Source organism: Ptychodera flava, unplaced genomic scaffold (assembly GCF_041260155.1).
Source record: "Ptychodera flava strain L36383 unplaced genomic scaffold, AS_Pfla_20210202 Scaffold_55__1_contigs__length_887147_pilon, whole genome shotgun sequence".
NCBI lineage: Eukaryota > Metazoa > Hemichordata > Enteropneusta > Ptychoderidae > Ptychodera > Ptychodera flava.
Genome location: NW_027248377.1, coordinates 206008 through 278096, shown reverse-complemented (window position 1 = coordinate 278096; position 72089 = coordinate 206008). Strand labels below are relative to the sequence as shown.

The 72089-nt window shown below is 36.5% G+C and overlaps 1 protein-coding gene, 1 long non-coding RNA gene and 1 pseudogene across 2 annotated transcripts; all 3 read right to left on the bottom strand.

Annotated features, from left to right (window-relative positions):
• Positions 1 to 26865: 26865 nt before the first annotated feature.
• On the bottom strand, positions 26866 to 35870 carry LOC139128486 (uncharacterized). Its single transcript, XR_011551315.1, has 3 exons — positions 35800 to 35870; positions 29710 to 30124; positions 26866 to 27263 (listed from the first exon to the last, which is right to left on the bottom strand). It is a non-coding gene; the product is annotated as an uncharacterized lncRNA (long non-coding RNA).
• A 10360-nt stretch (positions 35871 to 46230) lies between these two features.
• On the bottom strand, positions 46231 to 58249 carry LOC139128477 (MFS-type transporter SLC18B1-like; annotated as a pseudogene).
• A 9434-nt stretch (positions 58250 to 67683) lies between these two features.
• On the bottom strand, positions 67684 to 70496 carry LOC139128468 (uncharacterized). The gene is made up of 3 exons (XM_070694239.1): positions 70367 to 70496; positions 69263 to 69426; positions 67684 to 67798 (listed from the first exon to the last, which is right to left on the bottom strand). Exons 1-3 carry the CDS (start codon positions 70442 to 70444, stop codon positions 67699 to 67701), a joined length of 342 nt encoding a protein of 113 aa, XP_070550340.1. The 5' UTR covers positions 70445 to 70496; the 3' UTR covers positions 67684 to 67698.
• Positions 70497 to 72089: the final 1593 nt, after the last annotated feature.

Below are 72089 nucleotides of genomic sequence, written 5' to 3'. Positions count from 1 at the left end.
AGAGGCCGAAACGACTTGGGCCGAAACGACTTGGTGCCTGAATGACCAGTTACCATCCAGACCTGCCAGACACTTCTGCCGTGTTCAAAATTTATCGGGATTCCGACGAGCTCTACCAATGAATCATTTTTTCACGGACTCGTAGAGCAAAGTTGAAAGAAATTAAACAGATTTGTCTGCTTCGACGCCATGCTGCATGTGAGCTTGATCAAAATTTGGGAACAGCGAGACGCGATGATCGTGCACGGTTGGCATTTATATAATTTGTCGCAACATTTCTGTCAATCACTTACTTTCAGAAACTATCGCTCGCCTGAAAATTAGCAACGTAATTCATAGTCACAGCTGACATGATAACATGCCTAACGTGATAACGTTGTGAACTACGATGCCAATTTTTCAGACAACGCCCAGAGAATCCGAAACTTTCCACACAAAATGAGTGATTGACAGAAATGTGTTGCAACAAATTTCGTCTGGTTGTCGCCTAAGCTCAGTCGTGGGGAGTGCTTTCGGTGTTATCCTTTGCGTATAGAAAACGCATAATGATGAAAAAAATGCGTAGAGAGTCAATTTCAATGCGTAAATACGCACGATTTTTGCGTAAACGCGAACTCTGCCTGAGTATGAAAGACTTCATCATACTAAAATTTCTGGAACCTATTCATGCTTGTCATTCTGGAATTCTTCCTTGTACAACAATTTAGCAAGACTGCCTCTGTGCCATACTCAACTATTTTGACCCTGGAAGAATCATGGCACCGCTGTCACCTGATTACACAATATAGGTTACAGATGAATGCTGGAATATTAAATAGGAATACTGGAATAACAGGAATACTGGAATAACAGGAATACTGGAATAACAGGAAAGCCAAAGTCAGCCAAAGTCTTACAACAGAATAATAACATCTCACATCTTGCATAGTCATTGTTGAAATACCCTACTCACTTTTCATTAATCTTCTCACTGTATGAATTATGGATCTAGCGCCCTCAATTAATGAAAGAACTTCCAACCTTTGTTTTCCTTACACTATTTTAAGTGATCTAAAGAACAACCTAATGGAGACACCCAGGCTTTTTAACAGGAAAATCTTTTCTCTCTTTTCTTTTTCTACCTCAGCCAGTCAGTATATTTCAAGGTACATTTGTTGTAATGCATCAACCTGACCTCATAGAGCTACTTGCTGGAACATCAGTTGTTGGATGTTTGAACACAGACTGCAGGATGTAAGCAGTGTATATTGTGTGAATTGATTCAGCCAACAGTGAACCCACTTTCACGAGTAACAATGTGAAATATAAATACAACTTGTGAGTGCATGCATGGCTATTATGTTTCTAAACAAAATTTCCTCAAATGGCAAAAGAAACTGTCATGTAACTTGCACTTGGGAAAAGCTAGCAGATAAAGAAAAGATTCTACTGGTTCATCATTAAGGGGGAAACCCACATTCGCAGACACTTTTCTTTAATCTGATTTTTCACCATTAAAATGAATCTTTAACCCGACATGTAGTATATGTTTGGGTTAGCTCGACAATTGAAGATTATAAATATTGTAAGAATATTTCAAAACCTGTTTGCGTGTGTATGTTTGCTCAAAAATGTGTGTTTTTGAGTTTTTTCACTTAAAAAAGTGTAAGTATGAGAGGGTGATGGCCATTGGTGAGCTGTTTACTGCAATCGATAGCAGGGTAAGGTGTGTAAAAAACCGTGTCTTGGATTTTTGATACTCCGCTTTGTTTTTGCACAATTAGCCTTGAAAGTGAGAAGTGGTGGATTCTGAATAAATTAACGGCTTTTGTCCACGTTTGTCACGATATCTTTTGTTTTTGGAACATTATCGGAATTCTGAGACACGGTATTGTAGAAACAGTCATTAACTACAACCTGTGCAAAGATAAGGCTAATCCGTCAACGCGGCGCCAAGTTACACTCTCCAGAAGTTGCGATACATTGCCAAAAACGGAACGGAGTAAATCGCAGAAATGTGTATGCGACCCTTGGAGTCGCACAAAGTCAGCTAAAATTCCGGTTTGCTCCCTTTTTCGGTGAAATTCCCTGCCCATAATGAAGTACAGGACTTTTGACACAATTGTCTGAATTTGTGGTATGAATGAAATGATACATGACGTGAAAATTGGAAGAAAATGAACACTGAAACGGCCAGTTCGCGGCGTAAGCGTTAGGCTTTATTTACACAACTGTCATTCCGAGCTAAATCTGGGGATAATCTTCTTGCTAAATACAAACTAGCGTATTAACTGTGCACTGTTGTGTACCAGTTAAAATTTGATTATCAAGCGAAGAAATGGCTGGCTGCATATACACTTCATAAAATTATGTGATTTTGCATGCCAAGTCCGATGACATCGTGTTTTCCTCTCTTTTGGTTGCGCAATCGTCACCGCGTTTTCAGCTCACTGCCCGGAGAGAGACACATGACAATGAATTACAATGTGGTACATACTGACAAAGACGAAATTCATTCAGACGCCGTGTTGCGACGTTAGCTTTTACGTTCCGTACTGCATGTTGAAGTACGACCACAGTCCGCCTTGAACATGGCATGGAGCTAAAAACGGACAGCTACATGAACGCGGTTTCCGACCTCAGAAGCACCATTGCCGAGCTAACTTTGTGTTGTGCCAGGCTAAACTAACCCATCGTTAGGCTAAACTAAATACAACACTTGACAATATCTGGTATCTAAAACGATTTCCTAATAGAAAGATAAAAAGTTGGCGAAAAACTGAAATAAATCGATTTTGACAAGAAACTTGAACAATTCTAAAAGCGACTTGTTTTGGCTTCGCGAATACCATGGAGGCGAGTACCTAAAACAGATGTGAATCTGTGACCACGCTGACTGAAGACGTCATTCTAAAATCGCGACGGTCGAATTTTGTACAAGTAATGAAATGCGTGAACTTCAGTCAAACAGTTGAATATCGCGTTCTCTGATATGTGGAAACGAGCATTCGTCGTTCTCCGGTGGTGACTGTACTGTCCGTTGAACTACTATAATAACGACGATAGACAGGCCAGCAGCACGCTGCTTTTCAGCGTGATTGAGTTTATCAACAGAAAAAGTAGTTGCTGATTCGAAAAAAGCACGTTCATGGTTGTTTATTTTTTTCAATTTCATGGAGACTATTCTATCATTTTCAATTTTGGTTTCTTTAAATTTATTGCATAAGTTTATAATTACCTAATAACAATTAAATCGCAATGATTTTAAAGGTATACTGACATGAATTTGTGCTGTGAAATATCGCATACTTTTCAATCGAGATTGATTTGACCCTGGACTTCGACTCACTTCATGAGCAGTCCGCCAATAAAAGTTCAGTTGATCGAGACAAATTATGCTCTATGATTGGCTCCGGTACAGATTGAAAAACAAATGCTAGGTCAACATTGTGTTTGCATTGCAAATCACGGCATCATTCTAAACTGTACACGCAAGAAAACAAGAAAGTAAGATTCAGAAACGGAAAGTTGTTTATTGAAGGAAAACTGTTTCGTTAATAGCATGTGTCTTGTCCATACGATAAGCATTTCATCTCACTTGAGAAACTGAGCTCAGAAAGCTGAGGAACTATATTATTTCGGTTTGTTTTTTTTTCTCAATTGTACAGATTTTAGTAGAAAGTAAGGTCCTGCTATAATTTAGTCTTCCTTCAAGTTCGTTTTTCAAAAGATGTTACGTAACCTGCACCTCAAATTTATTCTTTTGTTCTCCAATTGGTAACTCACCCTTTTTAGAGGTGTTAAGTTCTGTCCAGCACGGGCATCCAAAGAAAAAATGTAGATTTCAAAATGTGTTTGAACAACTGGTAATTACATGCAGCTGTGGTTGAGTGTCACCCTGCATTCGGAGGGTTTGCTTTCAAGACCGTTTTCGCCCTTCTGGAGTGTTAAGGTTTTGCCTTTTTGCTCCTGTTTGTTTGTTGTCTTTTCCTTTTTTTGTCCATGTTTTCCTTGTTGTCCTTGAATGTGAGAGGTTTAAGAGATAGGAATAAGAGGAAATCCATATTTAGATTCGTAAGAAATAAGAAAGCAGATATCATTCTATTACAAGAAACTTATAGCACCCCAGATATAGAGAACAAATGGCGCAACGAGTGGGGTGGATCAATAATTTATGCCCATGGTACAAATCACAGTTGTGGCACAGCCATTCTGATCAATCCCAAATCAACCAAAATCCAAATAGGTGAGGTTACAAAACAGAACCAAGGAAGATACATCGTAGTTGAAGTAGTTACAGAAGAATTTAATTTTTTATTGGTAAATGTTTATGCCCCAAATGATAAAAATACCGTCAATGACGCTGTACCTTCTCTAATGTGTGGCCAGGTCAGGTAATTGGTTGTTGGCATGGAGTTGTTGTTAAATAGTTGATGATGTAGGGGCATGAGGTGGGATATGGACCCAAAGAACCCAAAAGATGATTAAATACATCAATCAAAAAAATTCTAAGCTACTGTATAAACTGCCTAAAGATAGTTCAATGTGGAAAAAAGTTAAACAATTCAGAAATAAGAATTAACAGTCCAAAATAGTAATGACGCACTTCCTTACTGACCTGAGTGCATGTGAAATACACAACCTGGCATCTGTAAATTAAATGTATACCAAGTGATCATTTCCAGTCACTTTTAACTGTTTTTAATGGATTTTCCAAAGAGTCCTGTGGAAATGATGAAAAACGCCTATCTGGTCTTGTGTTTGTATAACCTCATGGCTGATAATTGTCATAGTATTGAAAAAAAAATTGAAAGTGAAGAAATTACTGTTTTTAATAGGCATATTTTCCTTGAAATACATGACCGTGTAAAGAATATATGCTAAAAGTGTTTAAGAGTAAATTCTTTTCAAAAAATAATTTAATTTGTGACCAAAGGATTTTATTGTTTGAGTTTACAAATTCAAACATTGCAATTTGTTCAATCATCTTGTGCAGTGCAAAATTTATAAAATGACTGAAAAACAAAAAAATTGGCAGAATTACATTCTTTGTGATGTAAAATTATGGGTTGACATCACGATAACTGTTAATCTGTTTGAAGTACTAATATACTATAATTTAAAAAAGAAAAATTCATGCAGAAACGGTAAAATATATTGTCAGCAATGTAGTGTTAATTTTGACTTTACATCAAAATATGCCTTTGCTGGATACCAAATATATAGGGCGAAATATCAGCCATGTTCAGCAAAATCCACACAACAGCATTGATCCTTTTCTAATTTGATTTGATTTGCTTATGTTATCCTTGTATGACAGTCAGTACAATATGGAACTTGAACACAACACAGTGAATAAGTATGCTGTAAATGAAATGGTGTGGCTGCATCCACATGCAGCAATAGGAGTGCCTTTGTCTCTCACCCCTCATTTCCAACCTGTCCCATCCCTGAAAAAATAGTTTGGTCTTATATTTATAATGTTAATAATTTCTGTATTTGTTAAAATGTGCGCATCTCAAAAACTTTTGATCATAAACATTTTCATTGTTTTTTATAGCTGACCAATCAGTTAACCTGTATATTTTGAATATTGCGCATTTTTCCTCAGTATTTGACATTTTCTGAATACCTTCTTATTCAGTTTGTCATTTTCTAAAAGTTTAAATGCTCCATTGTGTGGTCAAGCTTTCCACAAGCATCAAATGTGGTACTTCATATAGGAGGGTCTGCCTCTAGAGGGCGGGCATCATGAACACTCCTGTGTTTGTTGGTTAATTCCTCCACTTAAACTTCTGATTGTACTGTAAACATTGAACATGGCCGACGTCCGATTTTCCTGTCTAAAACTTTCACTCATTTTCGTTCATATGACTCTGAAACTCCAGGAAACGATTGGGAAGAAAGGGTTATCTTGAAATATTGAGGTACTCGCCGATATTTTGCAAAATTAAATGAGAAAAAATGCAAGGAAAATGCCGACAGGCTTACACAATGACAGTTTTCAGACTCGGAGGCATATGATCATCCTGCAGATTATGCAACAGGCCCAGATCACGTGAGGCCATGAGGGGATATCAACGCAACTCAGTACCAAACACTAGCGCTCACAGAGTGAGCAAACACAAAGTGAGTACCCCTAACGTCAGCTCAGTAGTCTGTAATAGATTGTAGTCAACTAAGAAACCTTGGAGAAAGGCTTAACACTGTGGCTATGCCGCTAAGTCCCTTTTGATTTTTGTCATAGCTCAAAATCGTTCTCCCACACCTCAACCTGAGCCATGAACACCCCCACCAGTTAATGATATGACCCATCACAATGGCATGCCGTCAACGGATCTTGACAGACGGAAGTCTTGACAGACGGAAGTTCTTGACAGCAGCATATTGGTTTTCAACTCTAATACCTTCTCTGTCTATAAATAGACACGAGAAGGTAAAAAAACCACATTTCGTTCTTCCAGTCCTTGAGTAGGCTTATAAAATCAAAATTTCCGTATCATAAAATTTGTATGGGAGGAGATTTTAATGTTGTATTGGACCCAATAATGGATAAGAGAGGGGCACACATAGAAAGTAAACAAAAATCAAGAAAGGAAGTCCATCATTTAATGACGTCATTGCAACTCACAGATATATTTAGACAGCTTAATCCTGAGATATTCAGGTATACCTGGAGAAGGCAAGAAAGTTACTCAAGGCTAGACTACTTTTTAATATCACACGGTATAGAAAAGGAGACAAAGAAAGCCGAGATTATCGGAAGTATTAAAACAGACCATAGTGCAATAACATTGACGTTCAATATACCTTACATAAAAACAAAAGGCCCAGGATTCTGGAAGTTTAATAACAGTTTACTAGACGATCCCGAATACATGGAATTTATGAATGCAACCATTGAGGAAATTATTAGTGAGAATGGTAGACTACACATAAATCCTCAAAATGCCTTTGAGTATATGAAATACAAGATACGAGAAAAAACTATCTCATTTAGTAAAAATAAACAACGTAAAATTAGAGACGAAGAAAAAGACCTACAGAGACGCCTGGAATTATTAGAAGAACAATTAGATGATTCATTAAATCAACATGTGCTAGCAGACTATGAAAGAACAAAACACCATTTGGAAAAAATAGTGTTAAACAAAATTCAAGGGGCGGCAATTAGATCACGGGTAAGATGGTATGAACATGGGGAAAAAAGCAGTAAATATTTTTTAAACCTTGAAAAACGAAATTTCAACAAGAAAACTATTAACAAATTAAAAGTACAAGAGAGAGAAATAAGTGACCACCAAGAAATACTTGCTGAACTTAAACGTTTTTATATGGACCTGTATAGATCAAAAGACCCGAACATTGATACAGATGACTTTAATATTTTTTTCAATACAGAAAATACACCTAAATTAACACAACCCGAACAGGAACTTTGTGAAGGCCTTCTGACAAAAGAAGAAATTTTTGAAACACTGAAAGCATCCCCACGAAATAAAACCCCAGGCAGTGATGGATTGACACCAGAATTTTACTTAGCGTTTTGGGACAAACTTGGGACACAGATTGAAAAAAGTTTAAATTACTCCTATACAACAGGCCATCTTTCAAATACTCAAAGGCAAGCAATAATTTCTCTCCTTCCCAAACCAAATAAAGATACCAAAGATATACAAAATTGGCGACCCATTTCATTGTTAAATACAGATTACAAAATCGCAAGCAGATGCATGGCAGCTCGAGTATCCAAAGTACTCCCTTCCATCATTCATGAAGATCAAACAGCGTTCATCAAGGGCAGGAATATCATGGAAAATATCAGACTAGTGTCAGACATCATAGAATATATGGAAAATGAAAATTTGCCGGGTGCAATTTTGTTTATAGATTTTAAAAAGGCTTTTGATAGTCTTGAGTGGAAGCTGATGCACAAGGTTTTACAATTATTTGGATTTGGAAACATGTTTCGTACGTGGGTGAAAACATTTTATACAAATATACAAAGCTGTGTAATAAATAACGGTTTTTCTACGGGATGGTTTGATTTGCAACGCGGAATAAGACAGGGTTGTCCTCTGTCAACTGCCCTTTTTGTCTTATCGATTGAAGTTTTAGCTATTGCTGTTAGAAAGTCCGAAACTTTTCAAGGAATCACCCTTCCAGGCCCCGCACAAAGAGAAAAGAAAATTTCTGGATTCGCAGATGACACAACACTGTTCTTTCAAAATATTCCTGATATCAAAGAGAGTTTACATCTATTGCACAGGTTCACCAGTTGTTCAGGCTTAGAGATAAACTATAGTAAAACAGAATTGTTATTAGTAGGCCCCTTAAAACGTTTATGGAAGTATTCAGGTGATTTACCCCCACTTTTAACTGTAACAAATAATCCGATTAAATTCCTTGGTGTGTATGTCGGACACGATGGAGAACAAAACGAGAAATTAAATTTGTGGAATAATTTAAAGAAATTGAAAGATAAACTAGAAATTTGGAATGCTAGAAACCTGACGATTGGAGGAAGGGTTCTCTTATCGAAATGTTTCGGAATTTCAAATTTAATTTACACACTAAAAGCCATCTCTGTCCCTGAAAAATTCACAAAAGAAGCAAACTCATACCTTTTTAAATTTCTGTGGAAAAATAAGAAAACACATATAAAGAATGCGACAATAATGGGCGACAAAGAACGAGGAGGTTTGAAAATGATTGACGTAACAGAAATGAACAAAGCATTAAAATTGTCCTATTTAAAGCAGCTTCTGACAAATCATAACTCTTCTTGGACAGATATCCCAAATTTTTATTTTCAAAAGTTTGGGGGACTGAATTTTCTCTTAAACTGCAACTATGATGTTAAGCTTATTTCTCTTAAAATACCAAAATTTTATTCCAACATTCTAACATATTTTGCAGAGCTAAAGAATTTAGATATCTACACAGCTCAAGATGTAGCGTCACAAATACTATGGAATAATAAATTCATAACTATTGGTGGAAGTACTTTATTTTATAAAAGATGGTTTCAACATGGAGTTAAGTATGTCAGTGATTTTTTTTACGGCAATGGAAGCCCTCTTTCTTGGCATGCCTTTCAAGAAAAGTTTAATTTAAAGGTTAATTTTTTGACTTATAACAGTATTTTAATGTCAATACCTAGCGATTGGAAAAGATTACTTAAGAGTCAAAATTTTACACACGCATCTGACGAAAATTTACAAGATTGTCTTCAGAAAATTCCACTGAGAACAGGTACTACAAAAGAAATATATGAATTATTTAAGGCTCGCAAATTTATCCCACCCAGGTCAAAAAACACTTACTCAAAATTAGAATATGCTCAGAACATTGACTGGACGAAATCATGGAAATTAATCTACGAAACAACAAATGAAACGAAACTTAGAATATTTCAGTTCAAAATCATGCACCGTATACTTGCAACAAATGTTTTTTTAATGAACAACAAAATAAAAGATAATTGTTTATGTCAACACTGTAATTTGGAAGAAACAATAGAACACCTATTTTGGGACTGCAAAGAAAGTGAATCATTTTGGAATACATTTCAAGATTTCCTCCAGCAAAAAACAAACCATAGAGTATCATTATCGTGTAGAGATGTAATTTTTGGTGTTCTACCTCATCAAACAAATAGACTTTTAAATCATTTATTATGTATTGCAAAATATCATCTGTACTCTATTCGATTTTTGAGTAGAAAGCCGTCCTTTACTGTTTTCATTGAAAAAGTTAAAGATGTAATTTTTACAGAAAAAGATATAGCAAAAAGGAAAGGAAAAATGAATTTATTCCACGACAAATGGGATGTTATTTATCCTTTGTAAAAGCCGCCTTTTGAGAAAGATTTCAACTTGTTATACTTCTTTGAAACCCTCTCTTTTTGTTTTGTTTGTGTTCTCCCTTTGTTTTTCGGGGTTTTTTTCTTGTTTTGTACCCCTTGTCCTTCTTTCTGTCAATAAAGTTTGTTAAAAAAAAAAAAAAAAAAAAAAAAAAAACTGTACATGCATTACCCGCATCACGTTCCCTCTGTGTCTGCATAGAATTTACAAAACAATAAGCTCACGTTTCCTAACCGGGCAGAGCAGACACCGGCGCGATTTTCTCGTTATAAAATTTTGAACTATTGCATATTTCTAATTTCTACTGAGAGGAATGTTGTTCGCCCAACTGTCGAAACAAAAAGACGTCGCAACCATTTTCACAAAAAAGGATAGAAAACTTGTAGTGACGTACAGGAACGTAATCTTCATTGCATGCTTTACGTGTAAACCGTAACGTAGGCGGTAACAGTTTTGGTTGACGGACTTCACTGGGCATTTGCAGACGTAAAAAAATCATCTGACATTTTTATCATCAGTCGCAATTAGTTCGGAGCGGGATCTATTTGAATGTCGGACTTCATTAGGTGCAGACAAACATGTAAACTGTTATCAGAAAAAGACGTAATTTTTGGATTTTCGGAGTAGCCTAGTTTGATTGGGCGGGGTCAGTTTTGAATGTCAGACTATACTTTGCATTGAGTCCACGTCATTTGTTAGCGGACACAAATGTACGTTTTGGTTTTTGGCGGCGATTAATTTTGAATGCTGGACTTTATTTGGTAAACATGTAAAGACAAAGACCTACTATTTGTATTTTCGGCCGTTATTTGTTTCATACGGGAAAAGTTTTTTTAAATATGTGTTATAGGAAAACGAGGTAAAAATAACGAAAACTACAACCAGCAGCCTCTCTGTTGTGCGCAAGATGTATCACCAGTTTTTGTTCGAAGCTCAGTTTAGTTTTGAATGAGTAAGCGTTCTGCGTTACATTCCTCGCTTGCGACCATTTCCAGTTTACACCTTTTCAACGCATCGGAAACTGGAGTTTTAAGCCTGACTGTAACTCTGACAATTTCAACTGTTCTCTCATTCCCGGCCATATGCTTGATATTTCGCTTATGTGGACCATGCTTTTGCAATCGACGGCTACCTGCAGCATGTTCAGTAGCCACGACATACTTCCTGCCGCCAGCTGGGAAGAAGACTGACGCATGCGCACTCCTCCGGACGGAATTAACGTAATCTACTTACGCTCTTGAGATAGCCTTGACTAATCTGGAAACCGTTAAGACATAAGAAAAACACGGCACGCGAACTGGCCTACAATGCTCATTTTTGTAAAATCTTACTCATTTCCGAGTATGTTATGGTTTCAAACTTATCGTCTACTCAAAGGCCATATTAGACAGATTCAAAATTTACCATAAAACGAAAAATGACCAAAATCACTAAAGGAAGGTGGGTCTACCCCTTAAGTCATCACTTTAGTAGAGTAATGACCTAGCTTCATATAGAGAGGGACATACCGTATGTGTGCAGAATGCCGTTATAGGTATTGTTACCGGTAATTTTAATTGTCTATAATGTTTTTCATCAACACTCAAAGTTCTATCACAAAACCTTCAAAAGACTTTAGATAATGCTTTTCTCCCATAAACTCCTGCAACAGAAAGTACCAATGCATGCACTTTTATACATACTGATAGACTAGAATAATAAAATTCTGTACAATGTTTAAAGACCAAATGTTACAAATATCAAGCTCAAGGATTGAATTATGGTCTTTGACATTTTCCAAAATATAGTTACATGTAAAGGGCCCTTCTCAATCCCTGGTTCTCGCATTAGCAAATGTGTCACCAGCCATTAACAGTTTGTCATTCCTTTGTTTTCCATTGAATATTTTATCAAGGAAATAATATTTATATTAGATAAATCTGATAATTGAGTGGGGGCTTTAAGTTATTATCTTTGATATTCCTATCACATTAAGATTTCATAAATAACATCGAGTTGTATTTACAATTATAACACATTCCAGGATGGATGCATTATGAATAAAATATTGATGTTTTATTTTGTTATACTTTTACATCATCAATATAAGAGTTTCCATAGGCTCTGTAACCTTACTTTCTTACCAAAAGTCTGAAATTGATATCCCAGTAAGTTCAGATTAGCTGTCGGAGTTTCAAAGATGCATCATTTGAACACTTTAAATGTCATAGAGTTTTTTATGTCTCATTGCTTTACTGCATGTAAAAAATTCTGGCTCAAAGAAAAATTATTCATTACAGTAAGTGCAGATGTCTAACAGTATGACAATATAAATCATAAAGAAAAACAGCCACATTTCTAATACATCAGAGTACAGAGTCTGTCACTTTAAATCTAGGCTTTCACAAATAATATTGCTAACAGGGATTTACACATCCCTGTTTCACTGACTACATTGATTGCAATCCAACCTCTTAGATGTCATAAAATTGAACTGAAACGATTGTGTGGAATTATTAGGTCAGTTTTGCCTTTTTTAAAAGTTCGAAGTGTAAAATATTTCCTTCTATCAGGAATTAATGAAAATAATGACAATTACATTCCTTTTACTCAATCTTAGTTTCTAATATAAGTTCATTACAGTCTGTTTCCTGTAATGTATTGCTGAGTAGCAAATACAATGCATTAGTCTCACTGTGTACTTCAGTGATGAGATAAAATGTTCAGTGAACACTATAAAAGAGACTACTATACTGTAACCAATCTGTCTCCGCTGACTACATAGCAAACATACAGATGCAACCAACTCTTGTGACATGTGTTTGTGCAGTATTTCACATACGGAGCATACCAGGTATATGTTCGTTGCCTCCAATAGCTCATCAATGAGAAACTACTTTATCCTTCCACGAACTTAAAAACCAGAGACTTATTTTTCATCTTTAATACAGACAATTATGTGCAATCATTGTTAATATTTTATAAAGTACTGGTTTTGATTTGAATGACATCTATCAATCATGAATCCTCAGATTTTATTGTAAGACTGAATTTACATCAACACTGCAGTGTGAGAAATGTAAGGAGGAATGAACAAAATAAAAGTGAATAAAATGCTGGAACAGCTTTATCTTACCTTCATCTGCCTTCTTATACTCTGAAAGATGAAATGAAATGAAAGATTGTTAAAACATTTTAATATGCATTAAAGTTGCATTAGCTGTAACTTTTGATATATTTTCCAGAATTTGACAACTGAATTTAAGTACTGACTACTTGTCAGCATTCCATAATTGTATACAGTGTATTGTGTTGGACAGGCCATGCTTTCTTTTTAGACATTTGTTAGGGAGAGGAATCGAAAATGGGCGTTTTTTAATAAAAATTGTGAAAACTTTAAAAAAATAACTGGTACTGCCATTCTACATTTAATGCAAAAAAGTGTGGTGGACAATATATTGGCAAAAAAATACAAAAATGAAAACTTCAGTTGTGTTTGGAGCTTGGGCTTCCTGTTATTTTTGTAGCTGGCATGAATATTTTCTCCAGTGATTTTTTCACTCTGTTTGATTCTGTAACCTAAATCTATTGATTGATTTATAAACATCACTCCATGTTGTAAAATGATGTCAATGCTGATATTTACTGAAAATGATTCATCCTGACACAACATGGATTCAACAAACTGACAGTGATAGAGGGACACTGTTACCAGAACCATATAAAGCATCCAGAACTAGAGTACACTGAAAAAATTATCATATTAAATCATTCTTTTATGACAGAACTACTTATTGATTACAGAAGGATTCAAATGTTTGTGAAATCTGTCAAAATCATTTTTGCCAGACAGTTGATTCACATGTATGGAGCAGAGTAGGAGTGGAGCTTTGTTAATTAATGCTGGCAAACCCTACTGTGTGCAACTCAGACCTCAAACTGAACTCTAGGAAAACAAATCAGCAACTATTCACATGTACTGACACCTGGTTTTGATGAATTAATAATTCATGAGAGTCAGCAAGTATTGCACATCATGTCCTTGCTTAGCATACCAATCACGTTTTCCCCAGAGTCCAGCATATTCATTATGTTTTTATTAAGAGAAGTTCAAGGCCAGCACATCTGTGGTGTAACAATGAATTAATATATATGGCGGGGGTTTTACTGGAAATTTAAAAAGTGATATAATGCTACAACTGAAAAAGACTTTAAAAAAACAATGAAATCTTCATGCAGCTGAATTACAGATATTCAATACAGTAACTTTAGAGTTATATTTATTTCTTGAGCAAAACAGAAAGTACACCATCAGTTCTTAAAACATTTTAATCTATTGATCATGTATGACATCACGCTAAATAATTCCATGGGCTCTTATAGTAGTAGTTTATAAGCTGACGCCTACATCTGTTAGCTTGCTCACATTCTTACATATGAAAGCAACACATGTGAAAATCCTGTTTACCCTTAAGGCTGATCGAGCCACTAAAATTTTTACCAACAATTTTTTGTTATTTTTCTCTAACAGTAAGACTTATATGTGACGATGAGATTACGACCGAAAAATCAATGTCACCAGAATAATTTGGCAACTACAAGGATTTGAAATACACGCACTTTATCCCATTCGAATGACAGAAATTATGAATCTCCCATAAGCATTGCCCAACCCGTTATATTTACTTTCAGTTCCTTTCTTAAATTGCTGCCCTTGTTTTCTTTACATGTGAACCACATTGGATAATAAATGAAAGTTTTAACTATTTTTCCGCGGAAAATGTGCATAAGAATTTAAATTATCACTTCTCAGGCCTTCCAAGACAAAAGTTAAAGCTGTTGCAAACTTAAAAGTAATGACCACTCCTTATCCATACTTTGTAGAATTATTTAGATTCCAATCCAAAAATTTTGTTTATTTTCACATAAATTATTGTTCAAATAATGCACATTATATGCATCAAATAAAAATATGGGGTCTCCAGCCTATTAACAATGCTACATCACCTAACATCTGACCCCCTCCCCATATGTGAAATAGAAAAAATTAAAATTTGATGAGAAATAGGTCTTTTTCAAATTATTTTGTTAGGATTTTTAAATACTTTGTAAATATATCGGCATTCAAACATTGAAAACTTACAACTCTAAGATAATATAATGATCATTCAATCATCATTAACAACGTCTGCTTTCATGCTAAAAGCTCTGACAATAAGTTGTATGAAGATAGGTTTCCATCAAAACCAGGATGTAATTTTCACAGTGAGCACAGTCCTGTAAAGTGGACGTGCGTTGTAGAGTGCGCGTTCTATTGTTTGCAGCTATGATGATGTGGCAGGTGACTCAATCACCCTTAAAAATAGATATGAAACTGGAGTGCTTTTATGGCAACACACTCTAAACATTTTATAGAACCTGATAAGATCAAAATTATGAGATGATAAAAATGTTGGAAACCATCTGATGGTGAAAAGTATTACCGGTATCTTGTAACCAGCTATTGACTAAAACAGTTTGGATCACTTTGATATTTGCGGTCCCTTTCAATAAAGTGAACAACTATCCATCAGTTGGTCAACATTTGAGTTTGAATCAACTAGTCTAGCGCCCTCAACTACCTAAAGTACTTTGGACTTTTCTTTTTCCTTAGCTTGTCTCCTCTTTCCTTTCAACTCAAGATCTGACACAACTTCTTCCTCAAAACATGGTGTCACTAAAATAAAATACACACTTTGTACCGAAGGGACAATTTATTCTGCTAATGAATACTTACATTCATTGAAAATTTGATATCTCCTTCTAAAAGAAGAATCCATCATAATATTTCTATGAACTGTCGAATGAATTGTCAAGTGGTCTTTTTGGACATTCAAGATGTAAATGTAATAAACATGCAAGTGAGTACCGGTATGTTGTTATTTTGTTATAGAAGATGAAGTCTGAATCAATTAATTGCATTGATATTTTCAAAATCAAAAATGTGCATCAACAGTAACCTAAATGTAAAATTTTCAAAACCAGGTCCCTGTCATGTCAAAATAAAATATGACTATTACAGGACTGCAGAAAAAAAGATATGGACAAATAAAAACCTAATTGTCTGAAAATCTGACTGTGCCCAAGGGTAGGTGACCATTTGCCCGATGTAAGGAGGGCAAATAGTATCCTGCCCCATGGGTACAGAGTCCCAATGATTGAGCTATTTGTATTACGTGCCTCTCTGACATAAATTTTCTCTCCAATTTTTTTGGTTTATGTACAAATGACAATTATATGCTTTACTTCCATTTTAGACAAAAATCTGTCGAAGAAATAGAATGATTTTCATCATCGAATGGAGCATTGATACATTTAAATCACTGTTCTTTGGTTTATCGAATTTTTTTTTCACATTATTTTGTAAAAAATGTATTTCCTAGGTAAAAGATGTAATTTGATCATTTTTTCATCCTGAAGTGTCAAGTTGAAAATAGTTTTGGTTCACTTTCAGTCAAATGATGGACTATGCCACCCGCGGCATCACCAACGAGTTACCATTGAATCCTATGGAGTGCGCAACGTTCGATGTACAAGTTATGTAATAATAGCATTGATAGAGCTACGGGTACATATCCAAAAGCCCAGTATTGTATGGAATGTAGTCACCACTTACTGACTTTGTGTTCACTGAGTAGCTACTGTATCGGTATGATGTGAGTTCAAATCCGATTAGAAAATACTGAATGTAGAGTACTTAAGTGAGGTATGGGTAATGTGACCAGCAAGTTTCCCGTCCTCTAAGTTAATCACGTGTAACAAACATTTTTTTCACTGAAAAGTTCTGATTAATTGATTTGAAAGATATTTTTCCTACGAATGCCAGCGACAAACTGGTAGATTAAATTTTACATCTAACTTAAAGCCCGGGGCGAAATGGACCGGGATCCGGATTAATGCCAAGTTTGGGTGGGCGTTTTGGGGCACGGCTCTGCATAATGAGTCTGTTGGTAACGGTTGCTATCGTTCGCATTATCTGCGTAATCTGTTTGCTCTCAACTCACGCTCTGACTATAAGCTTAGGTACAGCCTTCGCAATACGCGAAAGAAAAAAGAAAGAAGGAAAAAATATCAATTTCCTAAAAACAGGAGCGTGTTGAGTTGATGTACTGACGTTTTTGCTGAGTTGATTCACTGAAGTTCTGGGGTCATCGTTCGAGAATGATTCTGCTACTGACTGCCATATCTACATACGGAATTGGCGCCGTACGTAGTACGCGTAGTGGAAATAATCATCAAGAAAGTAATAAACATAAACATTAAAAATAATCCGAAGCTGGCAATTTCGTATGTTGAAATCACGAATTACCGATCTAAACATTGACTGAGAAACACGGTCAGGAAAATGGTAGGAAACAGGTGAACGACGCGACGTCATGACCGATCGCTAAAATAAAAAAATAAGTTCACTATACATCACGGAAGGATCGAGATTTCCATGAATCTCGCGTACCACGATATCTGTAAGCGATCGAGGTCGGCTGCTCGGTTGCTTTGTCCCCGTACAACTCATCACGATCACGAGTTATGTTTATTTTCGGAGCAATGGGATGAACCGGGGACTGGGTTCATAGATATCTTCGTTAGTGAAGAAATTGAAGTCAAACCTTTGTCGAAATCATACGATGTAGTGCCAACTCAATGAGCCGATCTCGGACACACGTATCAATAGCCCTAAGCCTTTCAAAGAAGATCGGGTGATGACGCGTCGACGCTCACTTGCTCACCTTGAACTGACATTGACAAATACTGTTTTGATGTCTTTACAAGCTTTGTTTAATTCTCATAGCAGAAGTCCAAACGTTACTGGGCAACCGTATGTCAAAACCTTACCAACCCTCCGAACACGACATGTCATTGTGAGAACACGTGTACATGTACAAACCATACGGCCGTTTTCAGGGCTAGCATTTATACTTTCACTTTACTTTCACTTTATTGCATAACAACACACTTCGGAAAGTGCAGTATAGCAAGAACAAAACTAAACATTGCATAAAACATTGTTGTCTATGTCTTTACCTGCAGCTATCAAAAGCGACTGTAGCGTACCGGTATTTCGGCCGTAGATTGGGGGGGGGGCTGTTTAAAAAAGTGGCTCTCTTTGACTGACTGTAATTAAATTGATCATGGAGGCTACCGCCATGCTTTAATATTTAGTTGTTTTCGATGTCATTGTAAACTATGGACTCTGCCTGCAGTTCTGTAAAATACAGTGTACGCACTTTTCGCAAGGATACATCGTACCGGTACTGACTCATCTCTTGCTAAGTCACGACCGAAAATGGCTCACTTTCGCGATGTCATTGCATCATAAACGCTTGTTAGTAAAATAGTTTATGACAACCACGAAGTTTTCAACCTGTGTGCACGCCAATATACATGTAACTCTGAGCGTACACATGGTTTATTTACATCGTAATTATTCTCGTATGCACAGCAAATGTTTGACCAGTTTACACCTTTGCGCGTCACTGCATGATTGACAATTGTTTGAATCGCGGAACGACTGTTCCCTTGGGGCCATTTCCTTTGTTACGAAAGCGATTTTTCCCCCAATCGTCGTAATTTTAAAAGGCTTTGTGAAACTTTGCGGATACCTGTATGGCCTACGTGTTTATGAAACAGTCTATGTTTATGGTATGCCAATAATGTTTGTTTGAGAATTGCTTCGGCTGATTTTCACGGAGCGGTCTACCTTGCTGTTGCCAGTTGTCACTCAAGCGCCATTATGAATTTTCGATGAGTTAGGGGTCTTTTATACCCCGCACCGGGGTTTAACAAATCACTAAATGGTAATAGTTTTAATTTACTGTGCAACAAGTCATTGACAATGACATAGTCCCCACTTGTAATAGGAGTATTAGTCTTGATGGGGCAGGGAAATGTGGTCATTAAGAAGTATCACTGGAGTGTATATGTTTAGATGTATGGGCACATAGGTTTATGTCATTTTTCGAAATTTATAACAAGAGGCATGTCTAAGTTATGGTTCTAAATCAGGAAAAAAGATCAGACCTCTAGCTGTATTGGCCAGTCAAGAAATGATAAATAATAAATGAGGTACAAGATGTGACATCTTAAGGTCTAATATCCTATCAAAATTGAAGGTATAGAACTTGTGGTTACTCAGTTATGCATATAATATGTATAATCAAGGTCAAAGGTCATCAAGTCACGTGTCATTTTGGAAAAAAAAAATTGTATTGCTTATTAATCCCTATATGCCAAAATTCAGACCTCTAGCTCTATTCGCTTGCCCAGAATTAGATATGTGCATAATTAATGAGGTAAAGCGTGTGTTGTCATAAGGTCTCCCATCCTACTAAATATAAAGGACATAGCACTTGTGGTTACTTATTTATTGACATAAACGTATATTTAAGGTAAAAGGTTATCGAGGTCACATGACATTTTGTCAAAAAATTTCTATCCTATAGTTATCCCTATATACCAAAAAATCAGACATCAAGCTCTATTGGCTCGCTCAAAATTAGATATGCACATAATTAATGAGGTACAATATGTGGCGTCATAAGGTGTCCCATCATACCATATATGAAAGGTTTAGCACTTGTGGTTACTGAGTTATGGACAAATATGTATATTTGAGGTCAAAGGTCATTGAGGTCACGTGACATTTTGTCAAAAAAATTGTATTGCTAAGTTATCCCTATATACCAAAAATCAGACCTCTAGCTCTATTGGCTCGCTCAAAATTAGATATGCACATAATTAATGATGTACAATATGTGGCGTCATAAGGTGTCCCATCATACCAAATATGAAGGGTGTAGCACTTGTGGTTACTGAGTTATGGACAAATATGTATATTTAAGGTCAAAGGTCATTGAGGTCACGTGACATTTTGTCAAAAAAATTGTATTGCTAAGTTATCCCTATATACCAAAAATCAGACCTCTAGCTCTATTGGCTCGCTCAAAATTAGATATGCACATAATTAATGAGGTACAATATATGGCGTCATAAGGTGTCCCATCATACCATATATGAAAGGTTTAGCACTTGTGGTTACTGAGTTATGGACAAATATGTATATTTGAGGTCAAAGGTCACCAAGGTCACGTGACATTTTGTCAAAAAAATTGTATTGCTAAGTTATCCCTATATACCAAAAACCAGACCTCTAGCTCTATTGGCTCGCTCAAAATTAGATATGCACATAATTAATGATGTACAATATGTGGCGTCATAAGGTGTCCCATCATACCAAATATGAAGGGTGTAGCACTTGTGGTTACTGAGTTATGGACAAATATGTATATTTGACGTCAAAGGTCATTGAGGTCACGTGACATTTTGTCAAAAAAATTTTATTGCTAAGTTATCCCTATATACCAAAAATCAGACCTCTAGCTCTATTGGCTTGCTCAAAATTAGATATGCACATAATTAATTAGGTACAATATGTGGCGCCATAAGGTGTCCCATCATACCATATATGAAAGGTTGGCACTTGTGGTTACTGAATTGTGGACAAATATGTATATTGAGGTCAAAGGTCACCAAGGTCATATGACATTTTGTCAAAGTGTCTGAGATATTTGTGTGAACGGATGGACTCACGGATGGAATCATGGACGGACATGTCCAAATCTATAAGCCCCCTGGACTTTATTTGTGGGGACTAAAAACTGTCACTGCATCCTTTTTGCAATATGAATACGATGAGAAACTAAATTTTTATTTTTCTTGGCCTTATACATGGGAGTCTATGGAGAGCTGCCTTATACATGGGAGTCTATGGAGATGTAAACTAAAAAGTCCTCTAACACAGCCAAATTTGATCGCATTGTGAAACATATCCAACGTGCATCTGTATGAGGTAGGGTACTATTCTTTTGCAAAGTTTGAAAGAAATTGACCTGGGCATCTCTGAGATATCTGCGTGAACGGACGGACGGACGCACGCACGGATGCACGCACACACGCACAGACATGACCAAAACCTATAAGTTCCCCCGGACGGCCCATGTCCGTTGGGACTAATAAAATGGACGCATAGTGTTCTGCAGACTCTGTACTGTGCAATAAAATGGACACATAGTGTTCTGCAGACTCTGTACTGTGCAATAAAATGGACGCATAGTGTTCTGCAGACTCTGTACTGTGCAATAAAATGGATGCACAGTGTTCTGCAGACTCTGTACTGTGCAATAAAATGGATGCACAGTGTTCTGCAGACTCTGTACTGTGCAAAAAAATGGATGCACAGTGTTCTGCAGACTCTGTACTGTGCAATAAAATGGACACACGGTACTGTTCTGCAGACTCTGAACTGAGCAATAAAATGGACGCACAGTATTCTGCAGACTCTGTACTGTGCAATAAAATGGACACATAGTGTTCTGCAGACTCTGTACTGTGCAAAAAAAATGGACACACAGTGTTCTGCAGACTCTGTACTGTGCAATAAAATGGACACATAGTGTTCTGCAGACTCTGTACTGTGCAAAAAAATGGACACACAGTGTTCTGCAGACTCTGTACTGTGCAATAAAATGGACACATAGTGTTCTGCAGACTCTGTTCAGTGCAAAAAAATGGACACACAGTGTTCTGCAGACTCTGTACTGTGCAATAAAATGGACGCACAGTACTGTTCTGCAGACTCTGTACTGTGCAATAAAATGGACGCACAGTACTGTTCTGCAGACTCTGTACTGTGCAATAAAATGGACACATAGTGTTCTGCAGACTCTGTACTGTGCAATAAAATGGACGCACAGTATTCTGCAGACTCTGTACTGTGCAATAAAATGGACACATAGTGTTCTGCAGACTCTGTACTGTGCAATAAAATGGATGCATAGTGTTCTGCAGACTCTGTACTGTGCAATAAAATGGACGCATAGTGTTCTGCAGACTCTGTACTGTGCAATAAAATGGACACATAGTGTTCTGCAGACTCTGTACTGTGCAATAAAATGGACGCACAGTGTTCTGCAGACTCTGTACTGTGCAATAAAATGGACACATAGTGTTCTGCAGACTCTGTACTGTGCAATAAAATGGATGCATAGTGTTCTGCAGACTCTGTACTGTGCAATAAAATGGACGCACAGTGTTCTGCAGACTCTGTACTGTGCAATAAAATGGACGCATAGTGTTCTGCAGACTCTGTACTGTGCAATAAAATGGACACATAGTGTTCTGAAGACTCTGTACTGTGCAATAAAATGGACACATAGTGTTCTGCAGACTCTGTACTGTGCAATAAAATGGACACATAGTGTTCTGCAGACTCTGTACTGTGCAATAAAATGGACGCATAGTGTTCTGCAGACTCTGTACTGTGCAATAAAATGGACGCATAGTGTTCTGCAGACTCTGTACTGTGCAATAAAATGGACGCATAGTGTTCTGCAGACTCTGTACTGTGCAATAAAATGGACGCATAGTGTTCTGCAGACTCTGTACTGTGCAATAAAATGGACACATAGTGTTCTGCAGACTCTGTACTGTGCAATAAAATGGACACACAGTGTTCTGCAGACTCTGTACATCCATTAGATCATGTGATGCTGGTATAAACAAACCCATGTATACAAACATGTATTAAAATACATGTATTTCTGTGTGCACCTGTAAACATGGTTTTTATTTGTACCATATATGATCCATTCGAATTCCATTTAACCCATCAACCATGACTAGCATGAGTAGAAAAATAACAGCTACATGTACACAGTTTGTACCTCTTGGTTATTGATCAAATACTTTAACAAACATTTAGGGTGTCTTTATAATATACTCCTGCAGTTGATACATTTACCAACACAGAAAATAAACCATACATGATATTTCTGCTTGACAATATCAGTGTAGATTTTGTAATATTGATGATTTTTATATATCAATAAATATTGTGTGGAAAGGTTGAAAATAAAGACACCAGCAAGTCATACATGTATACAGCAAGGCTTGGCAGTAATGCCAGTTTGATTTCACTCACTGCAATTTCCAAAATTTGATTAAACTGACAGAAAACATTTTGGTCAACATTGCAGTACATGAATATTCTAAATTTCTTTTAGTTGTCTTGTGAATCATCAGACAGATACATTAATTTCTTTAATGTAAATTTAATCATCAAATTATATTTCTGAAGATCATATCATAGTCATTTTCCAAAGACAGAATTTGTATATCCATTAAACTGGTGTAATGATGTTAAAATTTTCTGCCATTTGTATCACAACAACCAGAAGAGCCCTTCTTTCTGACCAAGATTATTGATTTAGCCACCACCTCAATTTTGATGTGCCACTTAAGTGTCCTCAATGTATGTGGGGGTTTTATAACTGTGATTATCATTTGTTGTGTCAAAGAACATAATGAATTTCTAGTCTCAGAGACAAAACTTAATTCAAAATACAACCACAAAACATGTCTCAACATGGAAACTGCAAATCAAAACAATATTCTTACACATCAAACAATTGTCAGTGATCTAATTTTATACATGTAGGTCACACACATGCATAACACACTCATAAGTGTCACTTATTTTGGTACACATCTACAGGCTTATAATAACTGGCATAAGATAATGTTCAATAAATAGAATGTAACAGTGAGCAATGTGCAGGAAATAAAAATATATACACTACCGGTACTACTACTACTGCTACTACTACTACTACTAAGTAAGAGATTTATAGTTATACTTTGCAAATTAATTGTTTCAACTGGTGGTCCCAAACAGAATTTTTGTGACAGTCTTACCACCTATAACATGTGACAAAAGGTACTTTAAAGCCAAACTACATTCTGTAACGCTACTGGTGTATGATGAATTATGGGAAGAATTCCAAGTGCTTTCTTTCTGTGATAAGACAAATTATTGTTGTGATGATAGCACTCTGGAAAAGAATGTAATTTAATTCAACATTCCAGAATCTATTGTCTTATCCTGTGAAGTCATAAGTACCGGTATATTGATCATGGCCTAGTGGATGCAAATAGAACTTCCAGCCCAATAAATGAAGCAGACAAGGTAATGACACTGATTGTGTCCAATTAAACTCAGATGTCACTGGCATCAATAAGCAGGACAGTTGTGTGCAATCTCTGAAATAATAATGGATGCGATGAAAAATTCTTGAATAAATGGATGACTGATACACCATTGTTGATGTACGAAGTGCAAACAAAATTATCTACAGTGAGTTGCTTCAAGATTTTAGCTCACTTGAAATAGCATTTTGTGAATGTTATGAGGACTGTGCCTTACAGAAAATCATTCTCTTGATACCACTACCAGTGAGTGTGAACATGGATTCAGAACAATGGGTGAAATAAAGACATGATTGGTGGTGCTGTCTGTTAATTACAAGAATCAAGTAATAGACAGAAGTAAAATTACAGGTCCACCACTCCATTAGTTTAGTCCGTGCAAATCTATAGTACATGCATGGTAAAAGGTGGGAAGGAGGACAAGGTGACCAAATATAACTTTGTATGACACATGTATTATATTAAAGTGAACCTTGGTCAACATAAGATGGAGTAAAATAACATTAAAGTTGTGTTATTGGAGTGACCACCACATTTTCACTTTGAACCCCAAAAAATAGACCACTTTTAATTTAATGTCCAGCCCTGTAATCAATTAAAGTTGCAATATGGATCAAAATTGTCGATTTTTTTTCGTAAAACTAAAGCAAATAGACCATACTACGTTGAAGTACTCTTCTTAGCTAAGCCTCTTACCAATCCCGACACACAAATACGTTCATTTTGATACGTTGCGGCCGCCTAGAAAAGCTGTTTTGTAAACAAACTTTCAAAACAAAAACATTGGCGTTTTCTGCTGTGCACGTGACAAGTACGACCAAGAGTGATGACGTCGCACTGGAGTGCACGTTGGAGGGGCGATGTTGTTACGCTGACAGAACTTGACATACATAATGATAATTCATTGTAAACTTTGCGTTTGCCTAACTTTGATAGCATCACAATGTTTCAGAAATATAATGATATCGATATGATAAAGTACAGCTCTACAAAAGATCCTGTGATTGATTTTTCTCACCCATATACGTACATGTATGTCAGTGCCGCGCCGTGTGCACCTACTGTGTACGTTGGATTGATCGAGCGTCCAGACCACGTACACCGATCTGATTGTGTTCACCGCGTGCCTGACAGCGTTTCGCAATCCTCTCCCCGTTGCATGTTGTTATATTTTCATGTTAAAAGTAGAGGTATCTGCACGCTATATTTATTTGAAAGCTTTGCCCACTTCAGTATCATCCACCACTGCAGAAGTTCGGCAACTGTCTTGCCCCGTCTGGTCTTGCATGGCCATGTCGGCGCGTCGATCGACTCGTCGTATATGAGACCATGCCATGACATGTAATGATGGAGACTGCCGTTTTTCTTTGTTTCCGAAAAATGCATATTTGACCTGAAGGATATAGATTATCAATGAATGCTAACAGATCTAAGTTATTTCCGTGAGGGGGGGGGGGGGGGGGGGGGGGGGACTATGGCCCGGTTCACATTACAAATCGTGGGGTCCGCACGGCCACGGTGTTGGTAGGTCGGTGTTGCCCGAGGAAACACCGCTGGCTAGCGAAGTTGATCATCACACAGTGGCGACGTTGGTGTTTTCGAGAGAAATTGTAGACAGAGTCTGCCTCCTCGTCGTGGTGCAGTAGTCACGTGTCACTCATTTTCTCTGGTTCCATCTTTCGATCTGACCAAACAATGTTTATTTTGCCGACATTTTGGGCCAATTTCTTCCATTTTTGCAAGGCCGAATCAGTCAGCAGAGACCCAGGGCGCGGGCAGAGACCTGACCCCTAGCTAGGCATGTTGACACGATGTTGCAATTCATAAACCGTTACCATGCGTCAAATACGCATGCGTACATATTCAAATACAAAAATGACGTTTCAAATTCTGTGCTTTACTCTCGCAAACAGTACGTACCAAAACAGCAATTTATTCGGTAATTAAATCAATTTACTCAAATTACAGTCATCCCCGTGTTCCTGTTAATGGTCGAATCTGCAAATGAAATTGTTGTGGATTTTTCTATAAAGTTAAATCTTCGAAATATGAAGGTCAATTCTGATCCATATTGCAACTTTAACTTGCTGCATACAGTTTCATCAGTGACTGTGCATGTTTTTGTCAATGCACTTATTGCATAGAAGATATTAAAACTTATCCATTGTGATAGAAACCTATCCAATGTGATAGACTAACTTCAAAGGTAATGAGTGGAAAACTGACTGCATAACATGGAGGAAACTACATGTAGTGTTTGTCATTCCAAACAAGGCAGTAGCCATTGGCACTTTGACACCAGTCTCACACCTTTGATATATTGCATGTACCAACATAAGTGTGCAACATATCCCTGTACGATTCCTGTGCTTTGAATAGCATTCAATGACACTATGAACTTTAAATGTGCTTTCACTGTTTCTGATGCTAAAACTATGGACAAACTGTTTTTAATTTCAGAAGCATGTGCTGTATAGAACACCAATAGCCTCTGTGAATGCTGGTATGCATTCAATTTGGATACAATTAACTCCCTTCTTCAATGACTAGCAGGTCATGCTGTATGTCATTCACATACATGGAACCAATATCTCTAGAGACTTGACTGCAGCAGAGATTATTATTGATTTTTATGATTTACTCCTGGCTACATCCATATTCTGTACTTCACATGGTAAAGTTGAAAGTAAAGTTAACTGATAAGACAAAATATTCCATGACTATAATGAAAGATATATAAAATCACTGTAACTAAGTAGTTTAAGCACTGCATGTGACTGCGATACTTAACAAACAATTTAAATTACATTCTCTATACCCATTATTACATTGTGTAGAAATAAAATTTCAAGACACCGTAGACATCACTATTGAATTCACTTGATAATGGCTATCAGATATTTCGCTGATCAGACCTGATTTATTGATATTAATAATTTACACAGCACAAACTTACCCTCCTTGACTCTCAATTCGTCTCTACATTTCCTGTACTCCTCTTCTGAGATTGTCACTTCCATTGTGATGTATTCAGCATGAAGACTCTTCAACAGTTCATCAGTGATGATGGCTTTCTGGAACACTGCTTGTAGCACACCACTCTTGTACTGAGACCACAGTGTTTCAAGGGCGTCTATTTTCTCACAAAGGACTACACACTCTATCGATGAGCATTTGAACTGTTTTCTAAGAACAGCTATCTTCTTCAGATGTTTTCTATCTTTCTGAAAGCACCTCTCTTACGTAAGTCAGCCTTACAATAGATTATTTTAGCAATGAAATCAAAGAATTCATCTTCCTGTATGGATTGTGGCTCTTGTGGTTTCCCATCCTTGATTCTGGTAAATATTGATAGGTCACCTGAAAGTAAAAAGGAAACATTATTACATCTTCTGATGTTCCTAATCTGTAACTCTAAAGACAAGGAGATGTGAAAACATATGTCTTTGATAGCAGTGGATTGAAATTGCCCTACAAGAGAAACAGTGTATGAACACAGTATGCATGCATGGATTTTGTGTCTTTTGTTATATCATAATCATATTTTTTTTAAATTAAATAAACAATAAATTAGTTCCTGGTTAAACAAGTCATCTTTGATGACACAGTCCCAACTTGTTGATAGGTAATTTGATTACAAGGCTAGCATTCTGAACAAGTAAGCTTTGGCCACGGATGATAATTAACAAAACCAAAGCTGAAAATCTAAGCATGTGATTGGCTGTGGGATGGAAAAGATGTCCTATCTGACTTGACTACCAAGGCCAATGTATTCCTATATACCAGGCCCCTTATGTAAATATTGATAAAATCTTAGGTGTGGTCATTGCATGAACACTGCTTAGAGTAAAAATTAAGTAAGTACCAATAAACCATATATTTTCTAAATCAGCATGAAATTTCCCACTTTTTCATACATAAGTTTTGTATTTCCAGTTCACGTGACTGATCACATGACACATCATGTGACCAGAGTTGGCAAAGAATATGAATATTTGAAGCATCAGGACGTGTTTTGAATACATGTTGCAATTTTATGGCATTGTCTTTATATATAATAATAACATGTAATAATAACTACCCTTTACTTTATTTATAGATGTACCTATTTGAGATTTTTCTCACAAAAGGCAGAGTAAATGAACCACAAACATCAGCATCTGACATGATTCTGTATTTGAAAATCAACACATTTTATATTTGTAAACACCTGCTTTATGTCTTCCTTGCAGAAACATGCATCTAAAATGGTTATGATTTATCAAAAAATAATTCACAATATTTGAAAATACATTTTAGGGAACAACATATCACATGACCAAACACATGACCAGTCATGTGACCAGTCATATTGATAATATGGCTGCTATAAAATTTCACTGGCTTATAGTAAAAAATTGTATTTCCTCTCGTTTCATTCACGAATATTGCTGTTAATAGAACATATTTACATATAAATCATTTGTTTTTTTTAATGAATTGAAATGTTTATTTATTGAAAACAAATGATTTATATGTAAATATGTTCTATTAACAGCAATCTTCGCGATCGTCCGTACTTCTGAAAACTGTAAACAATCAGCGCGACGCTTCTGTGATCAGCCTGACCTTTCAGGGTCGAGGTCATGGGTCACGACATTTGCTTCCGGATTTTGGCCATACTCGGACGTACGGGGGCGCAATCACATTCAGGCCAGATCGGAATACATCAATCTTAGTCGCGCTGCGTGCCGACGCCGAAATTACGGGATTTTTAGCGACAAAAACGAAGCAAATACGCCTATTTAACTGTGCCGGATATTTCCGGCGCTCAAGGTATATGGTAATTCAATATGGCGCCGGATATATCTGGCGCCATAGGTAGTCAAGGGGTTAAAGTGTCTGTAAACGATTGTTGATTTTGACATTCCAAGAAATTCAACAGCGTAACACGTAACATTCTAGTACATTTTGATTACACTTAAATAGCCCACTGAAGTTACTGATGAAGAGCTTCAAGTCAAAGCATTGATTGATATAGGGAAATGACAGAGTCCTTTCAAAGACAGAACTATATGTCTGTGACAGTGAGCAGTAGGGTATTTGCACAAAGCATTATAACTTTCAGGAAGACATGTTCTAGAATATTGTTGAATGTACATGTAGAGCCCTGAACTTGCATGACATATCCTGTTTCACTTTTAAAAATTACTGTAATTTCTTCTATTTTTTGTAAAATAGTAATTATAGAACAATGTACTTGGATTTTAGTAGTGCATATGTGACCTCTCTGAGGAAATTTTTGCCTTTTTAGCGCTAGCAATTTTCCCAAGAGAGGACTTATATCCATTACCAAGTACTCTCACTTGCCATTTCTAAGATTTGTAAAGTCTAATTACAGGTATGATGTATTGATGATATACAGGTATTTGTGCTAGGATCAGTTCACATTTCACAGTCTATTTCTCTTCATTGCTATACAAATGGTACATACATGTATAATCCACTGGTATACAGGGAAAATCATTCTTTGATATACTGATTTCCGTTTTTGCACAAAATTTTATTCAAATTCAACTAATTTGAACTCTGTCTCTAAGCCTTGCCCAGATCACCATCATTAACTTCAAGTGAATTTGTACAAGCAGTACTTTCACACTTCTTTCCATGCAATTACCAGTATGGCAAGTATGCATTATCAAGGTAGTAACATAAACTGACGGATTGTCATCACAAAGTCACAAATTTTATCAATGGATGGAAGACAATTTTGTAGTGTGAGAAATGCAAAGTTTTCAAACACAGTAATGTTTATTTGAGAAATTACCTGCTTTCCGTTTATTGCTTTCTTGTAGGAACTTGACCACCTTTTCCTTAAGAGGTATTCTACCAATTTTTTCAAACAATACCACAAGCAGTTTCAAATTGTCATCATCTATGTGTCCCCTGTCTTCCAAGTAATTAAATAATTCCATGGCAGTCTCCACCTTTGCCGCATCTTCCTTTTCAAGTTGTTTCCCCTCAGCAAGGCTTTCATAGAATCAATATCTCCCGCAGTCAATTGTCTACTCAAGTAAAAGAAGAGCTCATTTAATGGACGAATATCATCATCAAAGTCTATAGCTTCTGCCATGATAATTTATCTATATATAAAGTTGTCTTCATCTTTGCATGTGTGTAGGACAAATACAAGTCACATAATTCCTCCAGGCACGTGTAGTGGACACTCCTACAATTGACCTCTGTTGATGAAAATTTGATATTTTGTTAATTCAATATTGTGTGAATGAGTATTGCTTGCTAATATGCAAATATTTATTTGCATCAAAACAAGATACCATTGACAATGATGAAGTATTAGGGTAGCTGCCTGAGACTTTGGTACAAATTACAACAGCGCCTCAAAAATATGAATAACAGCACATTTGTACAAGTCATTGTTGATGACACAGTCCCCACTTGTTACTTTATTTTTTTAGAAGCCCTCAGAGAGGATAGGGTTCTCTTCATTAATTAGGTCTGTGATTAAAAATACTGTGATACAAATGGGGCTTAATGGCCGAAAATGAGTTCCATGGCGGTGAAAACATAAAACCAATGTAGGCCGCCATCCTAATGACAAAAGGTCATTCAACAAGTCAATTAGTAACTATACTGATAAATGTCTTCATTCACTGTTAAAGCAATGTGACCTTAACATCTGTGCCAAATTTCATGAAATTTGATGCAGCATTTTTTGACATATCAGCGTAATTGCGAAAATTCAAGATTGACATGATACTGCTACATGTTGTGAAACAAACTGATGTGAACGTGTATGACATAGGTCAATGTCCTTGTACCAACTTTGAATAATATTGGTGCAAATATGTCTGAGTTATGGCTCTGTACATGAAAAAACGTATCAAAATGGCCACCAGGCAGCCATTTTGCATTGGATTGTGAAACCAATAGACATGCATACTTATGATATAGGTCAATGTCCTTGTACCAACTTTGAATAAAATCGGTTGATAAATGTCTGAGTTATGAAAAGAATCATAACAAAATGGCTACCAGGTAGCCATATTGCATCAGATTGTGAAACCAACAAATCGCACATACATATGTATATGTATATATATGTATGACATAAAGCAATGTCCTTTTACCAACTTAGAATGAAATCAGTTGATATATGTCTGAGTTATGGCTCCGGACATGAAAAAATCATAACAAAATGGCCGCCAAGCAGCCATATTGAATCGTATCGTGAAATAAATCCACGTGCATATGTATGACATACGTCAATGTCCTTGTACCAACTTTGAATAAAATCGGTCGAAATGTGCCTGAGTTATGGCTCAGGACATGAAAAAATTGTAACAAAATGGCCGCCATGTGGCCATATTTGATCATATCGCAAAACAAATTGACGTGCACATGTATGACATAGGTTGATGTCCTTGTACCAACTTACAATAAAATCGGTTGAGATGTACCTGAGTTATGGCTCCGTACATGAAAAAATTGTAACAAAATCACTGCCGTGCGGCCATATTGCATCGCATCATAAAACAAATCGACGTGCATATAAGTTTAAGAAACATCCAGATATTTCTGATATATACCGTAGATATGCACCCAAAGGTCGCGGTAAACAATATAAGTCTGATGTATTTAAGTTACGCACCCGAAGGGTGTGCCGAAAATATGTAACTGACATATGAAACGGTTACACACCCAAAGGTCGCGCCGAAAAATGCAATTTAATAATGATGAAATTCATGGCTGGTACAATATAATTTAGGCAAGTATGACCATGTGTTGTAATTCGAAAACACACTCGGATCCCCTCCCCATCGAGCATTTCAACAGCGTGGTGACACCATCCCCCCACCCTCCACCCCCGATCACCGAGTCAAAAAAAGCATGACACCCCCTGCACCCCCGGCCACTGAATATAACTTCCCTGTGTTTCTCAGGGATAGCCTTGAGACAATACCGAGTTGAACTGTGGAGTTCTGCAAACCAAAGTTAGGGTGACCGGACGATTTTTAAAACTGAAATTTTTTGCCAGAATCTTGATGGCACCTGTTGAACGTGTGGTACAAAGTCCAAATCTGAAAAAAATAATTGGCTAATAGCATGATCACAATTTGGCAGCCTCTGGAAAATCAAAGTTTGCAAATTCTTTCCTTGAGAATATTGTAATGAGGAATAATGAGACAATATGACCAAAAATAGGATCAAATATTGTTAAAATGGCTCAAAGATGACTAACTGTACAATAATGAGTCTGGTGAAAGGTGCATTGATAGTTTCCAAATTATTTCTGTGAGAATATTGAATGGGTTGATGAGTCCCAGTGAAAGAAAATGGAAGATTGTCCTCACACTGACCTTTGTGTTTACAGTATCATGGATACAAGCCATTGCTTCTGGTCAGAGACAGGTGCGCACCGTGAAAAAGCACGTTGTTCAAGTACGGCACTATTGCGAACTTTACTTCGTGCTTTGGAAAAACCGTGGGCACTAATTTGCGCTGCATAGCTGAGCTATTTTAGAGCATAAACAAGTAGAAAAATATGTAAGGTACAATTTGCCCGCATGGCCATTCCTTCCCTCCTGGAAAATGATGCCAAAAGTCATAGCCGTTTCAAAGTAAAAATTTCGTCAACAGTTTCTCGGAAGAAAAAAGAGCTTTTTAGGAAATTTTTGCACTCATCTTGACTTCCTAGTCTTCACAACATTCACTGTGAAATACAAGTGTTTCCGTTCACGCGATCTCTCATCGTGACCATTCGCGTGCGAGTAGACGACTTGTAAGATGGCGTCCCGTCGACGTTTGTTGACAAAATGTGTTCATAAACTTCAAGATTTTCACGTCATTCAGTGTTTCCGCTGCCCGCTCGCCAAATCGCAAATGCAAGAAAAAAGTAGCGTTTGGCGAGAAGATTTTGGCAAAAGTTAGCCAAAACTTGCAAATCGAAAATTGCACTATGACGTCATCACTTTGTCCGCGCGCACGTGTCCTGCATTCAACTTGAGACGTACTACTTTATACGCATCTCTGTGCATCCCCGACCTTATGCGTCAGGAGATCCTATTTGTAACACATACAGTATGAATAAAATTGTAACGAAATAACTCACAAATCAATAGTACCGCATGTATATCATGACTAGTTGACTAAAATGTTGCGAAGTTTTGGGTTTGACTACGCGCAATGTGTGCCTACAGATAACTCCGTGCAGTGACAGCTATGTCATCATCAACACTGAATATAATTGAAGGATCGTAGTGACGGTCACGAAACTAAGCAAAACGGCAAACTTTCCTTTTGACTTTGGCTGCTCCACCAATATGGGGGAACCACCCCTACAACACACATTTTAAGTGCAAGTAAAGCTATGAAATGGAAAGAAAAATTATGATCAATGTAGGAAGTCGACCGTGAATTTGGAAAGGAAGGTAGCGGCATGCATGGTCAAAAGCATACGCATGACAATTTTTTAGAACGTAGAGCGAGTAAGGCACTCCCTAGCTGTGATATCACAGCGGTACTTGTGGCGTGTATCGAACGCGATCGGGTCATTGAGGTCACCGCGATGACCTCAATGACCCGATCGCGTTCGATATACGCCACAAGTACCGCTGCGATATCACAGCTAGGCACTCCCGAATAGCGAAAATGTTCGTGGTGTATTGCTGCCAACAAGAAAATACCTTTACTGGCGTTAGAAACTTGTGTGAATTGGCTTCCTTAATATCAAATTCGCGACAATTTTCAGTGTATCACGGACCGTGGTGTATTGTGACGTGACATCGTATACAGACTTTCAGAGAAGCGCTCACTCCTCCGCCGAGTCTGCCTAGTTCCGCGTTCACTTCGTGCAAATAAATACACAAGTCTTGTCGCGATATTTGAGAATTTAACTTGATCGTCAGTGAAACAAAAAGATGTTTCTCCATATCAAAAGGGTATTTGATATTTTACGGTTCTGTTTACATAATAGACGTGAACATTTGGATTTATGATCCGTGATTTCCGCGATCCATGGCATGATTCAAGCTGGCTGTGAATACACACTGACGTCTTTGATGATGACCCCTGACCCAAGCGCCATTGACAGGCTGTGCGCTGTCCGAGCTTCGCTTGCTAAACTTCAAGCGTAAAGCAAATGTATTGGAAGTCTAAAAAATGCACATATTTCTCAAGTCTGAGAGTATTTTACTTTCGAACTGCTACGAGAATGGATATCTGATTCGTTTGAAAAAACTAGTATGCTGAACCAGGTTTCGTGCCGTTGTCTGTAGCGATATGTACAGTATCGCACGATAGCGATTTCAGGTTTGTTACTGAATATAGTTGCATAGGTACCGTTGCATACGCCTATTATTTTGGACAAGTGTCGCTTGGAATTCGGACAAATTTTATGTTGTATGTGTGGCTGATGATGGCACCTTGTAATCTGAACCATAAATTGGTGTTACTTTTAGTATCCATAGTAGCACTAACAGGGTTTATTTCCGTCATTCTTACGGAAAATGCAGACAAATATTTATTTTTGCATATTAATGAGAAAGAAATGACGTCATTTGTGATCAGTGGTATCGGCTTGGCTAATTGAATATCTGGTTTGGCGAATAATTTTTTAGGGCTTCTAGCCAAATTTGCTACAATATTTGGAACCCAGGGGAAACACTGTCATTACCTTGTTCATAGACATAAATGTGCACAACTGTTGCATACTTAAGGTGAATTTGTACAATTTATCACTACCTGGGTCCCCCTTTATGCCTTTGATTTCGAGAATTCACTCTCAGAAAACTTGTGTCAGCCCCCATTGTAGGGAATAGGAGGGCCTCTCGTCCGGTCACCCTACCAAAGTCCCCCCATCACGGTGTGCAAACGGTCCTACTAATTACTGCCCGTGACTGCCCGTAGCTGCCTGAGGACTGCCCGAGAACTGCCCGAGCACTGCCCGAGGAAAAAGTGAGCCAAATTTCGCCAATTTTAACACTAGGCCAATAGGTTCAGTTTATATCATGTCCAGCCAACCAAAAATATCATTGATTTGGCGTTATTCTGATGTTTTCTCCGGCGGTTTTAGAACTCTGAAGACGTCCCGGCTCGAACTACATCCGCCAGCTTGATAGTGAGATCATACCATTTAGTCCGAGAGATGGTACAATAACCTCGCCGAGTGCGTACAGCTTGATAGCCTACCACCCCTTGCACTGAATGGTATGATCTCACAATCAAGATGGGGACGTCTTTCTTGTCGAAAGCCCGCGTCTTTCGGGTTCTAAAGCCGCTAAAGAAAACACTAAATCAATGATATTTTTGGTTAGCCAGGCATAATATAAGTTCAAGCTATTGGCTTTAATATAGTGTTAATTGGCGAAATTTGGCCTACTTGCTCCTCGGGCAGTCCTTGGGCAGTTCTGGGCAGTCCTCGGGCAGCTACGGGCAGTCACGGGCAGTAATTAGTAGGACCCGTGTGCAAACCATATTTGTACATCTGGAGATGCTAAGCTAACTCATAGTAACTGAAAACTTGCGTCATCAAAAACCAACATGTATTTCGAGATAGATTTAGCCCGGTTTTTAACCCCACGGCACTGTGGCTATCACAGGCTCTTGACTCAATGCAGGCGAACCGCTAGCCGTCACTGATGCAAAAATTGCATCAGTGACGGCTAGCGGTTCGCCTGCATTGAGTCAAGAGCCTGTGGTGGCTATGGAATGATTGAGCCCCCGGCATTCTGCAAGAGATAGAGTCACACTGCACTGCACTGACTCACTGAGGCTGGTGTTATAGCCCCGGTTCAATCTGTCACAGCTTAGACTGACTAAATCAGAAATTAGTCCACCAAAGAGCACAGTAATCGTTCACTTTCCGCCGCTAAGTGGGTCATGGGAACTTACTCACCGGCTAGATACAATGAAATATTTGTCATGCAATGGCTGCTCCGAGTGCACTGGTGCAGTGCTTCCGGGAACTCAATTCCACGAAGTTCGGGGTCATGACCTGAGTCTGTTCAAGAAAAAGGTTCATAACATTTTTAGTAAGCGATTCGTCAAGTTTGAAAGCAAGATATTGCAGTTCTGTCATGTAAATGTCATTTTTGTTCAAGCATTGGCAGTAGAAGCGGTAATAGTTCTACTGTGAAGTTCGAAAATATCGCAATGCATAACCATGAGTTTTCCCGAAGAGGCTGTGTGGTGGGATTCTGGGGAGGCGGTGCATCAGGCGGCATAGCCACACACAAAGCTGATGTCCACTCACACATCGAGCACAGTCACCTGTGGTCGGTCTATTCCGCTTGGTGTCTATGCCCCATAGACATGTGTACATATGCCTGAGAAGGCATAGACGCCGAGCGAAATAGACCGACCACAGATGACTGTGCATCGAGTAGGCCTAAGCGACGGTCTACTGCAGCCCGTAGCCCACAAATTTGACGGGGTAACGAAGTTATGGGCTACGGAATCGTAGCGAGCGAAAGGCATGACCTTGGGTGACCCTTGTTACACAACAGTCAGCAACTGCACACAAGGCATTGAATAGCTGCGGTACAGTAGCTCGAGGTTTTGCCCCAGGGTATTTGGGTCGGACGCCAAACCAGACCCCCGTCCGACCCAAATACCCAGGCAAAACCTCGAGCTACTGTAGGCATTGAACTGCTAGCTGATCCGACAAAGCTGTTCGGTGAAAAAAAAAAGTTTGCGAGCAGTTTCTCATCGGGCAAGAGTAGGCCTCCTTAAAGCGGGGCGAGAAAGGTTGGTGAAGTGCACAAAATTAAAATATTGTTATTTTTTACTATCGCATATGTTGTTGGGTACAGCAAGTAGAGTATAAAGCCTCGGAAATTAGCTCTGTGTGGTAGTGTGTCATCGCTATGCGCCCCTCTGTAGCCGCTAGTCGGTAACACACAGCCCTGCCACGCAGAGCTAGAAAGACATATGTTATGTTACCTTTTGAGATACAACGTATTTATTTATTTATTTATTTATTTATTTATTTATTTATTTATTTATTTATTTATTTATTTATTTATGTATTTATTTATTTATTGCAACCCTTTTAAAGCGGGGATTCACTAAAAACAACAAGAGCAGCAAATTACACTGGGCACTGTAAATGCAAATAAAAAGTTACAGAAGAGCTAGCTGAAAAAAATTAACAAAGAAAACAAGCCATTATAATCACCCATACTGTTAAACCGTATAGCAATATGCCCACACCTTTTGATTTTGTTTACTTCTCATGATATATAACAAATTTCGGTTCTCAATGTAGGGAGCTGATTGTGACTGAAGCATTGTTATTTCCTGCAGCGCAGAGTTCTAAATATTCCTTTTTTAAATTACTTTTAAGAGTGGTGTAGATCAGTCATGATGTATTTTAAAAGCAAAGGAAATTTTTTTCAAAAGTCAACACGTTTTCAAAGGTTTTTCGGACAGAATGGAATATCATGCCATTTTGTCTTAAAATCTAGTACGAAAACGTCATTGTTTGAATATGATTTTTCAAAATAACTTCTCATTCATCGTTTTTTTTGTTACCCGTTTCAAGAAAAATGACGATATTACAAGGATGTTTTCCAGCATTTCTCCAATTGTGCATATGCAAACCAATGGAATATAGGCTGATACTGTACTACTCACGGATGGGTGGTTCCCTAACGTAGATTTGTGGTTCTCTAGCTGTGGCGATGGTTTTCTGACGGGTCTTTTTATGTGGTGGCGGCGTGAAAAGTCGATGTCAACAATACCTAAAAGAGAGAAAGCTCGTCAGAAAACCACAACTACACTCGAAGGGAGGGTCAATTTCTGCATTTCAAACTTTACCTTCAATTCCGAGTCCGTTGACTCCCCTACAATGAGGAACTTTAATTTAGTGATACGATATGGAGGGTAAAACATTGTGCAGGGAAAGTGCAGTGGAAATTTTATGTAATGGAAAGCTGGCAATGTGGAAGTTTTTCAGTAGGGGCGTTGTGTTTTTTTCCAGTTGGCTAAGTTGGGAAAATGGATCGGAAAAAAGGCTAAAGCGGGAGATATTTATCCAGGAGACACATTTTTATCCAATCGCAGCGGAAAGACTGAAAGTAGGAGCACAATCAAGGTGGGCAATATCAAAAACCTTCCGAATTCCTCTCGAAATTTTTATTTTCTTCAAATTAAGATAGGAATTCTATATTTCTATATGAGAATACCTTTTACTACTAATAACATTCTAGCTGACTGATCATTGCTGAAAATATACGTGGTTCTTGGCATTGCCCGCATCACATTGAGGACATTTCTATTTTCCTTTACCGATATGTTCAACAATATCATCCTCAGACCTTCCAAAACAAATGACAGAATTTAAAAAATAGAAAAATTGTATCATCGCATCAATTCAGGGGGGGTCGTTCACAGCTCAAGTTACTGCTAGAATTTCGGACGATTTCGTTTTAAGGTGAAACGGTTTGTGACCAAGTAGCTACAAATGTGAAACGAAAAGGCGTAGGAAGACGGTGGTTTTTGGAGGCGGTTCAAAGCTATAGGATGGGAGCTATTTGTAGAGAATGGCAAAAGTGTCTGAAAATACGATCTTTTCGATTTCATGTAAATTTGAATAAGCTTTACCACCCGTAGAAAGCCATACAAGACTAGTGATTTCTGAGAAATATCCACCAAAAATGACAAAAAATAGTCCTTTTACATTTTACATATTCACATTCCAATTTGATCAAGGTTTTGCATGGTCAGCCACAGGAATATCAGTAATTGCTATCCGATGAGCGGTTTGCAGAAGATTAGTTTACAGTCTTCGAATTCGTAAACTCTCTGTGTGTAGCCATTCATCCAAGTTTGACCCTGGTTTACAGAAACGTTACGTTGCAATAATGATACTTGTAACATTCGAAAGTAAAGCTACCCAAACGAAACCTGATCCCAACCACTTTGAGTTTCTTCCAATTCATGTAGGCCAAAAGACGAGGAAAGACGAGCAAATGGACCTCAACAAAGCATCTTATACTGGTGTGGTTACCACGAAATACGGTAACCACGTGGCTGAGTGTTTGTTTATCATGTCCCATAAATCAGTCGGCTGGAAGATGTATTCGGTATACATTTGTGTGATTTTGGCAATAAGAGGATGTACTGTTTATGCAGCAAAAAGGAAAATATTGAGCTCTATATCAATGTCACAATCGGATCATTAAGCCGAATGAATTATCTTAACTTCAACGCGCGCCTTAATTTACAGCTGAGGTACATTGTAAGACAAAGGATCCTCCAAATGGGATTACCGCTAGTATTTTACAGGGGAAAAAAACAATCCTGGACGTACCTTGTGTCACATGTGTCACTATACATCTTCGACAATTTAGGCGCTTATCAGCCAAATCTTGGCAATTTCATCGACTACAGATTAAATCACTTTTAGTCGACGTATCATTTGAGGGGGGAGTCACGTAGGCTAACATCGTGAAGTTTCTAATCGTCCTTTCCCTGGCAGGTACCGGGTGTGACAAGAATGTGAATTATATTGAGGACTCTCATTAGTTGCTTTTCTAAATAAAAAGTTGATGTAAATTAAACATCTCCGTTTAGGAGATTTGATGACGGAGGGAGGAGCAAAGCTTTCTGGGACGAAACCAACGATCATGATCATGGGGACCAACTCCCTTTTCCAGAGCCTATTTGTATGACATTAGTGATGAAAGTGTGAATGGATGCTCAAACTGGAAGTGTAAAGACGTTGAAAGTGTTTTGTTTTTTTGTTGTGACGCATTATCTTGGTTTTTTTTTAAATCAATACATTATATTATATTATATCTTATTATACACCTGCGTCGTACAGTAAGTTTCGGTATCATAGGACGCGGAGTCCAATAACTTTGGCGCGGAGTACAGTAACATTTGATGTTACTGTAAGCTAGTGGAAAAAGGAGAGATTTAACAAAAATATACTTCTAAACATTCACTACATCACAACGTTAGTTGGTGAATCAAAAACCCGTGATTTTCAGTGAAATTATGCTGCTGACCTACAATTTCTATAACGTACACTGCGCTGCGCGAATTTGAAATTTCGCACTGTGCGCATAGCGGACGCAGACTGGACGCGCTGAACGCGTTCTCAGTTTGATCGCGATCGCTCAGTGCAGTGCGGGACGGGCATCTCAAAAAAGCTTTAATTTTGACTTTTTCGCGGTAAAATTGGATTCAAAAAGGTGTATAATGATACGCGTCTCGGACAATACCTCCGCTGCACGATGTACTCGGACATAAATCCCGGTATTTTGTGAATAACCTTATATTAGGCCTATATTATATTATATTATATTATATTATATTATATTATATCATATCATATCATATCATATCATATCATATCATATCATATCATATCATATTATATTATATTATGTTGGCAATTTTTTGCGATATCAAGAACGATTAGCGCTTGTAAGCATGCCCACAAGAGCATGTCCCTGAAGCAAAAGGTATAATCTTTTCTGTGGTGCATTTACAGAACTTAAAAGTGTTGTTATATTTTATTAGATTCATCTGTTTGCAGATGAACACACTGACCTTCAGCTTCACTGGAATACAAAAGACGAAACCTTTGTCATCTTCTTATCACGTAGCATGCACTCAATTCCTCGTGTGCAAACTAATGAAGGAATGTTCAATTTAGTGGACTGGTGCACCTGAACATGAAAGACAACAACGGATAGTCTTTAGAATCTCTGGACGACTGTTTTAAATATTTTAAATTGAAAGGCACAACTACAAGCCACCGTTATCGCTTCGTAGTGCTCGATTTTTAACATTGATTAGTTTTCCCACGCGTACGCTTTCCAAAACAAAACACAGATTGAAATCTTGTCTGACTATTATGCTGACTTGTATATTTAAGGGTATCGAAGATGAAGTATACCGGGTCCCTCTTAGTTTCAGCACCGAAGTTAGAGCGGGCACAATAGAGGGGCCCCTCTACCGTCAATTGTTTCAGTTACAAACTGACCCTGGGTGCCAGTGATGTCTCCTAAAACTTGCTTTTGGGGTACTTTGTTACTTTTTTTATATTGACATTTGATTTTAAGATTATACTAAAAACTCAAATGATTGCGCCCCAATTAGACCTTGAAATTAAGTGGTTCTGTTTTGAACTCATCTCGCACTCCAAATGTACGCAATTGGCAACAGAACCATACAGGCGACTGCGAACAACGAGTAATGATGCAGGTACTAGTGTTGATCTGAGTGAATATGGATACTAGTCTTCATATTTGGTAGCTAATACTAAGTGTACTGGTTGACCTGTTGTTTTTAATCATTGAGTAAATATATTTCACACAGTGGTTGAACATTTACCCTCATGCCATGATTTAGGCCTACTACCTCCATGTTATTATCAATGAGTATCTTAAGTCATGATGAAAAGGTATGCAACGTACGTATAATATAATATCAACAATTAAAACTTCCAACAGTTTCAGGCCAGAAATGACTTACCGGTGTATACAATTGAGAGATTATGGATGTATGTCTTCAGGAAATCTTTAGTGACACACAGGAACATGTGATGGCATTTCTTCTCGTGCTTGGTATTTCACCCATCGTTGTAAATTGTGATTTTGTTGTTGTTATTGAGGTCATGGAAAGAATGTCACATCCATTGCAGTGAGAGCTGTTTTGCCAGCATTGCAAATCAGACTGTTCGACTGTATTTAAATAGTCTTTCCACAACATACAAAATAAAACCCTGCTTACTGAGTAACCTACCAAGACTCTAATTCAAACCCTGCTTATTGAGTAACTTACCGAGACTCTAATTCAAACCCTGCTTATTGAGTAACTTACCGACTCTAATTGACGAACTACGCTTTTAAAGGCAACTCGGTGATAGCCAAGTTGAGCTCAAATCGTCATTAAATACCGGCGATATATTTCTTAATACAAACAAATATTTTTTTAACAAGAGCGACCTAGTTTTAAAACTCTGTATTCAAAATGTGCGAAACCCTTTTCTGTTTACCAAACTCCACGTGATTGCGCTGTATTATTTCGTATAAATCAGGGTTGAATTCTGTGGATGGTACCTTGTGAAAATGCAAATTGTGGTACTTAAAGGGTTTAAGGTGGAAACATAGGGGAAAGTAGGAAAGTCTGGTATCTTTTTGATGATATCGGTGATATTTCCTATCAGGACGTGTATTTCCTATCAACAGTCTCCTCTTTCTTTATCAATCTTGCTTGTACCCCCATGCTTTACTTAGTTGCTGTGTTGACCTGTGTTGTATCAGAAGATTAAATCAGTCGATCATCATCTCGCGATATATTAATGAAGTGTCCTGTCATACCGATCTGCCGATATGAGCGAGATGTTAACCGACTGATTTAAACACTCTGATAAAGTGAAAACGTAGCTGATAAGGCAGTGTTAATAGACTAACGATAACAAAAGCTAGTGTATGGTCAAGTAAACAGGGTCCCTTCCTCCCTCCAATGCTCCCTTCCGTCCTCCATGGGTGAAGGAAGAGAAGAAACTTGATGGAAAATATATGTCTTTATTTGAAATATCTCAGACATCATCACAAAGATAGCCGACTTTCGTCCTCTGCCCTATAGTAGCAATGGACATACTAAAAGTGCTATTTTAACGATATATCAATGTAACCAGATATGAACTGAAAATGCTCCCGTGTTTCAGTATATGCAGGTGTGTGAAAATCGGCACTTCTTCTCTGACATTATTGCCATGAGTTTGTAGCTTGTTATAATCAATATTACGAATAATATTCCTCATGTGTCGTTTCAATTGAAAAAAAAAATCTTTAAGTATTAAAATTGACCACTAGCTGAAAACGCAGTTGGAACTAATTTGGGATAATTGGATCTTTATGTTTTTTGGAATTTCTCAAAAGTGTTAGGTGCCATATAGCTGAATGTTGCAATATTACAAATTACTCATAAAACAAGTGTGTAACTTAAAACGAAAAGCAGATAAGCTTACATTTGCAGGTTAAAACGACCTTAATTCACCATCCAATTATCCCAAATTAATTGGATCTTCATATTTTTCAAATTTCTCAAAAGTGTTAGGTGCCATATAGCTGAATCTTGAGATATTACAAATTACTCATGACAACAAGTGTGTAACTTAAAAATAAAAGCAGATGAGCTTACATTTGCAGGTGAAAACGAGCTTACTTCACCATCCAATTATCCCAAATTAGTTCCAATCGTGTTCAATCGTGTTTGAAATGAAAATGCTAACTTTCTTTCATTGCTCGGGTTGCCACTACGCCGCCTCTTTACCGTTGACAACTTCTCTCAGGTTATTATTAGCTCAACGAGAGGTACCAACAGGATGCTACTACGCAGAGATGTCGTATGGTTTGAGTGGATGAAGTTTATTGATTCAAGGTCAAATCGGACCAACGAAAAGTCTGTCGAGACCATGGGTCGCATAGACTGACAAAAGTCTAAACCTCTCCCACAAAGTCTAGTGTTTTAAGTCTAAAGTCCAAAAGCCTCCGAAAGTCTACCTATACTCATAAAATCTTCACATTAAGCGTATATAAACAATTTTAAAGGCGTATCTCAACATGTAAAATACACCACAGGAAGTAATCGTACATTGGCTGAAAAGTATGAAAACTACTTGATTGGATAAAACTGATCGGAAGAAATTTTAAAGATATACATAATTATTCTGCTGACTCGGCATACCAACCGAAGCTTTTTAGTATCTATGATATTCTTGTGATAAAATGCCCACTCCTAAGAATAGTAGTCACTAACGTTACATGGTCAAGATTTGTGGAGCCAGAATTTGATTATATGTAAAAGATATTGTTTCGTTCCAAAGTTTATTTAGCGTTGACTAAATTGACGTAACCGTTGTTATACATTTGAGTACCAGTATCAATGTCAACGTCAGTATTAAAACATCTTTTGTCCTTACTAAATGAAAAGTAAAGTTGTTGTTTGTTTTCCAGTTTCTTTTAATGGACCGACTGATTAGCTGCATTGTATGTTAACACATTGGCAATGATACTTGACTTAAAAAAAAAATACCGGTAATGAGAAGGAAGAGCTTCCATGTTTGACCGACTACAATTGTTTGTATTCCCACCCATCTGGTAGAATGTCGTCATGGAATTAACAGAATTATACACATACCCTGTAAGACGTTTACCTGAAAAATTACAATCTTAACACTGTCATGTCATTTAATTATCACTTTAGTTAGCAAGTTAATTGGCTTTGGTCGTATTCTTCAAATTCTACATGCCAAAATGAAAGTTAATCTATTATGCAAATCATAAATTAGCTGAGGCGATAATGCTGCATGTCTTTCACTAATACCTGGTCTCACCAATATACATACTGTTTCCTCAAATTTTACTACGCCATTCCAGTTAAATTTCACTAATAGATAAAGGTCATTAGATATGCAAATGTATTACTTAATAAGCATCACTTGCAGGATATCGGCTATATGTGGTGGACAGAAATTAAAATGCATTGTGTATATTTCTGACAATTGGATCTCTTCACATATGATTTATGGTTTTGCGTTGTAACATTGGTGATAAAAAGTGCCACCCTAACTTAGATAGGTTTGCTTACTGAAAAAAAGGTTTGACAAAATTTTGGCCAAATGTAAAAAGTAATAATAGAATATAAAATCATTTGGCATCAATCATTTTCAAACTTTGGGAAGAATTCACGGCAAGGGGGGCTCTAAAAGTGTCTCCATTCAGTTACTTTTCAGTGTACTAAACTTTGAAAAAATTGCATTAGAACCATAATATTCTGCTTTGTTACGGATGCATCATAATTCAGCATCTTTGCTACAGAGGTTTTGGTAAACACAGCAGCTCCAGTTTATTATACAACTACGGTACCATGTTCACTGAAGTGTACTATTTTTTCACATTTTGGCACACCTGTTGAAATTATCTAGTTGTAATCATAGTCACCAATAAAATGCATTCCTGACAACTTCATACAGAGCAACACTGGGCACACAGATCAAATCATAATATTGACAGCAGATAATTTTAATCTTTTATTAACACCTGTGATTTTGGCTTCTAAACACTGTAGTCAAACCTTACAAAAATGAGAAAGGTGGTATTATACTGGTAGTCTTAAGTCCTACAAAGATGCAATGACTAGGATAAATGTCACAGAGCTACATAGCAGGCAGGAAAACAAACTGTAATAATACTGAGAACTACATACACACTTTTTTTCAATAAAATAAACATAACACCATCTCAAAAGAAATTTAAGTACATAAATTTGGAAATCTTGAGTGATAAAGTGACAACAGGACAACATTAAGTAATTTCAATGTCATATATCATTAAGATCTAGACAATCGTATCAATTGCTTAAACAATTCTTACATACAATAAAATACTACCACATTAAAAAGAATAAGACTATCAAACATTCCATTTATCTGCAGTAAAGAGGATTGTAAGAACAAAATAAACCTGTTGATTTCTCATTTTCAGAGTTAAGTACTATTAACATCAATCCATCCTATGTTAGAGCAAGCAATGAAGTCAATCATACAGTCGTGTTGAAAGTCTTACCTAATATGACTGAAATAAATAAACAATAATAATTCTACAAAGAACTCGTGACTGGCTTGGAAGGTTATCAATCGATATGTAAATTGCTAAAAATAATCAACTAGAAGGTAACACGGGCACTCGACTCAATGCAAGCGAAACCGTCACTCAGGCTGATGACACAAGTAATATCAACGACGGTTTCGCTTGCAATGAGTCGAGTGCCAGTGGAAGTTAACATGGCCTTCCTACGTGACCTTCTACTTTCTTGTAAAATCTCCGGAACTTGTCTTCGAATAAAGAGTGAGGTCATCATCAGAAAGGGACCCCGTTTTAGCATAAGTATATGACAGCAGGAATGAATGCCGTAGCAAACCATAAACGTTTCTTCATATGTGCAAGGGCAACAGAGGGACCAAAAATTAACGGGCGAGGCGTTACACTAGGAGCTGGTTGCTTTGAATAGAATACTTTGTCATACCAAATTTCAGAAAAATTATCTAGTTACATTGAGAATTTAAAATCCTTAAGACATAGAGAAAGGAATAAACTGACGCGAGAATTGAATGAAAATACATTAACTCTTAATCAAATATACATTGAAATAGGGAACCCATGGATCAAGTTTATAAGAACAAATCCGAATAGAAAATCAATAGTGCAATCAATCGAACTTTAATACTTGAAGTACAAGAGATAATAATAATAATAATAATAATAATAATAATAATAATAACGGAACATTAGCCCACTTGACGAAAATATGAACAGTACGGAAAATATAAGGAAGGTTTATATATTCATGAATAAATCTCTAATTATAATCATTGAAGGAATTGTAAGACTGGGAATTGAGTTCAATATTTGTTTCCTCTTCTTGGTCATCGAACTTGTCCTCCGTTTCTTTGTCTTTGCCTGGTATTTTATACACCTCAACACATTGGCAGCATCGGTAGCATGTGACATAGAAGGCATACAACACAAATGTACCGGCAACCATGAATGAAACATCGGTACAACTCAAGGGGAAACCGAAATCAGTAAACAAAGCCGATCCCATGATTGGTCCTACAAACAAACTGATGACAGAAAAGAACGTTTACCATTATGACAAACCAAGATGAAGTATGTGTGTTTACCATGCCTATAATGGGTGTACTAAACAAGCATATATTATATACAGATCTTCTCTTTAAATAATTGATTTATCTGTCTTTACTTGACAAAATATATTTCAAGGATTGGGCTTCACTTCCACACTCATAAAGGTATATCATAGGATTGTCTAATAATCAATCAATCAAAAATAATTCGACATTGCGAAAATAATAAAAAAAATAATTGGAGACCACGTAGTGTGACCAACAATTACAGAAACCAAGAAGAACCATGAAAGCCGATGAAATTTTGTCTGTCTGATGTTAGCATAAATGCATTAAATTCGAGTAACAGACGCCAAATATGGTTTATGTGGTACCCAATATTCTTCGACTCTTTGTACATATGATATACACTCACCCTAAATTGTCAGCAAAGTAGTAAAGACCTGATACAATTCCATATGTCTGCAAATTGTCTTCATAGCCCTTTTGTCTGTAAATTAAAATCGAATTTATGTCACGTGATGTGTGGATATACAACATTTACCATATCAAAATAAATGGACAGGCGAGTTTGACAAACACTGTCCTTTTTATACATGTCGTTGATACACAAATATTTTATATAATTCTTCTGTCTGATGATTGCAGGATGCATGAAACTTAAGTAACAGATATCATTACAATGTACTTGAAGTAATTTTGTGTTATTATAATATATATATATATATATATATATATATATATATATATATATATATATATATATATATTCACCTATATCAGAAATACATACTTAGACAAATCGATTGTATACCTAAGCGCAATCCATGGCAGCCGAAGACCCGAAAGTTTTCTATTTATGTGATCAGCAATTTAGAGAAATCGATCCATTTGCTATGTGTCGACAGGCTTTATTAAGTGCAACAAAACGCCTTTTTTCATCATAAGGAAATTATTCCACGTCTACTGTAATCAAATGATTGGACTAATACCTGTAAGTATTACATAGAACATAGAACATAGAACATGTAATCGGGTTACAGCATGAATTCTAGACAGAGGATAGGAAAGCGTTCATACATGTTTAGAAACACAGCACGACGCGTAATTATAAATCTGAATCTAAACAATGTCAGCATACTCACAGTGCTACATCGACCATTTCTGGTATAATCGTTATGATAGCACCTACACCAAGTCCCATAATACTCAGACCAGTGGCAATCACACCGAAAGTACTAAAGCAAAACAGACAATAACAGAATTAGAAACATCGATTAGAAACTCGTTTTACAAGTCAGCGTAGTGATAGACAATACAAATGTATAAGTGTCACTTACGGTTGCAATCCAAGGAATGGTGCAGGACCTATCAAAAGGTAACCGACGACTCCAAAAATCAAACCAATTAAATTCAATTCTTTAAATATTTTCTGAAATGGAAAATTGTGCGATGAGAAAACAATACTTATGAAAGAAGGTTAGGTAATGTCCGTGCGTACATACGTATGTACATATGTATGTATGTATGTATGTATGTATGTATGTATGTATGCGCATTTGTACATATCTAAGTAAACGTGTATATGATATAGGTTTTCATGTAAAAATCAAATAATGAACATACAGTTTACTTCTATGAATAATGCAGCTGTGCGCCTGCGAGTCGCCTGATTTTCCTTTTCGTGTTAAACTGAACATTGCCAATGCCTCTTTCTTTGTCTGTCAACATTTCGTTGAACATGTTCGCCCCTATGACAGTCTGTATCTTGTACCTGTACTTACCAGCTTATCACCGATTAGACCCCAAACAGGAGCTGAAATTCCGAAAGCCAAACCAGCTAGAAGGAACAGAATTCCAACTGTTGTCGCCGAATTTATATTCAACTAAAATTAGAAAGAAGAGCAAAGAAACAAATGAGAGATCTAGGAATGAAACAATCTTTTATAGATATGCTAGTTGATACACACACGCATATATATATATATATATATATATATATATATATATATATATATATATATATATATATATATATAATCTGAGGATTGCAAGATGCATGAAACTAAAGTAATAGATTTCATTACTTTGTACTTGAAGTAATATATATATATATATATATATATATATATAATATATATATATATATATATATATATATGCAGACTCTTTTTTCACTCTGATTGTCCAAGGGCATTAAGATATATATTAGCTGAGAACCTGTTTCGAATCCATCAAACTATGATTGATTCCAATTAACACTGCATTGCATTGAACGATTAATACGTTGGAATACCAGAAAGTCCAATATAATGCAGATCATGGACTTGTTTCTTACCGATATCAGAGCTAGTCCCAATGTACTGTCAAGGAAGGTAATTTCAATAGCCGTGACCACTCTCACAAGCATACCCAGAATAATACCGATCTTCACTAGCAGTGGTCAGAGGGCTTCAGTGCGACGGATATCCTCTTCTACAAAAAAATAACATGTTGCTGATATTTCTATCGACTAAATAAATCAATTAAAGCTTTGATTTCTGCAATCGTTTATTTACGTATGTGGCATGTGTTCGTCAATCATTTTCATCTAGCTTCTGTGAATACTTTGACAGCAAAATTAAAACCATCAGAGCAAACCTTGATCGTACCGATTCTCCCCCACCCAGTGTACTGAACATTGCTTTCATGGAGAAAGTCTCAGTCATTTTAAACCAGTTTCTGATGACGTAGTGAAACGCATAATACTAAGGTCTCCTGCCAAAAGTTGTGACCTTGATGTTATGACCACCAGTCTCTTAGTTGAATATTTAGACATCATATTACCCACTATCACCAAAGTCATTAACAATTCTCTAACTTCAGGTATTTTTCCAGACGTCTATAAAACTGCTCTTGTAAAGCCCTTGCTTAAGAAACCATCTCTCGACCCAGATGATTTAAAGAATTATCGTCCCGTCTCAAATTTGCCCTTCCTTTCGAAAATCATAGAACGAATTATTCTTATGCAGTTAAATGACCATCTTATTTCAAACAATTGTTGAATCCACTTCAGTCAGCATATAGACCATATCATAGCACTGAAACGGCCCTCCTTAGAATTGTTAACGATCTCCTCACTGCACTAGACAGGGGTGAAATTAGCATTTTGACTTTGTTAGACCTCTCTGCTGCGTTCGACACTTTAGATCATGAAATTCTCCTTCATCGACTTGAACACTCTTTTGGAATCACTGATTGTGCGCTCTCCTGGTTCAAATCCTATCTGTCCCATAGATCACAGTTTGTTTCAATTGATGGCCGTAAGTCACATGTGTCACCTCTTCGCTTTGGTGTCCCACAGGGCTCTGTTTTAGGACCCATTTTGTTTGTATTGTACACAGAACCCCTTTTAATATCGTTAAGTCACATTCTGTGAGTCACCATGCATTTGCAGATGACAATCAACTCTACAAAGCAACCAAAATTGATGAGATCCACTCCGCCATAGATTCCATACGAGATTGCATTAATGATGTCAAAACATGGATGAGGTACAACAAACTCCAGTTAAACGACAGTAAAACTGAAGCCATGCTTGTCATATCACCCAGACTGCAAGGCAGATTGTCCCTTCCCGACTCAATGTTAGTTGGTGATGCAGTTATTAAGTTTTCCGCATCTGTGAAAAATCTTGGTGTCACTTTAGATAGCCATTTAACCATGTCAGAGCACGTACATAATGTATGCAGAGCTGCCTATGTTCAGCTGAGGCAGATCAGTTCTATTCGTCACCTGCTCACTGTTCAAGCCACTCAGACTCTTGTTATTGCTTTTGTCCTATCTCGTTTAGACTACTGCAACAGCCTTCTTTCTGGCTGCCCAAAACACCTCATTGACAAATTGCAACGTGTTCAAAATGCATCTGCTAGACTTGTCTATAAAGCCAAAAAATCACATAACATACAACCACTTTTAAAATCACTGCACTGGTTGCCCATAGCTAGTCGTACACGTACAAACTTTCTACAGTTTTTTCGACTTGGTTTCAGGACTGGACCAAAATATATCTCTGGCCTTTTGCAAATGTATACTCCCTCAAGACACCTACGTTCTTCATCTGACACACGTCTTTTTAGAATGCCGCGTGTTGCCACAAAATCCTTTGGTGAAAGGTCATTTTCCCACTCAGGACCGAAAACTTGGAACAGTCTGCCTGTCAACCTACGCCATATGGATTCAAATATTTCATTCCGCCATGCCCTCAAGACATATTTTTTCAGAAAGTAGTGTATTTTGTCCTGCGCCTAGAGCTCCTTTTGAGATTAGGCGCATTATAATATTCTTTATTATTATTATTATTATCTAGTAACTAACATCTGTTTTGGTTTAGTATTCAAAAGTCAGATATTACGTTTTCTCTGAAACTTGACCGACTTCAGTATCATCAATACATTTTCTGTGGCTGTATTCATCACGTCTCCTTCCCTTGATCTAGACCTTGTAAAACTCCAAGTTCAAGGAAAGCTGCTCAGAAATCAGCATGTGCATTACCTATTCTGTCTGGATACAAGCACAGGAAGAATGGGATGACCATTAGAAGAATGCCGCCCAGTACCAAGAATGGAAGAAGATATCCCCCAGCCTGGCAGCGAAAATAGAGAATTGTCAGAATAGAAGTCAAATGGTGAATACCTCTAAAACATGTGACTGAGTCATTGGAAAATATACTAGTACAGAAATTTGCGAGAAATGGACACTTTCTCGCTTTATTGCAAGAAGTAAGCGATCGAGGTGCGAGAACTGTACTTTCTCGCATGCATCTGCGAGACCAAACTGCAATTCTCGCAATCAATCAGCGAGAACCAAGTTTTCTCGCTCTGCATCTGCGAGAAATTGTGAAATTTCTATGAAATGCTTACAGAGAAGAATACAATTTCTCGCAGATGCAGAGCGAGAAAACAAATTTCTCGCTGATTGATTGCGAGAATTCAGTTTCTCGCAGATGCTGCGCGAGAAAACACAGTTCTCGCCAGCTGATTGCGAGAAAATTAAATTATCGCTAACTTACTGCGAGAAAGTATGTATTCTCGCTTACTTCTCGCAAAAAAGCGAGAAAGTGTCCATTTCTCGCAAATTTCTGTGCTAGTGATATGGCAGTATCCTGGGGTGAGGACGTACCCATACCAACACACTTCCATCAATAATCCTTTAGTAGCAATTAACAGGGGTAATTAGCAGGAACAAATTGTGTAAGCTCGAGTATTTACACAAGGGGATGATCGCACAGTGATATCTGTCCGAGTAATGAGTTGACGTACAATTGATATTTGGTTGTCTAATAACAGTTGCACCATTATGATAGCTAGGACTGGGGTTCGTGGCTATGACAATTAGGGCTAACTATAGCGCATTGTATATACAATTCTGCATTCAGTTTTACGTGTTTCAGTTAATGAAACTGATTGTCAGAAATGTGCAAAGCAAGTTTATTCAAGATTTATTGAAAGAAGATAATGCTATATTATAATGAACCCATTATTTAGAGTATTGCACGTGCCAACTTTATCTTTTGCACGATAACACCATTTAATGACGTTCACATATACAAGTCAGTTTATTTTTCTTTAGGATCAAATGTGGCCATCGATGCACCACTTTAATATTTTTCAGACATCATTCAGACAAGCTGCATCAGAATTTCTGCAAACGTCTCCAAGGAATAGTAAACCATAAAGAATCTATGTAAATCTTGCTAAGGGACTGGTCAGTTTCTTCGGCCTGGGGGGGCTGGTGGATTCATGGGGGGGGGGGTCACCCTGTTTTTGACTTTGGTGATAGGGGGGTCACCATGTTTTTGAAATGCCCAATAGGGGGGGGGGGTCAGTGTGTTTTTGAATTTCGACACAGGCTCATCATTGCCTAAAATGCATCGTGTCAGCCACAAATTTTATCTAGTTGCATTTTGCGGCGCGCCCTTCTGGCGCGTAATTAATAATCAGACATATTTTTCAGCAAGCCCAACTTTAACATATCAGGCATACATATATCAGAGATATATGTATGTTCAATATTTTTCAGCGTGCTCTTTGAGCGCATTACTTTAATATATCAGACATTTTTCAGCACACCCTTCCTGTGCATTACTTTAATATACAAGACATATATATCAGAGATATCAGGATGTTTCATATTTTTCTCCGCGCCCTTCGGGCGCCATACTTTAATAAATCAGAAATATATGCCAGAGATATCTTGATGTTTGCTAAGTGAAAGTGTACTATTATGAAATCTGCATTTCATATGAAAAGCATGACAAATTCCTGATACTTTTCTGTTCTCTCTATGAGAATTCAGTATGAGAAAGCAACATGCACAAATATCAATGTTCCAAGAAAAGGTCATCTCAGACTCTGCACACATCAGATTTGGCTAAAATGCCTCTCTATGGTTCCTCAGGAAATTTAATTGGATGGCTGGCAAGTCTTAACACCTCTCAAAGTTTTTGATTTACAGCTTTTTCCTGTTTAATATTAATGATTGACATCCATTTCTGTACAACAGTTCAGTACATCTGGTTAAGCATAGAAAGTGTGAAATACATTCACAGCTCATTCAAAATGTACTGTATTCAAACTTTAAGATTGACACTTTGAAATTCGTATCTGACAACTGACATGCCAACAATTTCATTAAAACACAGAATGACTGTTAAAATATAAATGTATGTAAAATATTATATATATATATATATATATATATATATATATATATATATATATATATATATATATATATATATATATATATATATATATATATATATATATATATAATATTACATATATATATTACAGTATTATATTATTACATATTACAGTTGTCGCGTGCGGGGGGGGGGTCACCCTGTTTTCAAAATTTGGAATGGGGGGGTCACCCTGTTTTCAAAATTTGGAATAGGGGGGGTCAGCCACTTTTTCATGTTGGCAAAAAATAATCCACCGGCCCCCCCCCCCCAGGCCGAAGAAACTGACCAGTCCCTAATTGACACTACGAACTCATATGGTTACCAAGGAGGTATATTGATACAAAAGATTTCATGGCAGGCACTTTTATTCAGCCATGCTGAAACCGATATATTCATCGGCAGTTACAATACAGGTATTTTGTCTCATATCTGGAACGCCGCGTGCCCAATATAATTCATTGGTAACTTGTTGATCACGTAGCGAGTCGCATAATCATCATTTGGCTGAAAGAGAACCGGAACTATTTTCAACTTAACAAATTCGGGACTTAAAATGATAAAATTAAATATTTTGCCACGGATAATCCAGTTTTAGAAAATTTTGAATAACAAATATTCGACCGCATAACAATGATTTAAATGTATTACTAAGCCGTTTGATGAATCGTTCTGTTTTCTAGAGGACTTTCAACTTTCATGGCAATAAACCATGGCCATTTACGTAACGAATAAACCCTAAAATTTAGAGAGGATAAAAAAGGCATGTAATAAAAAAATTATAGCCTAAACAAGGGCTCTTTACTCTCGAGGCATGAGACAATTTGCCCCTACCGTTTGGCAAATGGTCACCTGCCCTCCGTTACACACTCCCTTGTTAAGGCTATAACACATAATAAGGTACATATATGCAAGTCAATTCGTTTGTATGATACAATCCAAAGTGACCGTCTGCCAGCCATAGGACATGCTTTGCCGAATGGTTTCAAATGTATTAACCGACATGTGGACAACAATTTGCACACTATAATCAACATGTGGATAACGATTTGCCTTTTCATGTGATCCATTTCCCAATCACAATTTGTGTCTTATTTTAGCAAGTCAAAATCTTTTACTTGTACGTGCCCTTATCAAATTTGTTATTGCCGTTACACTTTGTTCAGTCTAGAGCCATCACTCAAGTACGTCTTAACCAGATCTGTTTATAGATCGGTACAAAGATGTAAAATTGCAGGAGAATTTCGAGTAATGGGTGAATGGTTAAATGTTGTCTTTTCCTCTTCAACTTATGTGGCATATGTTTACCGTAGAGATTATCAAACTCACTTTACCTTTAAGGAATACGAATTTTTATTACGAACTGTGGACTAACGCTAATGTACCTGTGCAGGTAGAGTTTGTACCTTTAGTTGAACAGAAAGGATCAAGTGAATGAACTTTACTTACCGAATAGAGAAGGCCCCCTAGAGTTGGACCAGTGATCAAACCGAGACCAGAGAATATTTGAAGAATTCCCTGTCACAAAGTAAAGTATCAAATTAAATATGGGTAATACTGTATACTAACTTTTTTCATTAAAAATATTAAAAAATCATTGTAATTTATCTAAGATTGTCAGTTTTTTTGACAAAAAATATCCAAAAGGACATGGTTTTCGTAAAATGGAAGTCTTTTTGTTGTGTTTAATGTAAAATTCAAAATGGTAATGTGATATGTCTACGTAAAAGACGTCTGTTAAATATATATACCGCCGTTCATCCGCAGGTGCCTCGAAGACTGCATGGAAAATCAAGCACAGCAACATTTCTTTCTTATCTGGAAAGGTTCGGGAAATCGGTTTAGAGCAATAGCATATTCTTTTCGATCTTCTTTTCTTTGAATGTAAAATAAATACTTAAAATTAGTCACCAATATGTAAATTCCAATACGTACTATGGCAAATGCTACATCTCGCCGGTAAAGTTGAAACACGATAGCTATGGCTGCCGTGTTACCAGCCTGGACACCAACTGCTTGTGCTGTACGTACCAAGAAACTTAGGGAGACGAAGTAGTCAGCGTTGTTTATGACATTGAGACACCTGTAAGGCAAAATCTTCTAAACATTCGTTTCTACAACCCGTTAACTATGAAGCATATGCAGTCTATAATCTTTGAAGAAGACAATATGTTGACGGTGATTTAATGAAGGACAATACAAATTTGTTACAGTATTTCTATAAATGCATCTCTGTGAATCTACGACCTGCGGAAAGTGCTGAATTTGAGGAGTTTACAAATCTGCACAGTATTTTGCTGTTGTGCGTTTGCTGTTGTGCGCCTTCTTTGTAGTAGGTGAGCTGTTTTTCAAAACCTCCACGGCACTTAAAGCGAAGTGAAGTGGGAGCTTGAATAAACTTTCCAATTAAATTGCAATTAAACTAAATCAACCAATGACAAACTTTCTACTGTTCTTGACGCTGGTTTCAAAAGAATTGTATCCATTCGTGATTTGTATGATAGTTGTTGTTACAGGTGATAAATACCCTTACTTACCCAAAGAGCAATGCCGACAGACCAGCAATCCCGCAACCCAAACTAAATATAAACCTTGCACCAAATTTAGCTATCTGCGGGTCAACATAATAGTATAGTAAATAGATTAGATTCAAATTAATCGACCTTTATATTTCTGTATACATCAGGTGTCTTGAACACAGGTATGCTTGAATACAGTTAGCGAATAGATTTTTCGTGGATGGTGAATAGCACTGTAACGTTAAATTGAGTCGGCCAAATTGGAAGTTACGTGTACCCAATAATTTTGCAACATGAACGCTCTAGTCAGAAATTCATGCAGTTCGGACAATTGTTCTGCCGCATGTTCCCCTGGTGATGCTTCCTCAAAAAACCTTGCGCTAATGAATGTTATTATATACAATTATCATAAGTGGCATTGGTCTACGCCTCTGTATTGAGTTCGGCAAAGCAAAAATAACAACTGCCATAGGCCACTGACTACGTATTTTGCGATAAACAACCTGGTATCTCGAAGTGTTCGAGATTTGTATGGTAATGATTTCATTCGGAAACCCTAAGTGAAAATTGGTATGAGAGTTCACACACGAATTGAAAAGGTATTTGCATTGCATGGTATATTACAGCAAGGAAAGATTTCCATTTCAGTGTCGTGAAAAATGTTTCAAAAAAATTAAACATGCTCAGTGTACGGTGCATATTTTACATCTAATCACTTTTTTGACATATAACGTTTAACGTATGAAGCCAATATTGTGTAAACCCATATGTATCTATTACAGTTGTAGAACATTAACTTTCTATTTATAAGGTCTAAATTCTTGTTGACATGGTGTGAATGCTTTTCTGTACTTTCTTCGAATTCTGTTATCTGCACTTCAGTCATTCCAATCAATGTGATGGCAGTATAAGATGGTTTCATGTTTATATTTTGTTTTTCTTCAACCAGGACCATCAATCTTTCGTCAATGCCACCTGTTGTACAATGGTCTATGATTGTTATATCACTGATATTCAGCCAGCAGTACATCGAACCATGTACATTTATAAGCTTTCTTACCTTAGCGGGAATTTAATTGAAATCGTACAAAAAATAGGTTGACAGGACATCCATCAGTAATATGTCAATAAGTGTATTATAATACACTTCATTACAGTTTTAGCATAAAATGTTCTACATGAATTACATTGATAACGTCCTTATAAAGTTGCTTTTCTAGATAAGAGGTCAGTGTAACTTACGCTTTTCCCAAGAGGAGGAGATACGATGAAGGAGACAAGAGCAAAGCTTGCCAGGACGAATCCAACGATCATAGGATCAACTCCCTTTCCCAGAGCCTGTCAGTACAAAGTTGATAGAAAATTGAATTTTTAAGTTTCTTATTGAAATTGTAATTTACCTGTGGAATTGTGTTTTGTTGTCATGACATGTAAAATCAATACAATCAATATGTTATATCTAGATTTACGCAGAGATCAGTTCTAACGACATCCTTCACATTTTAAGAATATTTTTATCGCCTTGACTGCCTACAAGTATACCCACAAAGGTACGCCTTTGAAGCAAATCTATCTGTGATATTAATGAACTTCAAAGTATTGTTGTAATTGTATAAGATTTGTTTGCAAACAGAAAACACTGAAATATTACACATTTCTAGGCTAAAACGATTCTTTTTAAACTCACCAAACACATAAAATGCACCAAACGTGGCCAAACACCCATACACTGTCACAGGCTTGTGTGCAACCATACAGTAATGGAGATTGTGAATTGATACAGTAATGATGCAGGTATGTTTATTTTAGTGTATATAAATGTCATGCCGTCTTATGCAACTAGTACCTGCTACACAGATTTAACACTTATACATATTACAAATGCCCTAACCTATTGAATTTTATCGTCGGTTTTTTTTATCGTTGACACTTCCCCTCACAGGTTTTCATCGATGAATGCCTTTAAAGTTACGATGAAAAGGGTGTAGCATGTACCGTACATTACAATATCAGCAGTGAAAATGCAGAACACTTTTAGGAACGAAAGTACTTACCACTGACGGGTAAAATGGGGAGATTATAGAGTAACTCGTCTTCAGGAAATATTTAGCGACACACAGGAACACCATAATGGCATTTCTTCTCGTGCTTGGTATTTCCCCCATCGTTGCAAATTGTGATTTTGTTGATGTTGTTATTGAGGTCACGGAAAGAATGTCACATCCATTGCAGTGAGAGCTGTTTTGCCAGCGTTGCAAATCAGAGTGTTCGACTGTATTTAAATGGGCTTTCCACAACATAGAAAATAAAACCCTGCTTATTGAGTAACTCACCGGGACTCTAATTGACCCATTACGCAAGTAAAGGCAGGGCAAGGGTGATAGCCAAGTTGAGCTCACATCGTCATTAAATACTGGCCATACATCATTGCTCAATACAAACAAACATAATGTTAATAAACATGAGCGACCCAGTACTATGGTATTAAACTTTGGACTATTTATTCAAAATGTGCGAAACCCCTCTCTGTTTACCAAACTGTACATGATTGCACGGTATTAATACGTATAAATCAGGGTTGAATTCGGTGTTTGTTACATGATGGTACCTTGTCAAAATGCAAATCGCAGTACGTCATTAAGTGTTCGGGTTGTTAGTGATATACGGAAAAGTACGACTTTAAAGTCGGGCATCTTTTTGATAATATCCGTGGTATTCCAATAACAACACGATTGGAACTAATTTGTTTTTATGAGTAATTTGTAATATTGCAACATTCAGCTATAGGGCACCTGACACTTTTCAGAATTTAAAAAATACAAAGAATCAATTATCCCAAATTAGTTCCAATCGTGTTTAACGGCATTTATTTTCTATCAACAGTCTCCTCCTCCTTCACCCGTCTCGCTTGTACTTCCATGGTTTACTATGTTGCTATTTTGACCTTATCATGTAAACAAATCAGCAAATCATCGTCATGATCGCGACTTAATGATGAAGTGTCATGTGAAATTGATATGGTGACATATGTTGACCGACTGATTTATTCCTCTGACAAAGTCAACACGTAGATCACAAGGCAGTGTTTATGGACTATCAAAAGTGCGTAGTCAAGCAACAAGGGTTGCAATTAATTACCTAAAGTGCTATTTTAGCAATTAACCGATACCAAAGGTGCTATTTTAGCGTCAATCCATATTACAAAATGCATTGAGGTCCCAACTCCAGTGCTCCTATCCTGCCTCCATGAGTAAAGGAAGAGTAGAGCATTGACAGAAAACACATGTCTTTATTTAGAAATATCAAAGATATCATAAAAAAGATTCTGACTTTCGTACTTTTCCCTTCAGTAGGAATGGACATTGGTATCCATACCGAAAGTGCTGGTTTAGTGAGTAATCAATGTAACCATATATGCACTGAACGTGCTCTCGTGTTTCAGTATATATGTGTCACACGTGTCTGAAAAGCAGCACTTTTCTCTGACATTATTGCCACGAATTTGTAACTTCAGTAAAATTGATATAATCAACATGAATAGTTTCAATTGAAAAACATTTTTGAGTTTTCAAATTAATAATTAGCTGAAATGAAAATGCTAAATTTCTTTCATTGCTGTCATGTCATTAGATTATCACTTTAGGTAGCAAGTTAATTAATTGTCTTCGGTCACATCCTTCAAGTTCTACATGCCAAAATGTGAACGCTAATCTATTATGCAAATCATAAATTAGCTGAGGCGATAATGCTGCATGTCTTTCACTAATACATTTTTTCACCAATATACAGACTGTTTCCTCAACTTTTACTAAGTCATTCCAGTTAAATTTCACTGATAGGTAAAGGTCATTAGATATGCAAATTTATTACTTAATAAGCATCATTTGCTGGATTTGGGCTACATGCCTCGGATAGAAATTAAAATGCATTGTGTATATTTCCGACAATCGGATCTTTTCAGATGTGATTTTATGGTTTTGCGTTGTAACATTGGTGATAACAAGTGCCTACCCTAACTTACAGGTAGGTTTGCTTAATGAAACAAAGGTTTGACTAAAATTTGGCCAAATATAAAAGGTAATAATAGAATATAAAATCATTTGCCATCAATCCTTTTCAAACTTTGGGAAGAATTCATGGGGAGGGGGCTCTTTGTAACCTTAAGTTAGCAATTGGAAGATCTCTCACAGCCTCTCAATACTCTCATCGATGCCTGAAAATTGTCTCCATTCAGTTACTTTTCAGTGTACTAAACTTTGAAGACATTTGCATGAGAACCATAATATTCTGCTTTGCTAAGGATGCATCATAATTCAACATCTTTACTACAGAGGTTTTGGTAAACACAGCAGCTCCAGTTTATTATACAACTACGGTACCATTTTCACTGAATTTTACTATTTTTTTCATATTTTGGCACACCTGTTGAAATTGCTAAGTAGTAATCCTAGTCACTGATAATATGCATTCATGACAACATCATAGAGAGCAACACTGGGCACACACATCAAATCATAATATTGACAACAGATAATTTTAATCTTTTATTAACAATTGTGATTTTGTCTTCTGAGCACTGTAAGTCAAACCTTACAAAAAGGTACAAGAGGGTATTAAAGTCTAAAGTCCTACAAAGATGCAATGACTAGGATAAATGTCACAGAGCTACATACCGGTAGCAGGCAGAGAAAAAACAAACTGTAACAATACTGAGAACTACATACATTGTTTTTTCAATAAAATAAATGTAAGACTGTCTAAAAAAGAAATAAAAGTACATAAATTTGGAAATCTTGAGTGACAAAGTGACAACAGGACAACATCAAGTAATTTCAATATATATCATGAAGATCTAGACAATCGTATCAATTGTTTAAACAATTCTTTCAAACAACAAGTCATCGTTGATGACACAGTCCCCACTTGTTAATGGGTATTTTGATTACAGGTCCTCAGAGAGGATAGAGTCCTCTTCATTAGGTCTGTGATAAAAATACTTTTGAAGAATTCGCTTGATACATGTCTGAGTTATGGTTCAAAATGGTCGCACAGTGGCCATATTGGATTGCATCACAAAACAAATTGATGTGCATAGCTATGACATAGTCAATGTCCTTGTGCCAACTTTGAATAAAATCGGTTGAGATATGCCTGAGTAATGGCTCTGTACATGAAAAAATCGTAATAAAATGGCCGCCTGGCGGCCATATTGGATAGTATCACAAAACAGATTGACGTGCATATGTATGACATAGGTCAATGTCCTTGTACCAACTTTGAATAAAATCGGGTGAGATATGCCTGAGTTATGGCTCTGTACATGAAAAAATCGTAATAAAATGGCCGCACAGCAGCCATTTTGGATCGTATCACAAAACAAATTGCCGTGCACAGCTATGACATTTGTCAATAAGCTTGTACCAACTTTGAATAAAATCGGCTGAAACGTGCCTGAATAATGGCTCTTTACATGAAAAAATCGTAAATAAAATGGCCGCCTGGCGGCCATATTGGATCGTATCACAAAACAAATTGACGAGCATATCTATGACATTGGCCAATGTCCTTGAACCAACTCTGAATAAAATCGGTCGAAACATGCCTGAGTAATGGCTCTGTACATGAAAAAATCGTAATAAAATGGCCGCCTGGCGGCCATATTGGATCGTATCACAAAACAAATTGACGTGCATATCTATGACATTGGTCGATGTCCTTGTACCAACTTTGAATAAAATCGGTTGGAACATGCCTGAGTTATGGCTCTGTACATGAAAAAATCGTAATAAAATGGCCGCCTGGCGGCCATATTGGATCGTATCACAAAACAAATTGACGTGCATCTGTATGACATATGAAGTAATCCTTGTACCAAGTTTGAATGAAATCGCTCCAGGCATCTCAGAGATATCTGCGTGAACGGACGGACGCACGGATGGACGCACACACGCACGGACATGACCAAACCTATAAGTCCCCCCGGACGGTGTCCGTGGGGACTAATAAAATACTACCACATTGAAAAGAAGGAGACTATGAAACATTCCATTTATCTGCAGTAAAGAGGCCTAGGATTGTAAAAAGAAAATAAACCTGTTTATTTCTTATTTTCAGAGTACTTAAACATCAATCCATCAAATGTCTGAGCAAGCAGTGAGGTCAATCATACCGTCTTGTTGCATCAATTATATGTGCATATTAGCTGATAAAATTAAAGAGACTCCTTGTCAAATGTTTATTCATTGCATGATACATACCCACAGTATTCCATATACCCACAACCTTCTACCCATAGTATTCTTTATACCCACAGCATTCTATATACCCATAGTATTCTATATACCCCAGTACCCACAGTATTCTATATACCCACAGCATTCTATATACCCATAGTATTCCATATACCCACAACCTCCTATATACCCATAGTATTCCATATACCCACAGCATTCTATATACCCATAGTATTCCATATACCCACACCATTCTATATACCATAGTATTCTATATATTTTTGTGATGCAAATATTGCATATCACCTATATTAATTAGGCTTTTGAATTTTCTCTCAACACAGTAACACTATACATATACGAAAATTATCTTAGACTAAACATAGAGAGTAAATCCGCAATTTGTAGTAAATTCACTACATTTATTATGGAAAGTGCCACTCACAGTGCAAGTTTTGTAAAAACAATGATTGATAAGTATAAAATATATACTGTTTCATCGACAGAAGTAAAATATCTCATTTTATTACAGTTTTAAAAACAATATTGAATTCTGACATACTTCAAACACACAGTAAGCACTGTATTAAATTCATGGTAGACGTTGTATGAGTTTAAACTTTTAACATCTTTCCAGTACTCCCTGCAACTGCAAACCATCTATCATTGTGATGTGTACACTACTTTCATGCATACATATATGTCAAATGTTCCTATTGTTAATATGGGGAACGCTGCATATCAACAGAATTGCTTCTTAATTGAACATTACTCTCATGAGATCTTTCCATAAATCTACTGATATATTCTGCCTGTATTTACATGTTTGATCATTGAACAGGCTTAAATTTCAATATGTAGAGGGCAAAGTTTTCACAAAAACAATCAAAGAGTTTACAAGAGGTCTAAAATTGAGTCAGATTTTAAGGAATTTGAACTTCATACTGTTTGCTGAAAAGCAAATCTTAGTACTGTGTGTATAAGGCAAGGTGATTCATAATATCAAATTTGTCAAAAGTAATTATATTTTTAATGCACAATGTGTGCACACAAAAATCCAATGCAAGGAAATGACAACTACCCATTTTACAGTGACTGCACCATCTACAGAAAATTGCTGACTTAATTTCAGTGTAGATGTCATTATCCTTTGTTCAGAATAATATTTCTTCCTTTAAGACAAGACACCGCATATAAATGCTACAATATTTAGATAATGACTACATAGAGCACTGGACAAGTGTGATAAACTCATGGTGACAGGAAATATGTTTCTTCTCAAGCAGGGTGTACAGAGTATTGTATACGTATGAAATGTATAGAATATGTAATTAGTCTGGTAAATAAACATCTGAATATTCTCTACATGTTTCCAAAAATTTTGATTGCTTGATTATATCAACAACTTTGTGACTAAAGCCTGGCATTTGCCTGAAGGTTCACAAAGCATCGTTCAGATTGATAGCATGGTTTTTTGAAAAATACATGCTAACCAGAGATATACAAGAAAATACATTATGCACCACTAATCTATTTAATGACTTCAGGAAATATGGGATTTGAAAAGAGAGTCCTTTATATGAGATTAGACTCTACTTCGGTGAGCACAGTGATTCCTGAGCAATTTCTGTGATCTCAGTGGATTTATAATTTATTTGGTGATCACGCCAGTTGATTTAGAAGTGTTACAAGTCTTGTGGACCAACAGGCTTATACAACTTGTGGTTTTTGGAGATTCAATGAATGTAGCATCACATATGAAATGTTCCAACACAACAGTATTGATTATGTTTCTGGTAATGCAACCACAGAATTCTTTTGGGATATTTATTTGCTAACTTCCTGGCTCTAGTCTGTGACTATCACACAAACACACCAGATAGCATAAATGCTGAGTACAGTCATGGTTACTCTACACCACAGTGGGGTAGAGTAACTGTGGTACCGTTTTGATTCAATATTTAACATGTTCGTATCACATCATATATTCTGTTAGTGTACTTGATTGAGTGGTCTCCTACAACATATGTTTTGCCGATTTCTTTCACAACTTTTTCGTTTTTACCTCCCATTTGCCATACATATATGGCAATGGGAGGTTATATGGTTGAAAAAAGTCTGTATGTGAGATGTCTGTATGTATGTATGTATGTATGTATGTATGGATGTCTGTCCGTCCAACGCAAAACACACAAAACCGCTGCACATATTGAGCTGATTTTTGGTGTAGTGATGCCATATATAATGTAGATGTGCCGTTGTTAAAATGAACTTTTTAGGCCCATAGATATGCTAATGAGGTACAAAAAAAAGCGAAAATGGTCAAAAATCGATAACTCAGGAACTACTCTTCTGATCATTGTCATATTTGGGTTTTAGGTACCTTGGGCCCAACTCATTTATACATATAGATTTGATGTCAATATTTGATGCTTTCTATTTTTAATGATTTTTTTTTCCTTTTTTTGGCATTTTAGTAAAAAATCTTTTCCTCTTAAACCAATGGTTGCATCGCTTTAAAATTTGGCGTGCTGGTACCTTGTGAAAACTCAAAATAGAATTCATCAAAATTATGGCACAATTTGTATTTGTATTTTTGGGCAATTTTTGCCATATTCGGTTCAAAAAATCTTCTTTGAAACTCTGTATGCCATTACTTTCTAATTGGGTGTGCAGATTCCTAGGAGTGACCTGAAGATGACTCTGTGAACTCAAGCTGAATTTTGCAAATTTTTTGGTAGTTTTTGTCATGCTTTCAAATTTGGTACATAGGTGAAATGTAGTAGGTCATTCATTCAAAGTCAAGTACTGCCTGTGTGTGAATGAGCAGATTAAGATTGTGCTGTTCCAGGCTGAGGTGCTATTTATAGGAATGATGCAATGTTAGACGGTAATTGATGTTTTAACTGACTTTGACTTACATTGTATGTAACTCTTGTACTGTATAAACCCTATCAATTCACCCAGAAAAAATAATTAAGATGATTTTAAATAATTGAATTAATGAGGATATCAACAAAGCCAAAATAATTTTAGTGTAGAATTATTATAATGTTCACTTTTTTGACAGTTCATGGTGAAATGCTGACCATCTTTGAGGATTAAAACATGTAAAGGCAACTTTCTGAATCCCAACTTTGACATATTGTGAACCATCATATATTGTGCTCTGTATGTTATCTAAAAGAAATTGCTCAAAATAGTTTGTCATGATAGGTTGGTCAAATAAATAGAGATAGAGAAAGTTCCAATTTCCATTTATGGTTGACTTGGTAAGGATAAAATAAAATTACTTTTTGAGGAAAAAAATAGAGTGATCAAGTAAACGAGTGGTCAAAGTGATAGGGTTTTTATGGTAAAGCTGGACTGTAAGATTCCTCATGTACTATTTATAGCAATTATGCAATCTGTGTAAACAGTGCAATGAAAGTGTTACATGATTCCTATGCTTTTGGTGACCTTGAACTTCTTAAGTTGCAAACATTTGTCTCTTCTGTGTGCTTTCTCTGAGTACCTACAGGCTCAACTTATTCAACAGAACTTACTTGCAATGTTAATTTGAAAGTTAAAATGTGCTTGGTTAATAGGATGAAATACTGATAAAGATAACCAGCTGAAGATTCTTTATAACCTGACAGATATGCTGTTTTTTTATGACGTAAATGTTGATAAGCAAGTCTTGTTTACTTTAATTAGAATGCAATTAACTCTCATTTGTAGTATCAAGTTGATCAAGCTAATATTGACAAGTTGGTCGGCTGTTGGAGGTTAAAAGCTGTAAAAATAAATGTATGCATGTCTATCTGTTTGTCTGTCTGTCTGTCTGTCCATAGACCCGCGTTTTTTTGAGGGTCTATGGTCTGTCTGTATGTATGTATGTATGTTAGTTATTATGTGCGGATGTATGTCTGTCAACATTAAAAACTCCTAAATCGCAGCACCTACCATCTTAGTATTTGGTGGACAGGTGCATCGAGAGGTGTTGAAATAAACATGTCAAAGTCAAAAATATGCAAATGAAGGGGGAAAAAGGAAAAATCCTGCAAATTGCTAAAACTTTGTAACCACTGGCCAGATTTGGTTGAAACTTGGTATGCAGGCTCTTTATAGGGACTTAAGATACGTTTCTTCAAATTGTGGTGAAATTGTGAAAGTTGTATTTTTTGGGCGATTTTCCCGTTTTTTGTCAAAAAATCTTTTCTGAAAGCACTCATCCCATTGCCTTGAAAACTTGTATGTATGATCCTAGGGTTGACCTTTGTCAGATTTGTTCAAATTGTGGTGAAATTTTCATATTTGTATTTTTGGGGCAATTTTTCCCCATTTTTTGTCAAAAAATCATTTTCTCCCAAAGTATTTGTTGGATTGCTGTAAAACATGATAGTCTTGATCCTAGGGTTTTTCTGTCAGACGTGTAAAAGTCATTATGACTCTATGAGATGGAGCATTTCATATTGCTGGGGTATAAGATTAATTTGGACTTGCAATGGAATTTTCTTAGTCAACCTGTAAGAATGCAATGTCATGTGTGTTCTAGTTGTTAGTATCTCTGTAAAATGGAGGACAGTGTCATTGACACTATTTTTACTGATTTATCAAAGGGTGTATTCAGGACTTCACAATTTTACTTCAATAAGTGTGATTTGGTGGTACACTCTTCATCTGACTCACTCATATACACTTACAGGATATTGAATACTGTACTCAACAAACCAATGTATATGAGCTACATTTTTTAGCTTGTCAAGGCAAAGATGTGATGGTAGTTGTGCTCTTTAAAAAATTAATGTAGCTGCCACTGCAAAGCTACACCTTACTTGATAATAATTCCATATCTAACATTGAACATAATAATTCCAGTAAATGTCTGTATCAATATACATCAGCAATATTACTTTCTTTCAAAATCAACGTATATCATACATCACTAAGAATTAGATCAATTGCTTCATTAAAATTTAAATGGCTACATATATAAAATATACACAAGCATCTCAGTAATATTACCTCACAAATAAGAAAAGGATTTTAAAAACATTTTATCTTCATCTGTTCAGGCAAGTGATGACCACTCATGTACTGTAGCTGCTCCTACAATAAAAAAATTACAAAAACGGATATTTGCACTTATTACTAACAGTTTCAATTAACCTAGGTCAAGGCATTTTATGTAAGGCAGTGTACATGGTGTCAAGCAAGTCCAAAATTTCATGCATGGCTGTTAATGTACTTGTGCCAATTCTGTAGCTCTAAGACATAAAGTCAAACAATTACCTGTCATGTGTAATTTGCGAACCATTTTTATCTCCTCCAATCTTTTTGCTCCATCAAAGTCATTCTTTTTATTCCTTCGATCACTTTGTTTTGCATTTCATTTAGTCTGTCTGCTTTCTCATTGACAATCTACAATTAAAGAAACCAAGGAACAGTAAAGAAATATAACTGAATAGTAAAGAAATATAACTGATACTTCAAGCTGCAAGGTAGTGATGTAGATTTCCTTTTATCAAACAATTGCCATCACTGTACAACTTTCGACCATTTTATGAATGACCATCAAGTGAGTAGATGGGGCCTGTTGCACTTTTTGTTTGGATCTTCCGGACTCAATCCTTAGAATAACATCTTATCAACATTTGTGGGCATTAAGTCACCCTGACATCATGAACATACTCACCTTCCTCTCTTGTTGTATCTGTTCGTGTTTAGTTCTGTCAGAATCTATACCATCTTGCAATTCTAAGTATTCCCTGTAAAAGATAGGTGTATGAAAGTCAAGGGCGAAATAAACACTTGAAATGTAGCCTGTCCAAGGATTAAAAGATATGACCTGACCAGATATATATGTCCAGCATACTGAAAATCCCACAAACTTCCCTTTGATTTCAGTAAATTAAAATCAGCAATTATTTCCGTCTGTCCATCAGGTATGTAAACTCACCTGACTGCGGAAAATGAGTAGGCTGTTATTTAATTCTTACTCTGAAATTATCATACACGTTTCAAACACATTACCAGGAGTATCATTTTGAGAGTATGGCTGAATTTAAGGTTCATGTTACAATCACAAGGCAAAGTTTATGAAATTTGTAATTACCACAACTATTAGGACTCTTTATTACTTATACCACAAGCTGCACAAACCAGGATTTATTGTACTCAAACAGAACTTTATGAACATTCCCCCAGCCAAGATTCACAAATAAAAGTGCTCAGGTAATATATGTACAGGCATGGTTTTTTCAATAACAAATTATTTTTCTGTTACCATTTAGAGATATCACCTCGATTCTCACTCACGTCTCAAAAACAGCTTTACAATGTTGGCAATTTGAGAACGTATTGACAATAAATGGTTCCTTAGCAGTTTGTTTTTGAAAACTAGCTTTGGTTCTAGTACACTAAGGAGGAAATTTCAAGTGATACAAGTATTTTGTGCAAAAATGCAAGAGGCACAACCTTTCCGGTGATATTCACTGAGATGTGATAAAAGTAATATGTGTGTATATATACATGTCAAGGTACACTGCTTTGAAATGGAGTCAGAAAAACTTGCATATTTTATTCAAACAATATACTTGCATTCAATAACTTTTTTCCAATTAAGTATAGGTTGCTAGAAATGAGATGGCAATTCAGTAATACTTAAAGAATGATATACTAATATTGAATGCAGAATAAATGTTTCAAAAATTAAAGATACATTTAAAGGGCAAATTTGGTAGAATTTGAATATTTCACAAAAGGATGCCTGTAATAACGTGATATATGCCTCTGTGGGATAGCAACATTTATGCCAAATAAATTTATCATCTAACACCTCAAATAATTTTCAAGAATTCTTCCTTGCTTCCTCATTGTACTCATTCCATAATGTGACTACTTTAACAAAAGTCAACTATTTCTGAGATGATGACCATTTCATAACTTAAAATTCAACTGTTTCAAGGGTCATAACCATATGCATATTCATAACATGATTGGAACTAATTTGGGATAATTGGATGGTGAAGTAATGCCGATTTAATCTACAAATAATGTAATCTCATCTGCTTTTCTTTTTACATTACACACTTGTTTTCTCGAGTAATTTGTATTATTGCAACATTCAACTATCTTGCTCCTAGCACTTTTGAGAAATTTAAAAAATATAAAAATCCAATTATCCCAAATTAGTTCCAATCGTGTTTCATGTTAAAAGCAGATTAACTCACCTGAGAGTATTCTCTAAAGAGGAGATTTGTTTCTTGATTATACCTTTCCCATCTTCACTGGTTAAACCGCTTTCCAGTTCACTTTTCAGTTTCCTTATTTCATCATTAATCTCTTGTTTCGATTTGAATTGTAACTTTGCTTCTAATTCTTGCATCCTTCCTCCCTGGCATGAAATATCAAATCAGAAGTATATGATTTATGGCATAATTATATGCATTATATATCTTCAAACTGAAATTGACATATGGTTTGTCTTGTAACTTTATGCACAGTATGACATAACAGCACCTGGGAGACCCACAGTAAGAAAACTACAGTGATGTTTATAATTATACTTTTGTCATTTAAATTTAATTTGGTGAAACAACATTATATCAAGAAAAATGTTTACAGAATAAGGGTCTTGAATTTTTAAATTTGGTAAAGGGTCCTGAGGATGCTACCAGATCCTTGTACCTTTTTCTAGTTTTTGGATTGAGTGTCATGAGCAAGAATATTAACTATCAGTATTATGATTGGCTATAAGTTGCTGGGTTTGTTTCTGAGGATAGTTATCATCAAGATCGCAAGCAATTTCCACACAGGGAAATTCTAATCAGAGTATTTGGTTTGTAGACTTGTCTACTGAGAAACACCTTGCATAAGTCGTACCATTAGTAATGTTTTAGAGAAACAACAAAAGAGTATCAGTTAGGCTCCGGATGTATGAGGTCATGGCATGGCATTTTTTATGTATTGAAACAGCATTACATGATAATCTGTGGTTGTTCATAACTTTCTCCTCTAATTATTCTATATGAATATACTTATCAAGAGAATGCATTGTATATAAAAAAGTCACACATGTTAAGGCTGATAATTCTGAACGATTCATTTCAGTGGCATTGTCTAAATCATTCGGTAGTCATTTAATTCAGTTTGCCTGAGTGGGTATGGTGTCACATGACTGCACCGATAAAACTAAAGACATGTTCTATTTGATGATGACAGATACTTTCAAAAAGTAGGATAAGATCTTCAATATTTTAAAGAGATTTCATCAGTTGACTTGCATGCATCTACTGAAAACTAAGGTACAGTGAACATAAAAATATATACCATACCTTAATTTCAAGTTGTTCACTGAGAACATTCATTTCTTTACTGAGTTTTTCTGTTTGTTCTTCTGCATCAGCTTTCATTGTCTGTATCTGAATATTGGCAGCTTCTAAATCATCAGCAGAGTCTCTCGTGCTTATCTTAAAGTGATTTGTGGTTAAGTATAATAAACAAATTGCAAACTGAATATTAAATAAAAACTGTTTGCATACATTTTCACTTCTTGCTAACTGAACTTATGACTGCCGGCTAACAGGTCAACCTGACTAATACTTTAATCTTAGGTTAACAAGTTCCTAAAAATTGAATGAATCTTTGCAAAATAGTGATTTTAGCAAACTACGATGTGTTATGTGCTCTTATGTCCCCTTATGTTATTGGACGGATAATTACAATTTTTTTTTGTGTCAATGATAATGTAAATTTCTCATCATGTCTAAATCAGAGATGAAGTTACAACACAGATTATCCAAACTCTTAATACTATCACTGAATTAAAGTGCTTGTAATAAGAAATTACTCAGTCTCATACAAATGCCTAAACTGATGTTAACTTTCAGCTTAATTTGTTTTCATTATACCAGTAAGTGTCAAATATCAGCTTTCTTTTATAAGCAAGATAACAATTTCATATTTTCCCAAGTATGTTCACAGTAAATACTGAAATATTCACATGTGTAACATGAACTTCATTGTTCTCAGATCGATGTAACAACGGCTTCATCAAACATATGAACCATTTACATTTCTTCAATGTTCATACTGTGTAAAGTGCTAAAAGGATACCCATGCTTTCCATTTTCTGTAGAATTCTGAAAATGAACAGCAACATCAGTAATATCAATCGAATAGTACAGTCACATGGCATCAGTCAGTTCTGTAATTCCTTCACTGATATCTACCATTGAACACACTGTGAGGTAATTTTTTTACTGATACTCAAATGCTACAGATGACAAAATAGTTTTTCCTTTATATTTTTAAAGTTTGGGATATTATTAGATTTTTTAACTAGCTTGGACAAGAGTCTAAGCATTAATTGCTGCTGTTCTCCTCTTAGCTACACGACTATTTTATCTCTACAGGAATTTATTGCTGGACACAGTTTTTTTGACAGAATTACACTTCAGAAATGAACTTTGAGTGTTTGTCCATATTAGATGACACAGACTTATTTTCTCACTACTATTTTTTGATAATGCTCTAATACTTTTTACGTAATCAGCATTGGATTCAAAGCAAAGACACCTTCCATACCAAACACGTAGTATCTCTTTGATGCTAAAAGGGCAAAGTAATATATCACAAGTATGATCAACTTCATTCAAAAGGCGCCTACATTAATAGTTGAAATATTCCACATTTTCCGTTAAGACATGTATCGAAAACTGCACTGATTGCAACCTATTGAAAAACACTTTGACATATTACCAACAGATGAAAGGATTGGTAAATATGAATAATTTAAGGTCTGAGCTCATCTAACAGTGTGGACTTCCAGGTGAAATAAAGTGCAAGGAATTAAAATGTACGAGTTGTATTGAAAGTTTTCACATGGGACAGTGATTTTAAATCCGTACTGTACGATTATAGGATTCCTCTGGTACTGTTATATAGAGTACCATCCTTCCACCCATGTGTGGTCAAGGGACAGTGTACGGGTATATAGTAACAAACCATTGTATAATGCACATATATGACTCAAAAATTACACTATACAGGGTTCGT

Excerpts from the sequence above, each read along its gene's own strand:
- LOC139128468 (XM_070694239.1), bottom strand. The coding sequence starts at position 70,444 with ATGAAAGCTGATGCAGAAGAACAAACAGAAAAACTCAGTAAAGAAATG. Across the intron at positions 69,427-70,366 it reads GTGAACAACTTGAAATTAAG|GGAGGAAGGATGCAAGAATT; the intron begins GTATGGTATATA and ends ATTTCATGCCAG. Across the intron at positions 67,799-69,262 it reads TCTTTAGAGAATACTCTCAG|GGAATACTTAGAATTGCAAG; the intron begins GTGAGTTAATCT and ends TATCTTTTACAG.